The 72,089-nt window shown below is 31.3% G+C and overlaps 1 protein-coding gene across 1 annotated transcript; it reads right to left on the reverse strand.

The window, feature by feature from the left end:
* Positions 1 to 30,584: 30,584 nt before the first annotated feature.
* On the reverse strand, positions 30,585 to 35,403 carry LOC123198306 (amino acid transporter AVT1A-like). Its single transcript, XM_044612993.1, has 12 exons — positions 34,964 to 35,403; positions 34,213 to 34,493; positions 33,705 to 33,919; positions 33,425 to 33,448; positions 33,104 to 33,284; positions 32,776 to 32,995; positions 32,558 to 32,693; positions 32,430 to 32,449; positions 32,181 to 32,326; positions 31,745 to 31,788; positions 31,334 to 31,396; positions 30,585 to 30,887 (listed from the first exon to the last, which is right to left on the reverse strand). The coding sequence occupies exons 1-12, from the start codon at positions 35,158 to 35,160 to the stop codon at positions 30,795 to 30,797; spliced, it is 1,620 nt and encodes a 539-aa protein (XP_044468928.1). The 5' UTR covers positions 35,161 to 35,403; the 3' UTR covers positions 30,585 to 30,794.
* Positions 35,404 to 72,089: the final 36,686 nt, after the last annotated feature.

A 72,089-nucleotide genomic window follows, 5' to 3' on the forward strand; every position in this document is an offset into this window, starting at 1 on the left:
TAAACTGGACACTAAACTCATGTTTAGCACCTTTCATCACCTACAAACAGATGACCAAACTGAAGCAACCAATAGAACCTTGGGAGCCATTTTGAGAACCATGGTCAACAAACATTTGAGAGATTGAGACTTAAAGCTTGCCCAAGCTGAATTTGCATACAATAGGAGTCCAAGCATTACAACCGGACACTCTCCATTTGAGGTAGTGTATGGTCTCAATCCTTTAACTCCTTTGAATCTAACTTCTATGCCTCTTGATGTACAAATTCATAAGGAAGCCAAGGAAAAAGCTACTGTCATGAAGAAACTCCATGAATCCATCAAATTTCAGATAATGAAGACTAATAAAGCTCACAAGAAGAAGGTCAACAAGCATATAAAACCAACTTGGTTTGGGTACATTTGAGAAAAAAAAGATTTCCAAGAAAAAAGAAATCTCTAACCTGGGGGGATGATGTATCTCCAACCACTTTAACATTTTTAGCCCTCAAGTTCTTAGCTATGCACCACTCAGCCCAAGCTAATGAAGAGAATAAAGGAAAAACTCCATGCAAGTCCAAAAAACCTTTGCTATCTCCAATTTGGCCCAACTTTACTTTTGGATACACTCTTATTACTCGTATCCAAGGCCTTAATGAAATGGAAGCTTAAATAAGTCCAAGAAGCCAACTACAACCCCACTTTGAAGCCCAAGTAGATGAGACAACCATTTATCACTTAAATTGGAGCCTAAGATGCCATGAAGCCCATTTAGTTGAATTGCAACTAAAAAGGAAGTATGTAACTTTAGTTGGTAGATATAGTTCCACTTTTTAGGGAAAAGTTGTTCCCTTTTGTTATTTTCTTCATTAATATGGTATGGCTTTAGTTTATTTGATTGGCTAAGCTTAAATGAAGGGCATAACTTACTTGTCTAATTAATGCTCATTTTGCCACCACTTCTTCTTGTATATAAGAGTGGCTTTTTCACTTGTAAACTTTAGACTCTCTTGATAGTGAAGTTTTCAAGCAAAGCTTTGTAGCTTTTCTTTCTTTGTTTGTTCCTTTATCCAATTCACCTTGGAGGAAGAATTACTAGTGCAAGATCCCAAGGTTGGTGGAACTTTCCTTTATGCCTTGGTTAATTTTATTGTTACCCTTGAAATCCAAAATGTGAAGGTGTGAATGTGTGTTGTATGCTTTGGATACTGTTCACAGCGTATGATTTTGGAATTTCCATTTTTTGCCAGCAAACTTTGAGACACGTTTTGAATGCCTTGTTGATTGAGTTATGATTGTTATTATATACCATTAGAAAGCTCTTTGAATGCCTTTTCCATTGATATATAATATGTATGATTTGAAGGTCATTTGATTGGTTAAAATTGAAAGACAAATTGCTACTGTGCTATATGAACAATAATTTCCAGAATTGAGTTTGTGTGTTGTTGCATTGTCTTGATGGAAATGCACCAGTTATACTTCATGTTTTTTTGTTGTTTTGGTTTTATGAACATTTTTTGATGCTTTTTGACATTTGTTATTCTTTTAAAAGGTATTTTGGTCCTTTGTCAACTGTATTAATATAAAAGTTTTATTCATATATTAATTGTATGTTGTATTTTTTTTTAAAGTAATGCTTAAGTAGTCAATTTAAGTAACACTTTCCTTTGGAGGGCAGTACTTCTAAAGAGGTTCTTACAAGTTAGTATTAGAACATGGTTTTAGGAACCTAAAAGATGTATTTTGAAAATAGTCTAGTAAGTAGGAATGTAAACCCTTCAGACCATGCTTACTATACCCACAACCAATCATTGTGAGTAAAATTAAGTATAACTGCTAAGTTTATGATAGGGACTAATAAAGTGAATTTTTACAAAAATAAAGAGAATCAAAACAAACACCAGGAATACATAGGTTGAGAACCGCAGGAAGAGCTAGAGTGAAGGGGCTATATCTTTGGCTCCCTATCCCATTTTGAGTGCTTAAGATGTCAGAAACATCTTTAATGAGATGTTTAAGGAACAAAAAGATGCTCCAACTCAAGTTAGTGAGTTAGTATTAGTTCCTCTACCACTAGCATAAGAATAGGAAAGGTGACTTTAGAACTCATAGTACTAGCAGTGGTAACCTCATTCGAGACCCAACTACATCACATCTTTAACCTACCTAGCATGTATTAGCCTAAAAAATTTAATAGTGCCAAGGATTTAATTGCAACTGAAGAGTGACTTGACTAAATAGAGAGTTTTATGGGTCTATTTGATATGACTGATCAGAAGAAAGTTAGATATGCCATATACTTCATAAAGTCTAATACTAGAAGTTGGTGGAACCTCTTCAGAGAGATGACCCAAACCTAAAAAATATCCTAGTATAAGTTTAGGAGGAGATTTGAGGCAAAATACATAGGAGCATATTTGACCTATATTAGAGCTCAAGAGTTCCTTAAATTGACCCAAAACGTAAACACAGTAAAGGAGTACTCGACCAAATTTAATCATTTGATGAGATATGCCCCAGAAATAGCCAGTATTTAAAAGGGATGGATAGAGAAATTCCTCTATAAGCTTATCCAACTATAGCTTAAGATGTTACAATAAGAGCACAAACACCCCAAACATATTGTGAAGCTTTGAGTTTAACATTAAAGGCATAGGTCTTTATTAGGAGGATGTGTGATCAGAGTTCTACCCAAACAATTACTCTATCGTCTTTGATTTTAACGTCAATTCCATTACAGAAGGTAAATAGTAATAACACCTCTATCTAGAGTGGTCTTTCTTTAGAGGAAAAAAAAAAACCCTTTTAGGCTAAAGGTAACAAGAAAGGTTAGAGGAGTAATAAGAAATAAAAAGTCCTAGAGATTTTAGCTTGCCAGAAGTACGACAAACATCATAAGAAGGAATGCTTGATAAGACAGGTAGTCTATTATCACTATCGTCAGCCAGGATATATGGCCAAATTATATCCAATGGCCAACTTGATAGCAGCCATCGATTAGATTTCTTCCTTTAATACTCTTATTTAAATTTAAACTAATTATGGTGCTACACATTTTTTCGTAACTAGGAGTTTGGTAGATAAACTAGGACTACGACTAGTTTAGGTGACTGAGAGAGTAAAAATAGAGTTACCAAATAAGGGGAAAGTAATCAATGAGGAAATAATGTTAGAGCAAACCATTGACATCCAGGGTAGACAACTTCTCATGGACTTGATACTGTTTGAGATGTCAAACTTCGACATAATCTTTATGATAGACTTTTTAAAGAGGAATGAAGCTGAAATAGATTATCTGTGTAAAAAGGTTTGGTTTAACCTAGGAAATGGAGATTAGTTTGAGTTTAGTAAAGGGCGTGTCAAGAGCTTGTTGGTTAATGCCATGAAAGCAAGAAAGGTGCTAAGTAAGGGGCTCATAGGCTTCCTAACCAATGTAATCAATAAAGCAAAATCAATCCCAAGTATAGAGCAAATGACAATGGTTCAAAAGTTCTTAAATGTTATTTTGGAGGACTTACCAGGTTTAGCTCCTAAATGAGAGGATGAATTTAACATTGAACTAGCATCAGACAACACCTATTTCTAGGGTACCTTATAGAATGACCTAAGCTGAGCTACAAGAGTTAAAGAAACAGTTTCATGAGTTGTTAGAGAATGGGTTCATTCGACTAAGTCACTCTCCTTGGCAAGTTATTATTTTATTCCTTAACAAGAAGGATAGGTCTATGCGAATGTGCATCGACTTGTTTAATTAGGTAAGGGGTTTAATGGTGTTCTCAATAGACTTGAGATCCAACTACCACTAGGTAAAAGTAGTCAAGCAAGACATTCCTAAAACAAATTTTCAGATAAGGTATAAACATTTTGAGTTTGATGTAATATCATTTAGACTAATGAATGTCTTTATGGTGTTCATGGATTTGATAAACAAAGTATTCTGTGATTGCCTAGATAAATTCATAGTGGTTTTCATAAATGACATTTTAGTGTATTCTAAGAGACATGAGGAACACGACCTATACCTGAGGATTACATTGTAGAGGTTAAAAGAGAAACACTTGTATGCTAAATTTACTAAATGTGAAGTTTGGCTCGATCAAGTAACTTTCTTAGGGCATGTAGTATTAGCATAGGGGATATTAATGGACTTGAGTTGAACCATGATAAGGGGATCAATGTTTCACACCTAATCGTGAGAACCCTATATGCATAATGGATGGTTGCTCTTAAAACATTTATAACTCTGATATTACCATAACCAAGGGCATAGGTAATAGTGATAGAGTTATCATAGTGTTAAATGATTTCATTGAGAGATAATGATAGTTCTCACATGTTAAAGTTATTTTTTGACAACTTGGTGCAAAACATAAGTGTACGTTGTAGATGTGCTTACCAGAGTAACTTGCTAAAAAGATTTCTTATGAATAATTGTTATAGTGTTTAAGAAATATATCCTTTTAATGAAGAGAGGTACATATGATCCTTGAACTTTAGGTCATTAGACTATTTTGTGTAAGGATTGGTATGGTTTGACATCAGCCAATGTAATCTGATCAAAGGATTGCTAAAAAGGTAGTAATTAATTATATCAGGATTTGTATGAAGTCTATAGTAGATCGATAAAAGATTTTTCACTCTAGAGCAAAGGAGCTGATATCTTAATTAAGACTCTCTAATAGATAACAATGACCAATTAAAAATATAGTTATAATAGGATAGAGTTGATGTTTAATCTGATATTTATTCAATCGTTGATAAAAGTCAATCTATTTAACTCAAAGATCCTTGAACGTGTAAGTCAAGGATCTTTGAGGGAGTCATTTCATCTATATCTTAGCCTCGAATAGGTATCATATAATTAAAGGATCAAATTGTACATGTAGTCGTATCACTGACAAGTTAAGAAGTTATATACTAACACTTAACTAATCAAGTGGTCATGATATCTTGCTAGAGACTATTCTTGGTTTGTGTTTAGATAAATGTTAGATTGAGAGTCTGACATGAATTTGATCTCTATTGACTTAGTGAAGAGCTTATGGGTCACACACAAAAAGAATTAATCAAACTCTAAAGGTTTAGGATTTTTCAAGTTGAATCCAAATTGGGTCCAAACTAGATTCTAGATTGAAGATCTCAAATCTTGGAAAAGCCTTCAGATTCAAAAATATCTTTTAATACTTAGGGACTAAAGTGAAATAATCTTGAGTGGTTATGATTATATGTGCGAAAGTATAGGGTTAGATTGGATTTATCCAATTGGATAAATCTAAACCCAATTCATAATTTTGTATGGGCCATAAAATAATAAAGTAAAATTAAATAAATAAATTATATATATGCAAAACCCACATAGGTATGGCTACATGTGAACATGTAAATATTCACTTTATGTACAAATTTCCCTCACAGGGAAATTGGTGGCACACACCACACATATACTATTTCTCTTGGAAGATACAAAGTTATGGCACACATATGTGCCTTGAAATACCTAACCACCTATAGGATGAAAAACCATCGTTGTGGCTTTCATCAATTATTAAACAATCATGCTCATGATTCTAACTGGTCTTTAAACATGGTTTCAGCCTCTAATTTGGTTTGTACTCTATATGGATATCAAGGTTCAAATCTACATTTGGTTTTGAGAGCAATTTTGTGATCTATCTTAATCAATGGAAGTCAAAGGAACCATTTCCATATAAGTATATTATATAAACACCTTATGAGTATAAATAATATGTTTGTAAATTAATTATCCTACAAGGTTGTTCTAGAAGGGGTTTTTGCAATATATTTATTTATTAATTAATATTTTAATCATTATTCTGTTACGCAAATGCCACAAATTCATTAACAAAGTGACCGAAATACCCTTGCAAAGTAAGACGATTGAGATAAGTTTTAAAAAAAGGAAAGTGAAATAAATATTTGAAAGGGGCACATGCCCATGTGTTTAAGGCACACCTTTGTGTGCATAAAGAAAATGCCATACGAGAAAGGCAACGAGGAGGTTAGTCATGTGCCTGTGCATATATATATATATATATATGTATGTAGGTATGTATAAGAACACACCCTAATATGTCAAGGAGCACACACCCGTGGAAAAAGGAAATTAGGCTAAGAATAGATGAGTCATCCCAAGAGCTAGTATAAAGATCCCGGGTATGTAATAGTACCTTATGTGCCTAAGAAATAAGTTTGAATAAGGCACAAGATGTATGCTTAAGTAGAATTGAGACCGAGCTAAGTTGAGTTAATACTCAAGATGCTTACTTGATAGAATCATATAATCTTTATGAGGAGGCACTGTAAGTACACATTTGCTACACTATCTACAGTAGTGTATTTGCTTACAGTAAAGCCTAGATAAAATACAGTACTGTATAATGGAACAAAGAGACAACTCACACAGTCAAGGTGTCAAATCCTTATATTCAATTCAAACCAATCAACCTAGCATACAGATCATTTTAACTTTTTTGTACTAATGTTTCCACAGAGTAAAGTATGGTTATGCCATATAAGAATTCGGAGAGTGGTTCCTCATTGGCTGAGCAGGATATAATTCAATCTGAGAGTTAACACGTGTAACCTAAACATTTTCTAGACTTCAGTATGAGAGCAAGTTGACAAATAGGAACTATCACCATTTTTATAGAGTTTAATGCCAACTCTAGATGACAAAGTCAGTATAAGTTGAGATCAAAGGCATTTTGGGGATTTAATACATGATTAACAATAGAATCTCCTACTTACTAAATGTTTTATCACTAGCTCCCCTACTTTTATGTGTGTAGATATATGTGATCATGACGGTTATAGGACGAGAGGTGGTTAACGGGCATTTACTTGGAAAGGTATTTCCATCATTTCAATTTTTATCAACTTCTATTTTTTGATGATTTTATTTATGAATTTGACTATACATTATGATTCTTTCATTTTATGATTTGAATTTAAGACATCTTTTATACGTTTCTAGTTGTTTTTATGACAAAAGTTTTTTTCATAATTTTGTTAATTAATAAATTATTTTTATTCAAGAGTTTTATAATATTTTATTTGTGAGTTTTTGAATGTTTTTAAAAGTTAAATATGCTCAAAATAGTCAATTTAGTGACATTTTCCTGTGAAGGGTTGTACTTCTGAATGGGGTATCAAAAGTTAGTATTAGAGCATGATTTTGGTACCCAAAATATATCCTAAGTATATGTGTAATCAAATATAGTAGGAATATAAGTCTCTCATGCCACATTGATCGCACCCACAACTAATCACGACAAGTAAAATTTCTAGAGTTAGCATTAGAAATAATCAAACTGAGAGCCCATTGAGGACTCAAAGTGTGAAGGCAATACCCTAAGTTCCCCAAGCAAGTTTAAGTGCTAATGACATCAGAAACATATTCAGATAGATATTCAAGAAGGAAAGTTTTCTAGCTTAAGTTAATGAGTTAGCTCAGGTTTTCCCAATACAAGCTTAGGGCTTAATTGAGGTGACTTCTGTACCAACCACAACATCGATAGTATTACTAGTCGAGACTTAGTTGCTTTTCATCTTTAACCTCCCCAACATGCATGAACCATAGAAATTTGATAGTGCTAAAGATCTAATTATAACTAAGAGTGGTTAGAATAGATAGAGAGTGTGATGACCCTATTTGACATGATGGATTATGAGAAAGTCAGATATGCCACCTATTTTTTTAAGTCTAGTGCTAAGACATAATAGAACCTTGTCTGAGAGATGGTAAAGATCTCTGAAATGCCTTGGTCAGAGTTGAGGAAGAGGTTGTGAGAGAAATTGGTAAAATTGGGATGGTAAGACAACATACATGTGACATATAAGTATGAATCAATGTGGCCAAAAAACATAGAGAAGGATTAGTGATTTTGCCAACTCCTTACTTTCTTTCTTTGATGAAGATGATGGAGAATAGCTTTTCAAGTGAAAAGCCTCTAAAGAAATGCACCAACCAAACAAAAATACCAATTGAGAGGTGAATGCCTCTCAAAAGGTGACTTGAAAGGTGTATCTTTAGAGAAATGAAAGTTTTTCCTTTTTATTTTGTGAGAGAATTTTTGCTCACAATGAACTAAAAAATATCTTAAAATGAATTAAAAGCTTATTTTATAGTGATGGCTAATTAACAATTTCATATTTATTATTTGATCTCTTTAAATTCTCAATTTAAACTATAACCATACAAGTATATCAAACATATACATTAGCCACCCTAATTCAATCTTATTACCATCTTAACTTTTAAAATGTTATTTTTGCACCCATATAATTAACACTTTATATGATTTTAATTTCATTATCTTTTAGAAGGTGCTAACCAACCCCAGATAATTAATCCTTACTCTCAAAATGCTTGACTTATTGGTGTAACCCTTTAGGTTTAACATGGCAACACTATAAGCCCTTTTTCATATGATCTGAAACATATCTAAAAAACTTAACGATCATGGTAAACATCTAACAATGTTCCATAGCTTCGAAACCACAATAAAGAAACACTTCATCGAAGCTAATTTCCTAATTGTATGTTTCGTATAGATAAGATCCTTCTATTGTCCAATTCTGATCTATTTCGGGTTCATAATTAATCAAAACCCTGATTTTGATTCCCTATGAATTGTTGATCAATATATTCGAAACACGCCATCAAAAACACCTTTTATATGACTAAAAGTATACTCTAGCTTGAGATTTTGGTTTCCAATATTACTCAACATTCATTTCAAAACTTAGATTCTAGTCAAATTAATAGATATTTTGAACCCAATAATTTTGAGTTAACGGATCTTATCTTTATCATAATGGGTCTCTGTATACAAACAATGTATGACCAAATGGTCTTTCATATGAAATATGGTTAGCCTCACATTTATATGCCATATGATTCATCCGCATACATATCAAATTTGATCATAACATTTCAAGTCAAAGGATAACTTTGTACACTGGTATAAACATAGATAAGTCATTAACTATAATTTAATGACCATGTGACTTATTATTATTAGTCACGTTCGAAAAATAGTTCACTAACATTTAATCCATACTAATGCCTTCATGACATGACTATTATCGTCATCCGGATTAATATCATCTCATGATATTTAACAGAGACATTCAATATACCTACTATGTGCCCAACTTATATCACATTCATAAGGAACAATTTGATAATTCAGTTTATATATATATATATATTAAGTGAATTATCTAGACAATTCATATATATACTTTATATTAATACAAATAAAAAAAGCAGTTTACGTATGTGGACAAAATAAATCTTTCTTTCATTAATAAATTATCACACACACATACACACACTCACACACATATATACACAAGATAAAATGCCTTGAAAATCGACAACACAAATGTTTCCTATGACGTACACTAACAAAGGTTTGAGGCTGACTATAAGGGAGCAGATGTGACATGCATTAGGGCTCAAGAGTCTGGTTAGTGAAAATGTGAATTATTCACGTTTAATTAGCGTTTCCTTTTAATTTGGGTTTTAAACACGTTGTTCTGAATTTTTGAAAGCAAAATATATTAAACGCGTATTTTATACGAGTCCTATATTAATTGCATAATTTTGCCATTTTTTATGTTTTCTGTTTCTTATGAATTTTTTAAAGTATGAAAATATCCCTTACATTTTTAATTAATTACCATAATGTCATAACTATATAAAACAAAAAATCTAAATTTTTGTCATCCAAATCCTTTACCTTTCCTGGTAATTTTTTTTAATGATTGAATCTTGGTTATATATTATATTATATTAGGTTTAATAATCAATTTAATATTGTACATTTGAATTGTTAACTAGATGATCTATCAAAAGTGTTAAATTTTTTATTAATATTGTCATTTTTTTAGAAACATATTATTGATGATGTGTCATATTAAACCTGTATATACACGTAGGGCTAAATTTGAATCGAGCCGAGCTCGGCTCGTAGCCATTTTGGGCTCAATTCGATTTATTTATGGGCGACTCGAGTTCAGTTTGAGCTCAACTCGAGCTTAACTCAGCTCGGCTCGAGTTTAGCTCGGCTCATTTTTGGCTCGGCTCGTTTTTCATATCAAAACAACATCGTTTTGTATATATATAAATCAAAACGATGTTGTTTTGTATAAAAAAATTTAAAAAAAATCTACCGAGCCAACCCAAGCTAGCTCGAACTTGGCTCGTTTCGAGCTCGAGCTTGAGCTGGCTCGGTTCGAGTCTAGCCCTATATACACATTTCATGTCTTTTTCATATTTAAATTTTATGATCATTTTTTATAAACATATTTTCACCATTTATCCGAATATACTTGTATAATTCCGATACCTTTTTTTTTTCCATTTTTGTATTTACTAACTAGGTTCAAGAGTTCCTCACATCAACTCAGGGTACAAATTCAATGAATGAATACTCCAACAAATTCAATCACTTGGCAAGTTATACTCGTGAGATAGCAAATATTGAGATAGGGTGAACAAAAAAGCTTGTGTATAGGTTCGATCTAACCATAACCCAAGATGTGATGATAGGTACACAATTGCCCCATACGTATAGTGAGGTCTTAAGTAGGGCCTTGAGGGCTGAGGTATTTGCAAAAAGGATGTATGGCCATACCTCAACTCAATCAGCCCCAATACTAATACCAGTATTGAAACTAGTACTAGTACCACAACAGGGTAATAGTAGTGCCCTAATACAAAAAGATCCTTCTTTAGAAAGAAAAGAAAAGAAGTCATTCCAACCTAAGGGGAACAAGAAGTTTTGGAAAAGTAGCAAGAAACAATTCCAGTTTGTCAAAGTGCGGCAGGCATTATAAAAGAAAGCATCTGAGTAGGCAATAGTCTACTATAAGTATCATCAGCCAGGACGCATGGCCATATCCTATTCGAAGGCTTAGTTTGATTTGAGTAGCAAGTGAAATGAGCTATTTTTAGAGTTTTCACCATTACCTAAGGACCTATCGAGGCTAACCTATTATCATTCGCTAGCAAAATTTCTTACCTTGGTACTTTTTTATACATTATAATTAACTATGATACTGCTCATTGTTTTGTAACGAAGAGTTTAATTGAGAGATTAGGAGTACAACAAGTAAGGATGGCTTAAAGCATCAGGACAAAGTTATCAAATGGTAGGTCAATAATAAGTGATGAGATTTTTGCTAGACAAATGATAGAAATTCAAGGCAAACAACGTCTTGTGGACCTAATAGTGTTTAAGATGCTAAACTTTGATATGATTCTAGGGATGAATTTCATAGAAAGGAATGGAGCTGGAATTGATTATCGATGTAAAAAAGTCATGTTCAATCTTGAGAATAAAGATCAGCTTAAGTTTGATAAGGGTGTATCAAAAGCATGATGATTAGCATCATAGGCAATGAGAATGTTAAATAAGAGGTGCATAAGTTTCTTAGCTCATCTGGTGAATAATATGGAGACATACCTAAGTTTATAGGAATACTAGTCGTATAAGAGTTTCCAAATGTTTTTTTGAAAGAGATATCGAGATTAGCTCCTAAGCGAGAGATAAAGTTAAGAATAGAACTACCATGAAACATAACAAATATTTCAAAGACACCTTACAAAATGGCCCTAATCAAGTTACAAGAATTAAATAAACAACTTTAAGAGTTACTTGAAAATAGTTTCATCAGACCAAGTCATTCTTCTTAAAGAATGTCTATCCTATTTGTTAAAAAGAAAGAAAGGTTCATAAGGATGTGCATAGACTACAAAGAACTAAACAAGTACCCATTGCCTAGAATAGACGATCTGTTTGATTAGTTAAGAGGATCAATGGTATTCTTTAAGATAAACTTGAGGTTAAGCTACCATAAATCTGTTCAAAGTGATGAATGCGCCTATAGTTTTCATAGACTTGATGAATAGGGTGTTCCATGACTATTAGGATAAATCTATTGTGGTGTTTTTCGATAACATTCTAGTGCATTCCAAGAGTCATGAAGAACATGATGAACACCTAAGATTTACTTTGTAAAGGTTGAGGAAAAAAAACCATATGCAAAGTTCTAAAAGCGTGAATTTTGGCTTGATAGATTAGCTTTCTTGGGGCATGTAGTCTCAACAAAGGGTATATTAAGTAACCTAAGCAAGAATGAGACCAAAGACTATAAAGGGGTTCATAGTTTTTTTGATTTATCAAGGTGCTATAAAAAGATTTATTAACAAGTTTTCTAAGTTAGTAAGGCCTCTAACAACTCCAGCGAAGAAGGAAACTCAAGTTTAATGGTCAAAGAGAAGATTGACTTTAACTCTAGTATTAGCCTTAACAGAAGAAGAAGTTGAGTATGATTTGCATATCGATGTATCTTATAGTGGTTTGGGAGTAGTATTGATATAGCGAGGCAAAGTAATAACATATGGCTCAAGACAGTTAAAGGATTTCAAGACCAGATACCCCACTTATGATTTGGAGTTAGTAGTGGTAGTATTTGTACTTAAAATTTAAAGGCACTATCTGTATGGGGAGAAATGCAATATTCACATTGATGACAAAAACCTTAATTATTTCTCCATTTAGAAGGAGCTAAATATTAGATAGAGGAGATAGCTCAAACTTATGAATGACTACGACTGTGATATTAAGTATCATGTAAGCAAAGCAAATATAGTCTATCACGCCTTTAGTAGAAAGGTATTTCTATCATAATTGATGGTTCAAAAAGAGATCTAGATATATCTAGGTTGAAAGCATATTAAGTTGGTGAATGAAGCTCTAGCTATATTAAAGATCAAATCCATATTGATGGAAGAGATTAACATAGTTCAATCAGGGGATGATTAGTATAGGCCAAGATTCTAGAAAATTCAAAATGGTCTCGAGATAGATTTTCATATGGTAGATGGTGTTCTTGAGTTTAAAGGCATAGTTTGTATCCTACCTATAAATGAGTTAAGGCAAAGGATTCTTAGAGAGACTCACAATTCCTTTTGCACTACATATTTTAAGGGTGTAGAAATGTATATGAATTTAAGGACTTTTTGGTAGTCTGGCATGAAAAAAGATGTGGGTGTTGTTAAGTGTCTCACCTATTAATAGATAAAGGCCAAAAACCAAAGACCTATAGGTTTGCTTTAACCTTTAAGCATACTCGAGTAAAAATGGGAGCATATCTTTATTGATTTCATTGTTAGGCTCCCAAAGGTTTAGAGTGGTTTCAATGTGCTATAGGTAATAATAGACAAATTGAACAAGTCGATGTATTTCCTACCTATTAAGAACACCACCTTTACAAATCAATTGGAAAAATTATATGTTTGAGAGATTATCAGTTGCATAGGATACCAAGACTATTGTATCAAATAGAGACACACGGTTTGTGTTACCTTTTTAGAGGAGTCTACATATATCATTAGGTATAAATTTGACATTTAGTATAATATATCACTTCAAACAAATGTTAAAAGACTAGTGAGGTATTAAAAAATATGTTGAGAGCTTGCTGTTTGGTCCATAAGGTGAGTTGTATAGAAATTGTGTAAAAATGTTACCTTTGGTGAAGTTTGTTTATAATAACAATTACTAGGTTACGATTTAGATGAAGCCCTATAAGGTACTTTATGTAGGCAGTGTCACTTTTTTCTACACTAGGATGAGTTGAGTGAGAAAGATTCTTGATTTAGTCTCTTAGATTAGAGTTAACTTAAGAAATGATTGAGAATGTCTAGCTAATTAGGCAAAAAATGAAGTAAGCCTAAGATTGAGAAAAAAAGTGATGTCAATCAGAGACATTAAGCCCTATAATTCATTATGGGTGATAAAGTTTTCATCTGAATGACCCCTTTCAAGTGCATGATGACGTTTAGAAGAAAAGGCAAGTTGGCTTTTAAGTATATTAGCCTATATAGGATTATGAAGTGGGCCAGTAAGGTAGCCTATAGACTTGAATTTTTGGCAAGCATAAATCATATTCATAATGTGTTTCATGTTTTATCATTGCACAAGTATACTGGTGATCCATCTCATATGCTTATGACTGAGGAAATCCAACTATCCAAGAACTTGAGTTATGATGAAAGACCAGTTCAAAACCTAGATAAAATGATCAAATAGTTTAGGTACTGACAAATTTCATTGGTTAAAGTGCTTTAGAGGGGTTATAAGGTTGAGGAGGCTACCTAAGAGATAAAGCAGGGTATAAGAGAGAAGTATCCCAAGTTGTTCCCAATGAATTTCATGGGCAAATTTCTAATAAAGAGAAAGGAATTGTAGCACTCACAAATATGTCTCAAGGGAAAAATAGTCTTTATGCATGAGTTTAATTAATGTGTGGATGATTTAATATGATTCCAAAATCAAAGTATGAGTTTTGTATGACATGCAACCGTTTATAAAGAAACCATGCCCATATGTCATTGCCATGTCATCGAGATAAGATAATTTTTGTATGAATTTCAAATTTAGTGATATATAATCGTGTAGCTTGGATACATGCCTGTGTGTGCTAAACTCAAATTTAGTTTTAAAAACGTATGTTCACTACGTTTTAGAGATTTTATTTCAATCCTTAAATGCACAAACTTAGAGAAAGAAAAAGAGAGGCATTAAAGCTCGTTGACAAAGCCTTATTATGGAACTTTTAATAGTCATTTTTTGACAATGTAGAAATGATAAAGTTAGAGAGAATGAGACCTACTTATGTATTTTATTTGCTACGAAGTTTGTTTTTATCACCATTATTATTGAGGTGATTCTGATAATCTTATGAATATATGTTGATGATTAATGCTGAAATCAAAACATGATGAAATATTTTAATTCGATTTGATAATAATAATTAGTATTTGCTTGTATATACAGTAATCAATGAACGACCAAGCCCTATTATTTGATGATTGAAGCCTTACCAAGTTAAGATACACATTATGCCATCTTCGTTGATTCACATAGTCAATGTTAAGGATGAGAAATTTAATTGATTGGGTGTTATAAGAGCTACCATGCATGTCTTCATATGTTCATGGCTTTTATGTTTCATTTTGTCTATGTTTGGGAATTATATTGTGATGAATCTTGCTTTGAGTAGTTAAGATACTTGAAAGGCATGATAAATATAGTGTAAACATGGTTAGTAATGTTTTGAGTTGAAAAAGGTGCAAAAATACCATTTAGGGTGAATTTTTAAGTTGGCTCATTCGTTTTTGGACTCAACACATCATCGTGTGGTATAAGAAATGACCATGTGCATGATGTCTATCGTCGTGTGGTATGAGAAATGACCATGTGCATGATGTCTAAATTTCAAAAAGAGTTTGCCAATTTTCTGGCAACTAGTGGATATTGTTGACTAGTAGTGGTTAACTAGGACACTTGGACTTTTTTTATATGGTTTTAGCATGACTGTGTGAGAGGGTGAAATGACTTAAATACCTTTGTAAAGTGGCACGATTGAGATAAGTTTTAGAAAATGAAAGTGAAATAAATATATGAAGAGGGCATACGCCTGTGTGTCTAAGGCACACCCTTGTATGTATAAGCAAAATGTCATACGAAAAGAGGCCACGAGGAGGTTAGTCGTGTGCAAGTGAGATAAGGACACATCCTAGTGTGTCAAGAAGCATATACCTACGTGTTTAAGACATAATAAAGAAAAGAGAAAAGGGATTAGGCTAAGGATACATAAGTCATCCTGAAAGCCAATACAGCGATCTTGGGTATGCAGTAATACATTACATACCTAAGAAATAAGTTTGAATATTAAGATGCATGTACGCTAGACATCATAAAATCTTTACGAGGGGGTACCATCAGTACATGCTCCTTACATTGCCCACATTAAGGTATGTATGCAGTAAGACACCGTACTTGTAATAGGGTACTTCCTTGTAGTGAAGCTTAAATAAGATACATCACTGATATAGTAGGATAGAGAGACAACTTACATGAGGAAGGTGTCAAATCCATATATTCAATATGAAACAATTGGCCTAGTATACAGATCAATTTAATTTTTAGATATAAATGTTTTCACTAAGTATGATCATGTCAGATAAAAATCTAAGGAATGGTTCCTCAGTGATCGAGCAAGACATAATTCAACCCAATAGTTAAGACATGTAGCCTAAACATTCCTCGGAGTTCAATATGAACACAAAGATGACAAATATGACCTATCATCATCCTTATGAATTTTAATGCCAACTCTGGATGGCATAGTTAGTATAGGTCAAAATCAATGACATTTTGGGGATTAGTAAGTGATTAGTAGTAGAGTCTCCTACTTACTGAGTGTTTCATCACTCACTCCCTTACTTTCATATGTGTATGCATATGTGATCGTGATGGTTGTGAGATGAGCAGTAGTCAATAGGCATAAAACTACAAAGGCATTTCTATCATTTCAGTTTTTATCAGCTTTTATTCTATAATTATTTTATTCATGTATTTGATTACAAATTATGACTCTTTTAGTTTATGATTTGAATTTGAAACACCTTTCGTACACTTCTAGTTTCTTTTATGACAAAAGGTATTTTCATAATTTTGCTAATTAATAAATTATGTTTATTCAAGATTTTTCTAATATTTTATTTGTGAGTTTTGAATTTTTTAAAGGCTAAAGGACTATTTCCCACCGAAAGTATGCTGCATTCCTAAGTTTCTTCCTTTTAACTTTGATAATCCCAAATACCTACCCATGAGTAGTTAAAATTAATGGTAGTGAGAGTAAAATCGTTATTTTCTCTATAACATTAATAATAAACTAAAATATAATATATTTTTGTTCCCTAAACTTTAAAAACTAAAAGTTTTTCCCAACCTAAGTTTTAAAAAATGACAGTTTTCCCCTAGGGTTTCGTTTCGAGATCTTCGGTGCCATTGCTGGCGATGTCTCTCTCCCAAAGCTTACTCTCCCTCTGGTGGCCTCTCTTCCCCCATTTGGATGCTCGATCGGCATCGAAGGAGCCGTGAAAGACGAAGACGACAGTTTCGTCTTCATTTGAGAGGACAAAGAGCTTTGTCTTCTCCAACGAAGCTCTTCATCTTCCACAGCTCCTCCGATGTCGATCGAGCATCCAAATGGGTGGAGAAAGACCGTCGGAGAGAGAGAAAGCTTTGGGAGGAAGAGGCCACCGACAATAGAGTCGGATATAGCATCGGAGATCTCGTAACAAAACTCTAAAGGGAAACTGTCATTTTTTAAATCTTACGTTGGGGGAAACTTTTAGTTTTTAAAGTTCAGGGGGGTAAAAAGAGATAAAATTTTAAGGGGTTAGAGTTCTGTTAATTTTAACTGCTCATGGGTGGGTATTTAAGATTATCAAAGTTAAAAGGAAGAAACTTGGGAATGCAGTATAACTTGGGTGGGAAATAGTCCTTTGGCCTTTTTAAAAAGTTAAACATGCTCAAAATAGTTAATTTGATGACATTTTACTTTGGAGTGCAGTACTTCTAGAGGGAATGTTACAAAAGGTAATAAAAATTACATCATATAAGATGTTATATCAGTGTAAATTAATATTTTAAGAGTTAAGGTGTTTTTGTGATAAAACTAAGATGGCTAATGTATATGTATGATATACATGTATGACCATTGTTTTTTCAAGAACCATTCAATGACTATCTAATTGCTAACTAAACCACTAATATAAATATATGGCTTTAGTTCATTTCATATGAATGAATTCACTTTGAACTAAAAGATTCTCTTACTAAAAACATTTCTCTTCTATTTCTCTTTGCATTTGGCCAAGATGGGTTTTGCTTGGTTTGGTGAATTTCTTTGGAGGCTTGATAAGTGAGGTTTATCTTCATCATTTGTCATTAAATATTTAAGCATGGTATAGGTAAAAATCACTTCTCTATGTTTTTCCATTATGTCGATTCATGGTTATACATTGCATGCATGTTGTTTTTCCATCATTTTCTTTCCCATATTCTTTTACAAATTACAAAAATGCTTTTACATAAAAAAGCTTACCCTGGATTGTACCATGTCTAATAGAGTATATGATTCCTTTTTTTTTATACCTCGTTGTGTCATGGCATGTACAAAGGAATCAATTAGGATATGATTCCTTTTTTTGTTACCCCACTGTGTCATGGCATGTACAAAGGAATCAGTTAGGATATGATTCCATTTTTCTTTAAGTAATCTCGAAATTCTGCATTCAAATATTCATCTCCATGATTTGACTATAAGGACTTAATATTCTTTTTGGACTGTTTCTTTACTTCATTCTTGAATTCCCTGAACTTTTTAAAGGATTTGGATTTGTATTTCATCAAATACAACACTCATACCTTGAATAATCATTAATAAAGGTAATGAAGTATTGGAAACTACCTCTTGCTATTTTACTATATGGTTTGCCTACATTCGAATATATCTATTCTAGCAGTTTTTTTGATCTTTTCTCTTTATTTTTAAAGGGTGATTTGGTCATTTTTCCTTGAGGACATGATTCACAAATTGGATAAGGTTCAAAATCCAATGGATTCAAAATCTCGTTCGTCTCTAATCCTATTATCTTATTGTCTTTTATATAATTTAATCGATAATGCCAAAAAAACCTTGGGTTGATTTCTTCTCTAGATCTTTTATTTATGACAATATTCATAATACTCAGATCATTTAGTTCTAAAACATACAAACCATTTGTATTTACTGTTTTTCCAATTAAAAAATTTCCAAAATAAATCAAACATTTATTCCCATTAAACTATACATTGTAACCATATTTACATAAAATAGATACGTAAATTATATTTCTAGTAGCTTTGACAAAATAAAGAACTCTATACAATCTCAAAATATACCCATATAGAAATGTTAGAGAACAGTTCCCCATGGCTTCAATGACAACCTTTGCTTCATTCGCCATCTTCAAAATGACTTCATTATTAAACAATATAAAACTATTTTACAGTTTCTACAATGATACACATATGTAAGATATAGCTATTAAATCTAATATCCATGATTGATCATTTGAATCAACTGTTAACTCAAAATTTTATCACAAATAAAGGAAATATACTTGTTTTCTTCTCCTCCAAGCTCTGAAGGTAAATAGGAAAATTCCTCTTCTAATGTCAACATTTTTTATAGTAGAAACATTGCCCTTTAGCCTTGGCCTTTTCTGTATTGGCTTCAATCTTTTTGAAATTCTCTTTCTTTGGTACAAATAAGGCCAATGGACTTATTTCTACCCAAAGATTACTCTTTTCCCAATTTCCTATCTATTATCTTTTAAAAACCAAACACTTACCCATCAATTGTCAAATAAGTTAGTTTTAAGGATAAAATCATCATTTTATAATCAGTATTAAAATTAACTAAATTTTTATCTCTTTTTCCCCTTTAAACCCTAGAAACTATAAATTTCCCCAAAGGTCAAGTTTTAAAAAGTAACATTTTGCCTTCTAAAGTTTATTTTTCTAAACCAAACATTTTTTTACCAATAGAATAGCTTCTGGCCACCTTCTTCGGCCTACCAAATTATCCTTTTTGATGTACTCTTTCTCGGACTACATTAGACTAGTGTCAAACCATACCGATCTATATATAAGAGGGTTTAGTAATCTCATGTCTAAGGATCACATGTATCTTTGTTCACTAAAAATATATTTTTCATAGACACTAGAGTAACTATCCATATAAAATCTTCTTGGTAGTTTAGTCTAGTGGGTATGTTTATAATGTACACTCATGTGTTACACAACGTTGTCAACAAACAATTTTGACATATGAAAACTATTATTATCTTATGATAAGCTTGTTTAATACTATGATAACTTTATCATTATTACCCATGCCTTATGTCATGGTAATATCAGAATTATAGGTATTTTAAGAGCAACCACCTAATGTACATATAGGGTTCTCATGATCAAGTGTCGAACACTAATATCTTCATCATTATTCAACTATTCTTAAGATAGTTATTTATTATAAATAAAATACAAATAATAAAAATGTCATTTTATTAATTAAATATCAAAGATTATGTCAGCTATTAATTATGACAATTGGCTTTAAGACAGTACCGTAACAGTAGTATGCATCGATAAGGATATGATATAAGTACCATATTTTTCACTAGTCTAAAAAGCCTATTAATATTTTCCTTCGCGATCCCACATGAATACATTGTCAATCACTAGCCATTTGAGACTTAATTGCAAGATAAATATATACTCACCAATGCAAATTTTCTTGTATACCCTATATTTACCAAGCGTGCCACTAAAAGAGAGCCTTACCCTTGCATGAGCATACGCTTGATGACAGGTGATAAACACCAGATTACATCCACTAATCCAAAAAAGAAAAAGTGCAAAATTTAATGGAGCTTATCTGCGAAAAGTACAAGAATCCCAAGTATACAAGAAAGTAAGTTTGAAGAAGAAAGAAAGGGATCTTAAAAAAAAAAGAATATATATATATGTATGTATGTATACACGAATAAAGTTCGCCTTACCTACAAAACAAAGTAAAAAATACAAGTTCTATTACAAGAAGACTTCTTCAATTGATCATTCTAAGTATAATAAAAAGTTTTGATCTTGTATTCATGAATGTGCTCATGATTTTGCAAACATATTCTAATCTCCCTTCATTTTGAAGCTCATGCCTTAGCCATGTTATAACCAGATAAAATTGTTAGGATAGATGCCCTAGAGCCAATTGTTTGACCTTTGTAATTGTAATTTATCTTATTAATTAATAAAAAAATTATAACTATTCAATTCATATGTTTGTTTATTATATGATTGTACGAATAATACGCTCTTAAAATGGTAGAATTGTGACGAAGAGATCAGACAATTGATCTCATGTACTGGTGATAGGATTCTCATAGTGTTGAATGACCCTACCAAAAGGTGGTGATAGTTCTTAAGTGTCAAAGTTGTTTACTTATGGCTTTGTACAACACATGGGTGCATATTATAGACATGTTTATTGCATTGAACCTAACTAAGGATATCCATATGGATGATTACTCTCATATCTATGGAACAAATCCTTTAAACATTATGGGTGTATGTGATCATTTGACTTGAGGTTATCAAACCATCTCGTGCAAGGATCGGTATGGTTTGACATTATCCAACGTATCGTCGTAATAGTGGTATCATAATGGTAGTGAACGACCATATTATGAGATACATAGAAGTTATGGTTGATCAATAAAGAATGTCACTTCTAAGCATAAGAGAAGATTCTTATATGCGAATGCTAAAAGACATTTATGATTGCTTGAATCTATACCCATAGTAGGATGATGTTATAGCCTAATCTATGTAAGTCATTAATATGTATCAACTCATATCGAAGAATTACTAAGATAGACACACTTCTATGTCTCAACCTTGAGAGATATCGATTGACGAAATGATTAAATTGCATGTAACTGTAATGATGTTAAAGATTATAGAGATTTTCGCTAACACTTTATCGTCTGGATAATTATAACGCTTTACGAGAGGTAAATCATGGTTTATGTCTAAATTTGACCTCAATTCAGATATTACCAATTCGATAAAAAGCTTATGGGTCATATGTATTAAGGGGTTGATATAAACCAAGAGACAAAGATTGGTTGACGATACTCATGAGATCATGGAAAAAGAGAAACATATCGATGTGTTTTGATTGAAATCATTGGTGTGCACAATGTCACTTGGCATCATGCAAATGCATTATATGGTTTCAACTAAGCCTACTTAAGAGTCCAATCGAGCAAGACTAAATAATGGATGTGAGTCAACTAGCTAAGTTAACTTGTGGGTAAGGTGTTTTACTTAAACAAAGATTTTTCAAAGTCGTTGTCTAATAGAAAGTTTAGGTTGAGTTGGAATCCTAATTTAATTAGTTTCCCTACGCATTAAAACTTTCAATAAATTAAAAGTCTTAATTTAATAAGAACTTTTGGATACCTTATCATCTAAATAGTTATAATCCTAACTAACTTATGATTTATGCACACCTTATTATATAGTATGAGTCAAAAAAATTTTTAAAACAACTATCATAAACACACATCTCAATGCCTAGAATCTTCTTAATACAAGCTTTCATTGTCATGACCTAATTTTCAAGATCTAGTCGATAAAAATCTTAGCAAACTTTTTTTTGGATCGCCTCTTATTCGTGTTCCATATGGATATTAAGGCACTACCTTAAAAGGGTTGGATAGTGATCTTTACATAGCCACGTGAAGTCTTAGATGAGCCAACAATGTAGGTATAATTTCTAAACACCTCATATGTATTTAATATGTTCATGAATCTATGCATTAAAATGGGTATCCTATATGGGTTTTAAGATCTTTGATTTTTTTTAATTCTTAATTTTGTTGCGCTACCGATTAACAACGCCCTAAAACCCTACAAAAATACCTATTGATCCTTGAGGTGTTGCATCTATATATATATGGAAATTAGGAGTACAATTTTTTCTTACGGGATTAGAAATCACAATTGTCTATAAAGATCTTGGAAGAAAGAAGGGTGTATATATGCTAGACCTAAAACGCAATGGAACTTAAAGAAAGATTATGTGAGAGACTTCTTAGGACTGGATTGAGAAGGTCAAGCAATTGAATGAGTTATGATCAAATACTGAATGGTTCTCAACTTTGTAGGGAAATTCTTTTATAACAGCTATTTTCAATGGTTACATAAATACTTGAGGAATCTAGGGGCCAAGGGCTACGAAGTTTGCACATTCTTCTTATGTGGGGGAATTTGTTACATTAAATTTATACACTTACATATTACGTCTAAAAACATGAAAATTATGCATTTAGTTGTAATTTACTTTAGGATTTTAATTAATAATAATAAAAATTCCTAGATAAGTGTAACATTCCTCTTTTAATACATATCTTTACTTAGAATATGCACTCGAAGAGAAATGTTAACTTAAAACTTTTCAAAACAATGCAACAATTACCATAAATGAATGATAGTAATACATTTCTACAAATACCAAAAAGGTGAAACAATAAAACATCAATATCCCATAATAAAATCCCAATGTGCCTGAAAGTCCAATATATAAAACCAAGTGCATAAACACATGAAATATGGCCCACAAACACAAATGACCAAAATATCCTCCGATCATGTAACATCCTAAGTGAAATTGATAGCTCTTTCGTAGCCCCATTGATCCATGAACCTACTTGAAAAATAGAAAAATGAACATGGTGAGTGAGATACACTTCGTAAGTAGATGAGATCTCGACACTTTGCATTAAACATCAAACTATCTATTAATTATAACAGTGTTCTATATTTAAACTCATTGTGATATTTTCAAATGTTTTCCCAACATCTTGGATGTCCATTTGAATATTGTTGGAACCCAATGTCAAATTCTCATGACTAATGCTAAATGATGTATATCGATATTTTGGACTCTTAATGAAAGCATATTACATCTTATATGTCAAAAATAAAATATACCCAACACACTTATCAGTCGAGCTTTAGGTTATAGAGATACCTTATAATATAAGACCTCAAGCCTCTCCCAAAATCACATAGGCATCATAGATGCTAAAATGCCTCGCATTAATGTGTAATAAACATATGGGTATCAAGGTCATATAAGTGGTTGTATAGACTAGCTTTAATGCTTTCACAACCGTACTACACATAGTGTAATGGCAAGATGACATTGTGTAAAGCTTGGTGGCCAAATTCAGAAAATTCATAGTTTTCAAATTTCAATTTAAAATCGCTCTAATCTAGGTCTGTGCTTTCATCCACATAGTAGGACACCCTAAAATACTCTTTATGTTATCATTCACATAATTAGACACCTTCAAAATAATTTTCATCTCATATTGCCTTCATTAAGGCTATATTATTGGCAATCCCCATTTCTTTCCTTATAGGGGTAGATTAATCATTTTCATAGTCATATGTAAACATTACTAATCTTTTCACATTCATTCTCAATTTACCCAAATATACACAATTGTGCATGCTTCAACCACGAGGGTATACTTTGATTTGACTTACACATGCATGTATCTCGCTTACACATGCATGCTACATAAGACAACACAAATGATCATATATCCCATACCATATGAGTATGTGTGTGACCTTAAATCTACATGCTTGTGAATTCTCCCAACATGAGAACTATTTGAGCCTAATTATACACAATCGTGTTCCTAATTCTATATAAGCATATATTGAGTTTTGTAGAATTTCGAACTGAGCTCTCTTACCTTTCTAGTCATCCAAAACCAAACATACACTTCTAAAATCCATGCCAATCAATCACTTAACCATCCTAAACATGTTTCTAAACACTCAAGTCATGTTTTTAATATCCAAGTTCATGAAATTCACAATAAACTAGTAAACACTTCTTCCATTTACACAAATTTGGCCATTTAACATATTATATGTCAACACATAAATTAGTACTCAATCTTTCAACTTGATCCTTATAATAGTACATCCAAGTTAGACCAAATACCATAATTTTTATGCCAATATAAGGACATATGCATCTGTATATGTATATTCTATAATCAAAATAATATGTGTTCACTTTATGAATGATCAACATATAGTATTATATATACATATTCAATGAACAAATATTCATTCAGTTAATTTAAGTTTCCAGCATAATCATGCCAATTCCAGTATCCATTCAAAATCATCTCACATAACATCAAAATCAACAGAAATAATATAAGAATTGAAAGTCCACACTACTTACCTTTCCTCCAATGGCAAGCTTAGTCTTCACATGGCAAAAGTGAACTCTTCAGCTATCTCCAATCCTTTTAGACTTCTTTGGGCTCAAAATCTCTCTCAACTTTTTTTAGTTTGATGGGAAAAATATGAAAAATAGTGTGAACCAATGAATTTGTGTTCGTTTTTATTTTCTAGAAAAAAACATCTTGCATGGTTGTGTACTCCATGCACACTGACGTGCATGTTATTATCCAAATTTTAAACTATTTTAACCATAAAAAAGCATGTGTTTTTTCTAAGCTTAGCCATTTTTTACACATTTTATTGAAAAGACCATTTTGCCCTTGCCAACATACATAGGCATGTGATCTCCTCACATGACTATGCACCCCCAAAATCACACACACACAATAATCTATGTAAATAAGGGAAAATTGACAAAAATGACCTTGGACATACCTATAGCTATTACATCTCACATGTTAAAGTTGTTTGTTGACAATTTGATGTAATATATAGGTGCATATTGTAGACATATTCATCAAACCGATCCATCAAAAGGATTTGATATAGATGGTTACTTTAATGTTTATGGAATATATCCAAAATATTTCATAGACATTTGCATGTCTATAAAGATTGATGTTGAACTTTCAGTCTCATGTGTCCACACTAAAAAATGATTAGTTGAGTCTCTTATTAAACAACTTCAGATAATTGCATGTACTTTATTACTAAGAACTCAATTATCAACTTCTATATGGGTATATCTACATAACATGTTACAACGTTAATTCATTTCTCACCATCTACTTATCATCAATATTCTCTTTTATAATTGATTTTTTATCACTAACTTAATATATCCTATTTGAGAATATTTGATTACACTATATATATCTTTATTACATCTCCTTAACAAATAAAAATAAGAGCCCAACATTGCTTGAAAATTTATATTGCATATAATTCACCATCAATTATCAAATATCTTGAACCACTGACAAGTGACCTATTTATTACATGTGTTATAGATTATTACTTTAATGAGATAACATTCTCACCTTTAGAAAAAAAATAATACCTCTTGAAGTTTAACATCAACTCATTTGGTACTTACCTGTCATATCTCATTTACACTCTTGCGAATCTCAAAGCGAAACTGAAGTACAAAGAATGGTGCATTTATAAACTACTGTCAACTAAATATTTGATGTATTTATAGATACAACAAAAGTGAAAAAAAAGACACATACCAATTGCCAACACACCAACTCAAATTAAAGTGGCTAATAAACAATCTATTCAAGCTATAATTGATTAATCTACTATAAGCGTGAAACAAGATAGACCTGTTGGATTAAAGCCCACTCATTTGAAAACGAAAGATATAGAATCAAACAAATATAGATCATAATGATCCTAAAACAATTAAAAAGTTCATACTCGCTAATATTTCTCTAGAAGAGATTACGGTGCTTAAAGCGATCGGAACCTCTAAAATGGAACAAACTTTTGAAATACAGGAAAATAAAATATAGAAACCTCTATAAATTATGCTTATATAAAATAGATGTGAAATTGTGATATAGTTAACATTAATGATATATTTTTATTCACAGTAACTACTAAAATTATGAATGAGGATGATTTTTAATCAAATACAATGGATGAATGTAGTCAAAGACATGATTGACCTAAATGAAAAGAAGTAATTCAAGAAAAATTAGTCTCTCTAGCAAAACGTCAAATACTTGGACTTATAGCCTAAACACCTAAAAATATTCAAAAAAATTGCTAGATATAAAGTAAAACTTGTAACCCAAAGCTTTTTCCGAAAGTTAAGTATAGACTTTGATAAAATATATGTACATGTGATAGGTTTAGTTACATTCAGGTATTTAATTAATTTAACAATCTCTAAAAGACTAAATATACATTTAATGGATGTAGTTATAACTTATTTTTATAAAAACTTGAATATTAAAATTTATATGAAACTCCTCGAAAGATTTAAATTACTTGAAGCAAAAAAAGTTAATCCAAAAAACATATACTTAATCAAGTTACAAGATTATTGTATTTGTTAAAATAATCTGAAAGAATATAATATAATCCCCTTAATGAATACTTGAAAAAGAAAAGTTATGTAAATGACTCTATATGTCTATATGCTTTTATAAAAAGGTTCGAATCGAGATTTATCATTATAGTAGTACATATTGATTATATAAATTTAATTAAAACTCTTGAAAAATTCTAAAAAACTTTTAAATACCTGAAAAAAATTAAAATGAAAAATTTAACAATTGTCTCAGTCTATAAATAAAATATAATTCAAATGAAATACTTATTCATCAATCTGCTTATATTAAAAAATTACTAAAACACTTTAATATGGATAAGTGTTATTCTTTAAATACCTCAATGGTCATTTGATATTTTGACCTAAAAAAAGATTCATTTTATTCTGAAAAAGAAAATAAATAGACACTCACTCTTAAAATCTCATATCTTAATGTTATTGATGTCTTATTATATTTGACCCAATGCACTAGACTTAATATATCATTTGTAGTAAATTTAATGACTTGATTTAGTTCTACGCCAACCTATTACCACTAGAATAGAATTAAACATATATTTCATTCTCTATATGGAACTAGAAATTTAAAACTATTTTATTTTGTCAAATCCCTTAAAAATTTTAGTTTGATTAGATATATAAATATCTTTTATCTTTTGAATCTTTATAAGGTTTGCCCACAGAGAAGATATATTTTTATTTATAATGATACAACAATATCATGACGCTTCACTAAATAGACTTTGGTTGCAATATTATCGAATCATTCAGAGATTTTAGCTATTTATAAAGCAAGCTGAGAATGTATACAATTACAGTCTATTATCTAACACATTGGAAATACATACAATCTTCTATTATCCCACACATTGGGAATACATACAATCTTTCTTCCACAATAAACACTTTTTTCATATTATATGAAAACAATACTGTATGTATTACCCAAATTGGAGGAGAATACATTAAAAGAAATAAAACCAAACATATATCAACAAAGTTTTTTCATACACATGAGCTCCAATAGAGTCAAAAAATTGATAACAAACAAATACTATCTAATGACAACCTTACAAATTTGTTTATAAAAATATAGATCATGATAATCTTAAAACAATTAAAAAGTTCATACTTGCTAATATTTCTCTAGAAGAGATTAGAGTCTTTGAAAACACTAGGGCCCTAAAATGGAACGATCTCTTGAAATATAGGGAAAAAAAGCATAGAAACTTCAATAAATTACGTTTATATAAAATAGATGTGAAATTGTGATACAGTTAACATTGATGATATATTTTCATTCACAATAACTATTGAAATTATGAATAAGGATGATTTTGAACCACATACAATAAAAGAATACAGTCAAAGACATGATTAACGTAAATGAGAAGAAACAATTCAAACAAAATTAGTCTCTCTAATGAAACGTCAAATAGTTGGACTTGCAATCTAAACAACTAAAAATGTTCAACTCGTTATATATAAATAAATATTTGTGAAAAAAAGAAATAAGAAAAATAAAATTATTAGATATAAAACAAAACTTGTAGCCTAAAGCTTTTTTCAAAAGCCAAGTATACACTTAATGAAACATATATACATATGATAGATATCACATTCAGGTATTTAATTAGTTTAACAATCTCTAAAAGACTAAAGATTTATTTAATGGACGTGATAACCACTTATTTATATGAAACTTAGATATTAAATCTATATGAAACTCCTTAAAGCATTTAAATTGCTAGAAACAAAAACGGTTAATCTAATAGGGATATATTCAATCAAGTTACAAAATCATTGTATATGTTAAAACAATCTAAAAGAATATAATATAATTGTCTCAGTGAATACTTAAAAAAAGTTTGTTATATAAATAATCGTATATGCTCATATGTTTTTATAAAAAAGTTAGAATCAAGATTTGTCATTGTAGTAATACATGTTGATAATATGAACTTAGTTAAAACTTTTGAAGAGCTCTAAAAACCTTTTGGATACCTGAAAAAATAATTTGAGATGAAAAATTTAGAAAAAAATATTATCTTGGTTTGCAAATAAAGTATAATTCAAATGAAATATTTTTTCATCATCTTATATTGAAAAATTACTAAAATGTTTTAATATAGATAAGCGTTATTCTTTAAATTACCCAATGGTCGTTTGATCTTTTGCCCTAAGAAAAAATCTATTTTATTCTAAAGAAGAAGATGAAAAGATACTTGCTTTTAAAGTACCATATATTAATATTATTAGTGTTTTATTATATTCAGTCCAATGCATTAGACCTAATATATCATTCGCAATGAATTTATTAACCTGATTTAGCTCTGCACTAACTCATTACCACTAGAATAGAATCACACATATACTTCATTACCTATATGAAACTATAGATTTAAAACTATTTTATTCTATCAAACCCCTTAAAAATCTTAGTTTGATTAGATATGTAAATCTTATTTATCTTTCTAATCCTTATAAAGTCCGCTGACAGACGAGATGTGTTTTTATTTATGATGACATAACAATATCATGACACTCCACCAAATAAACTTTGGTTGCAACATCATCGAACCATTCAAAGATTTTAGCTATTTATGAAGCAAGTTGAGAATGCGTATAATTACAGTGTGTCATCCAGCACATCAAAAATATATACAATTTTTCTTCCACAATAGACACTTCTTTCATATTATATGAAAACAATACTACATGTATTACTCAAATTGGAGGTGAATACATTAAAGGAGACAAAACCCAACATATCTCAACGAAGTTTTTTCACCCTCATAAACTCCAACAAAGTCGAAAAATTAATGAAAAACAAATATTATCCAATAACAATTTTATAAATTTGTTTATAAAAATATTATCGATATCAATATTTAAAAAATTAATATATAACATCAATATATGACAGATTGACAAGTAACAAATTTAATCACTACAAAAGAGGGACATTTATCAGAGAGAACAAACTTTTTAAATTTATCATATATTAGACAAACTATGCATTATACTTTTTTTCTCCTTACTAGATTTTGTAACACTGAATTTTCCTAGTAAGATTTTTAATAAAGCTAAGCATATTCAATCTTACTTTACAATATATTAAAAAATTATATTTTTTCATTTTAGTTTTCTATTAAGTTTTTTCTTAACAAAATCAATATAATTATTTGTAAATGATAAAAACTTAAGACGAAGTGGCAAACAATTGGCGGCTCTTCACCATAAAAATGCATTCAATGACAATGAGAATACATTTAAAGATTCGAGGGCGTACAAAATAGAAAACATGTGAGTTTTAATGCTTGAGTAACCGACTAAGATATTAAAGACAAAACGTTTAACCAATTTGTATCTCTCTTGTGTACCATAAATACCCCAACATTCATAAAATAACTCATATACACGCTTACCAACTTGCCTCTTAACCCTTCTTCTGCTCTCATTTCCTTCGTTATATTTATAATATCAATTTTCCTCTCAAATCTTCTTCTGCACATACATCTTTTGTAATATTTACAACAGATGCCTAATTATATCATTTCCTTTCAACAAAAACTAGATGCAAACCTTTCAAGTAATTTTTTTCTTTCTAGTGCACTTAGATCTCCATTTAACTATGTTATCATTTTCTCATTTTCCTTGTTATTCTTCAACAAGCATTCGATCTCATTAGGAAAAATCAAAAAAGAAAAATGTCATTCATATTTGGGCATCCAACTGTGTTGAGATTTTAATCAACTTGAGACCTAAAATTCAGAACACACACAAGAGTTCCTATTTAATTAATGCTGGTAAATAATACACGAGTGTCATATTCAGAAATGAAGGCTGCCCTCATGGAGGAACACCGATGGTTGAGATACTAAAATTTCTGTCCTTCAGTAATTGCAACGTAAAATTTCTGGGGGCATTCTGTTCAATTGTAAGGGGCAAACTATTCAAATCATGTAGAATTTTTAATATCAGTAACTCTCAAGGATCTTTGCCACAGATGAATATGTCCCCAAAATTGCACAAATGATGCCTAAGGCAGCTGTTGCTGTGCTCAAAACAATCTGAAAATTAAGCTAGCATTAATGAATTTATTAATTAGTCAAAACAACATGTCGGATTCTGTTTTACGATATTCATGTGCTATTATTGCTTTGTGTATGTTTGAGATAACACTTAGTCCTTATTACCAGTAAATCTCAAGAATTCTTAACTGAGGTTCTTCATGGAAGATTACTGAGTTTTAGAAATTATAAAGAATCCACTGGAGATTAAATTACAGCAACAGATAATCTGATTTATATAAAGAAATATAATTGTCGACACCATTAAAGGGCATGAATAATCATTTAAAAAAAAAAATGGTTTAACTGCATGCTAGCTGTGAAATCTTTCAGTAAAATTTTGATAATTGAAAAAAAAAAAAAATTAAGACACGATAAGAAAAAGACAATATGCTGTTGTAGAGATAACGGTTTTATTCATGTAACTATTCACTTAAAATACATACCTGTGTTCTAGTAGCTTTCCTCCCCACGATTTTTATGAAACACAAAGCTGGCACTATTACAGCCTGGTACCAGTCACCGAAATCATATAATAATTATTAGTTTCCAAAAGTAAAACCTTGCAAAATATTAGAGCAAAAGGGAACAGCCGATACATGTCAGATTAGCCTGACAAAGTAATATAAGCAATGTAAGTTTTCAGTCACACTACAGCTACCTTACTATGAAATTATGAGATTTCACAATATATCATTTCAGAAAGAAATATAATCTTTGAATATAAATCATAGCTTCCCCAAAAAAAAAATTAATTAATATAATCTTCTTTACATACTTATTCAGAAAATTAAAATTAGTAATCTTTTTCATGTTCTCCAAACATAGAAAATTCTATTGTGAAATGTTATGCTTACCACAAGTATACTGAGAAGGGAACCAATTAAAGCCATCACAAGACCTGCACCATGCCATCACAATCTCTGAAGCATGAGAACCATGTGGAGCAGCTTAAAAATAACAACAAATTAACAACTCATTCTACTAATAAATTATGATAAAACTGCACAAAATAGTTCATGTAAAGTGCATTCTCATTTTTTTTTTTTTAACCGAATGCAGGCAATGGAATGTAGCAGACAATTGAACAATTATCTTAATATGCTGATATTTCAGTAAGAAAAAATTTCTTCAATGGCCTAAAAAATAATGTTTAATGGCAGAATAATCGCACCAGCTTTTGCATTTAAAAATCATTTATTTTTGCTGATAAACATTTAATTCCTGCAACTTTCCAACATATATAAATGAAAACAAAAGTAAACAAACTAATTTTTCAGCACCAAGCATTACCGAAAAAGGGAAGGAGAAAAGCAGCACAAACAGAAGAAATGACGAGTACAGTCCTTAGAAGAATGAAGCAACAATAACTATTAGAAAGTCTGTCAGGCAGTAGCTCCTCTATACTCCTGGCCAATGGGTTCATCAAGAGTGCATACTTGTTCAAAGTCAAGGAACACAACAGAAACCAATATATGAAAATGAAAATATATTGTCTAATAACTAAATTTCATGAGCCATCTTTAGATTGAGAAAGGATATTTAGTGAATGGGTTGACAACCTAGAGAACAGCAATGTAGACAAGATTAGAGACATATTAAAAACCCAAAAAAAAAAAAAAAAATCCCAATTTGATAGTTGCAGAAAAAATCCACAATCTAATACTTACTGTCGTCCATACTGCAACTTTAGAAGCAAAGCTGTGAGGTGGTACATTCAAAGTTATTTGGGACAAGGTACCTTGGCCAAACATAAGAAATCCCATCACTGCAACACCGCCATAAATTATAGTGCACAAAGCAAAACTGCACAATAACTCATGTTTAAGAAAATAGATACATGGAGGCATAGTGAATGGCCTAAGCCCAAAAATTAAACTTGTATTACCATACTATCAATGCCTTAGTAAATTTTGTTTTATCAGCCATTGATTGGTATATATTGGGAAACACAGAGTGCCCTGAGTAGCAAAACCCGTAAATACCAATTGCAATTGGAATACCACTCCAGTTCACTACTTCACCAGTTTGATGAAAACCAATGTCATCCCTCGTACCAAGGAAAAGCACACAAAGTGCTATTAAGATTGTTGCAATGACCCCTCCAGCTGCATATATATAATATAACAAACAAAAATTCATATAAATTAATTAGATCATCAACATTTCCAATCTCTAATATTCCTTAAAGGCAATTGATTACATATTTGAAACACCTGAAAGATATGAGATTACACGAAGATCCCTCAACCAAACAGTAGGCAGAACAATGACAGCAGTTAAAATTCCGAAAAGGTGCATACTGTCCAGCTGAAAACCAGGCCAAGCCAAGGATGCTCCAGGGAATAACCTAGTGAGATTATCCCCTTCCAAAATAATAAATTCTACACAATATGACTGCATATACATATATATATATATATATATATATAGAGAGAGAGAGAGAGAGAGAGAGAGAAGACATCTCAGAAACTAACTAATAAGTTGTATATTATAGTTATAGTAACATGTAAATTTTGAATGCAAGCTTTACTTACATATAATTCTGTGTACAAGATGATCTGCAAAGAGATTGATGACAATAGTTAAGTATGTTGAATACAACGACCAAAAAAAATGAAGAAGAAACTGAGCTATGAAAAAAATTAGCAAAAACTTTGTCGCATTTTACTTCCACTTCAAGCATTTTTTCAAGCAAATAAACTAAATCTGAAAATAAAAAAATTAGGCAAGTTCTTCCACTTACAAGTGAAGTGCAGTGATACAGAATAGGAAAACTCAATACAAGTATATTGTTAAACAAATTGCCTAACTTACTGATACAAAAAGACGTCCATATTTGCCAAAGGCAGCTTGACCAATGTCTGGGTAGGTAACGATGCCTTCTTTGCTCTCAAAGCAGTATCTCATGAGTGATGCTGTATAACAACAGACAACTGCAAACATCAAAAGCACTATCAAACTTATCCACCCTGCTTCTTTTACCGTATAAGGCGTTGACAGAAGCCCAACTCCAGCCATTACGTTAATTCCTGTCCCAATCAATTGTTATAAATAATGGTTAGTGGAAGATACCAAATGAATAATATAATACTTACAAAAAAGTCTATACAAAGTGATGTATTAAAATATGATTTGATCAATTAATATAAAAATATCAAGTTAATAACTGTAAATTAAATAATGGTTAATGATATAATAATGTTAGAGATCTATCATGATATTTTGAATGTAAAACTACGTATAAACCCTTTGTATGTGTAATATTACTCATAATAAATAGTGGTTCAAAATTTTAAAAACCTGAGATTACAAGTGATGTTACCATTGAATATAGTTTGAGTAAAGCTACATCCATGAGCAATAGGTAATTCTTCACGAAGTGAAGCTCTTTCTGACCATAATGACTGAGTAATTGATTTCCTTGCCAAGTCTTCCTTCTTATGAACACTTCCATATTCAGGCAATAAAGGAGATTTTGCATCCACCTCTACACTGTTTCTTCTTTGACTCAAAAAGCTTGTATACATAATATTGGATGTTGTTGAAGGTATGAGGCTTCCAAAGTTTGGTGATGCTGCAATCGAGTAAGAATCAATTGTCTCCCTGACATACATAGACCAACTCAAATGCATTAACTTTCCATTATTCAAATAGATTTTCACATGTTAACAACAATTTGAAATAAGTCACACTTGTTAGAGCAGATAAGCCTTCTGAATAAACCAAAATTTATATATCTTATTTTCCTCTCACTTAAAATGAAAACTTTCATATCAAGTCAAGACTTATAATTTTAAGCATAAAATTGTAAACGAAAACTTATTTAGTATATTATTCAATCTAAATTTATCTTGACAAATGTTTATGTTGTTTTAGTACCTTATTTATATAGTTTTCGTCATGATATGTGTTTAACACAGAATTGAAGGGTAAAATGTTCTGACTTTAATTCAATATTTGTTAAATTAGTTTTCAATGGCTTAACATTTAGGAAAAGAGTTCATCCATTCTTATTAATATGTACATAAAGAAGAAAATATAATTGTTAAATAATTAGCATGATGAAGATGTACCTGTAACTTTGAGGCCACTGGTCAGAACATAAGGAGGTAGGATCAGAGCCTTTATCTCCTTCTCCCTCTCCATCTCCATTAACGTCGTCATCATCCGTGCCACAACTACTGCTATTTTTATTGATGATCTCTTCAATGTTTTCTTCTTCTTCATATTCATCCTCCAAGAAAAACTCTTGTCTTCCCTCTTTCTCCATTTTACCCGTTTATGTTTATCTACCTACAATCTCCCAACGTCTCTTTTATTACGGTAATAATAAAAAGACAAACTTGCGAATCGGAAATGGTGACGATGCTTTTGCGTTTTACTTTACGGCCTTATCGGAGAATCGAGTGGCTGATAATGGAGGTCTAGAATCAGCTAGAACCACAAGGTACAATTTGTTTTGTATTCACGTTGATCGGCGATGCAAATAATGAATGGAAACTCGTAAAACAAATAAGACTGATATTGTGTCAGATAAGGAAAATATCTTAGCCCACACGCCTTTTATTTTGGACCATTAAGACTTCCTTGAATTTAAATTCGGGAAATTAAAGAAATTACTCGTTTTGCCCTTGTTTAAGTAAAAATGTCTTATTTTTTTTATTCTTAAACAAAGGTATGTCTTTTTTAAAGCCTCAAGTAAAAATGCTCAAAAATTTTATAAAATACCAAAATTATTTTTTATCACTTCTGTATAAACTCTCACTCTCATATATTTCTTACATCATTCAATCACTTAATCTTATTTTCATTTTTCTTAATATTTGATATTGTAAATTCATTTTTCTGAAATCAAATCGAAACAAATCAATTTGTAAAAAAAAAAGTATTTATATCAATCTTAACTAAAAACTTAACTTTATTTGTTAAATTAAATTCATATGTTATATAAATGGGGTATTTGGATATTTGATAATATATTAGGGGTTTAAAAAAGTATTAACAAAATATGGGAGCATTTTGGTATTAAATAATGTATGAAAGTTTTAAATGAAATACTAGAAAATATAGGAGCATTTTGATACAAGATTATATATGAGGGCGTTCAATAAAATGTTAAATAAATATAGGGGGTTAAAAAAATATTAAAAAAATATGGGGATATTTCGATAATAAATAATATAAGAAGGTTGTAAATAAAATTTTAAAAAAATATAGGGGTATTTTGATATTAAATAATTTATGAAAGTTTTAAATGAAATTTTAGAAAAATATAAAGATATTTTGATATAAGAAAACATATGAGGATGTTAAATAAAATGTTAGATTAATATAAGGGATTGAATGGAATATTAAAAAATATGGAAGGTATTTTGATATTAAACAGTATAAGAAGGTTTTAAATGAAATGTTATAAATATATAAAAATATTTCGCTACAAGACAACATATTACGATATTAAATAAAATGTTAGATAAATAAAGGAAGTTAAATGAAATGTTATAAATATATAAAAATATTTCGCTACAAGACAACATATGACGATATTAAATAAAATGTTAGATAAATAAAGGAAGTTAAATAAAATGTTAAAAAAATATGAGGGATATTTTGATATTAAATAACAAAAGAAGATGTAAAATGAAAAGTTATGAATATATAAAGACATTTTGATGAAATATAGGGACATATCGATACAGTACAATATTTGAGGAGGTTAACTAAAAATTTTAAATAAATATAGGGGTATTATAAAATTAGATAAAATATGAGGGTGCCAAATAAAATATACAGATAATGAGAGGACATTTACGATATTATAAGAATATCAAGTTTATATATGTTATAAAAAAAATGATGCGTTTTGATATTATATAATATATTAAAGAGTAAAAAAAATATTAAAACAATATAAGGGTCATTTGGATAGTAATTAATATATAAAATTAATATTTTGGTTTTAGATAATGTATGAGTAGATTCCAAATTGGGGTGACTTTAAGAGGAACGAGATGACTGATATTTCTCTTGATGAGATAGACTTCAGAGATATGTCACCTATTAACTGTGATATAAATAGTCTATTGCTTGAAGATCCTATTATGGGTGGCAAGAATTATTCAAGGCGATTTTTTGATAATGTCTCCATTATCCATTTAAGTGGCTTTCTGATTTTCCTCTACAAGTTTTTAACATCATCAAGTGGTGTAGGATCAATCCGAGAAAAGAATGTTATAAAACTTAGTGACATTTTTAATGACAAAAAAAATTTGAAAGATGTTGTGGACCAATTTGCCTTGGAAAAAGGATTTTAGTATAAAGTGCTTAAGTCTGACACAAGGAGATAGAAGATTAAGTGTTACGATGAGAAATGCAAATGATTTCTATTGAAAGAAGAGTCAAACCCAATAAAATGAATCTAACTCACATATGTTCAATTGATTAGATAATGTCATATTAAGTCTTCTGAATCAGTAAAATAAATCCAACTCACACATGTTTAATTGATTAGATAATGTCATATTACAGACAAGTTGGGGTCCAAGCTTTATGTTAATTCATAAAGTCAAAATTTATGTTAATTTATCGTATTTATCACCCTAAAAAGATCATTATCGACATCACTGACAGGTATAAAATTAACATTTCATATTTACAAGCTTGGTAAACAAGAAATTGGCTTTACATTCATTGAGACATTTACCAAAAGAATCATTTATTCTCTTACTCAATTATTGTTATAATTTAGAGCATGTTAATCTGGGAACTATGACAATTATAGAAACAGACAATGAACATCGCTTCAAGTATTTTTTCATGGCATTGGGATGTTTCGCCCATGCATTTAAATAATATCTTTGACCTATTATTTGTATTGATGTTGTTTTCCTTAAATGTTAATGTCTGAGACATTTGGTGGCCTTTGATGGTAATAACTAGATCTACCCAATTACTTTTAGTGTCGGTAAAAAGGAAAATTATGAAATGTGGTGTTAGTTTCTGATGAAGGTTAAAGAATGCATCAATGAAATAATCTTATATCGATATCATGTTATATATTCTACAATGGTTGAAGTCTTTCCAGATTTATCTTATGGGTGTTGTTGTCATCACCTTTTCTGTAACATACGATCAAAGTATAAATGCAACTCATAAATAACATGTTTATATATTTATAAAAATTTTATACCTATTAACATTTTATAAATTTTGATAACAAAGTGCTCATATTATTTATAAACTCCCAAGTTGCGTATTTTTATTGGAAAACTGTAAAGTTATTTACAAAGGCAAATTTTGGGGCTATAATGAGATCTATTAATGTTGTGCATCTTCAAATCGAGACCTACCTATATGAGTTGGGGTTTCATTGATGAAGCAGAACACATTTTCCAGGACACTGGTATAACATAATGATAACTAACATTGTAGAGTCATTCAATGCCCTTGTTAGACACGCATGGGGTTTGCGCATCACAATGCTCGTCGAGTTCATTTAGGACACGTTACAATGATGGTTTTACGAGAGGAGAAATCATGTAAGTACATATAAAGTTAATATTAATTATCTATTTGAGAATGACTTTTTACCTTTATGCATATTTATTAACAGGTGTGTAGATGTTTTTTCAAATTGTAGATGAATACCCTCACTATATTACACCATGGGCATAGAACAAGCTTAGCTATCATGTGTTAAAGACTAAGCACTTAGAGGTTCATCTAATTACAAATGTTTGGCATTAGGTTATAGGTAGTGGTAGATACATAGGCATGGTGGACTTTTATGAAATATCTTGTACATGCAAAAAGCTTTCACGTATTTCATGCAAGCATGTCATTGTTGTTGCAAGACATATGAAGCTCACAAATGTGTATGCATGAGTTCATCTTTTCTTCACCACCAATTACTACCATGCAACGTATGCAGAACATGTCAATCTATTCGAGAACTAATCAGAATGGTTACCTGCCCTTAAAGAAAGAGTTATCCTGCCTCCCGTTCTTGATCGTCATTGACCGGGTCGCTCTTCAAATAGAAATTGACATCTTTCATAAGGAGAGATCATTACACCCAAGCTTTGTAGTCAGTGTAATCAACTAGGCCAGAAGAGATAAAGGAAAAAGATCTTCACAACCTTTTGTTTAATTTGATTAATATATGATTTATATATTTATTAAAATAAGATGTAATTGATGTAATTTGATTAATGTTCCATTTGAGTACTTGTTTATATGCGATGAAATCTATTTAGTGTGAATAATATTTGAATTATATAGTTGTTGGAATGATAATTTTTTATGTAATTGTTAGAATGAACATTTTGTAGTTTGATTAATATATGATTTACCTATGTAGTTGTTGGAATGAATATTATATTAGTATTATTTATGTTTCAAACATGTGTTTATACTATTTCATTTTGGATTCATACTTTATCATGTAAGTTGCAGTAAAACTGTTAAAATGGAGAAAAAAAAAATCAAACGCATAACTGATAAACCATTGTAAATAAATATGTACATAACAACCCATAAATTATATGAATAAATAATGATAAATACAAATATATATTTGTGATCTACTCGATGCAGTGAAAATATAACTGTGAGGCCAAATATCGATGCATCGAGGTGGACGACTCACAGGGAAAATCTAGGTTTAGGGAAAACACTAGACACTCTATGAATCGTAACATAAAAGTATCGCAATCACTAGAACCCTCACCTACTAAGGGACAGTTTTCGCTTGACACAATACAAAGTGATCTACTCGTGGTGTATGCCCATAAATGGCTCAAAAACTCGTCGCCTTTAATAATGTCGGTATGAATGTTATGCAGGGTCTCATCCACTGTGTGAGCCTCTCATGTCTACTTATGTAGGCTATCTTGGAGTCATATACGATGAGTGACCAATCACAAAAATCAAGGGTTCTAATGATCCAATGTGCACAATTTGAAGTTTATAAGGATGAAAATCTATAAACATTAAGAAATTATAATAGATATATTGTTGTATATAAAAAGTAAATTGTAATGGAAACACACATACAATACCCTATCGATCTCCCCTCATGGTTTGTAAAAAAAACTGGGGGTGTAATCCGCCTCCACCATCTTTATGAATAGTTCGAACTGTTTGTACTCATTTGAAAGCGTGATACTTTAACTATCATATGCCATCCTGATATGCCCCATAAAGAAAGTGTGGGTCATAATCCAACTCTATGGAATGATTGCCTACTACTCATGCTGGTGTCGATGTAATAGTGCTAAGAAAGAATCTACATATTGAAATGGATATATAACATGAATTGTATAATCTAATGATGAATATATAAGACATTTAACAAATTTAATGGATATAGACCACTAACATCGTCCGTTAGCCAATCGCGCAGCTTGACAATTATGTGCTAAAAAGTGGCCTTGGACAAATGTATTTTTTTCAAATGAGGTTGGATGAATGTGCATGTGCACTGCTTATCGTTCTTCTTCATAAAAAAAGACGTCATGCATGAATATTCATCATACAGTAACGAACATGCCTACTGTAGAAAGACTAGGATACCTTTAGAACCTAGGAACGATCAAGAAGAAGAGTAATAGAAGTTTATCAAGGATGATGAATGAACATTCGTTAGATAGGAATGTTCGTTTGTCATGAACAAAGAATGAACAAATGTTCATAAGAAAGAAATGACCGTTAGTGGTACTATACAAACAATTTAAGATAAATAATGAATCATGAAAACTCCAAGGGTAAAAGTAAGATCTATAGAACAAGATACAACCTTAAAAGTCCAAGTTACATAAGTGAAAAGGTGAAAGCATAACGAGTACATAGCTAGGTAGCTTGAGTTAGCATGCATGTTTAATATAATGGTACTATAGTCAGAGGTACAAGTTTTAAGTTCATTAGGCGGAGACACCTATGAGATATTCCTTATGTCACAGTAAGGCATGGTTTGTAGTAAGACCATTGGTTCGCAGTAAAACTCAATCACCTATAGTAAGGTATGGTAAGCTATAATAGGCTTAAGTTTAATTACACTTTGATAGTGGTGCATGGAGCGGATTGCATAATTATGACACTCATATGGCCAAGGTGCCAAATCCTTGTTTCGACTTAATCCAATTGACAAGTCAGTTACTATTCAGTTTAAGGTTAAATAAGCTTTTATCTGAAAGTGTTCAATGTAAAATAAGATCTCGTGGGATCCCTAGATACAAGACACAGGGATTAGAATGGTAAAGCAAGTCCAAGAGACTCAATAAGTGTCAAGAGTTTAGATAGTTCAAAAATGGGTTCACATCATCCAAGTGGAGTAAATAGTTTACTCTCGATGTCTGGGCTAAGGTGAACTCAATCTAAAGGCAAAATAGGATTTTAATAAAGTTGTGATCCTACTTATTAAGTGTTTATCATTCTTTCTTTCCTATTTTGTCTATTTTATAGGTGATAGGAGTGATGATGACTAAAATGTGTGGTTTTTATAAAAATGGGTAGTAGAGGGAAATTATGTTATTTTTATATTTTATGTTTTGAAATTCTTTTTAATAAATTATGAATATTTTATTATTGTATTTAGGTATTCGAACTTTTTTTATAAGACATCCTTTGCATGTTTTTCCTCACTTTATTTTAAATAAACGATTTTTAGTATTTTATTATTATAGATATATTAATATTTCTATTGTCATTTAAATAACTGCATTGATAACTAATGTTAATAATATTTCTTTTAGAGAGTAATACTTCTAGAGGAGAGTGTTACAGTATAGATTGATTGTGTATTTTATATGTAATTTTAATATCGAAAATTGCTTAAAATAGTGATGGATTGATGATGGTTGGTTATGCATTATTTAAAATTATGTAAAAACATAATTCTATTTGTTAGGTTATGAACATTCACATCTCATGATTTTTATTAATTATAAATTACAAGATGTTCAAATGAGTGTGAGTTTGTTTTTAAAAATTGATTAAATGGTCATTAATTTCTGTTGGACCCCTAAGTTTTTTGATGATAATAAAAACTTAAGTTATTAAAGGCCCAAAAGGTTAGCAAAACTAGTTGAACATTAAAATTTCTAAAGTAAAAATCTGAGTTCGAGCCTTTACCATGCTTATAAAACCTTGATTTACTTAATACAGTAATTATGGGTTTGGTTACCGTGTCTTAAGTTTACTTATCCAATAAATACGATTGGGTCCCTAGTTAACCAAAAAAAAAAATTAAGTTACTGTTGCTAACATGTCCGAAGAGGCATGTTCATTTCAAGACAAAAATTGACACATTCATCCATTCGTGCATCAAGTCTTTCACTCCTCTTTCTCATTTTTGGAAATTTAGATCAAGTAGTTAGGTCATGAACGTACATTTCAAGTTAAGTATAGAACGTTCATGACTAGTTTCAAGTCATGCATAAAGAAGGATGCTCAGTACTCATATGTGTTCAATAATTTAAAAGTAGTCAATGTAGGAAAAACTCAAGCATAGAGTATTAACCGTTCATCAAGATAAGTATTGTCCATTCATCCAAAATTGTAAAAAGTAATGAGGATGGTTCATGTTCATGCACTTCGTTTGTGGTAAAAGCCCAGGTCAATGGAACTTAAAGTCAAAGAATCAATATCGATCGTGCTTAAATGTGTGATGTCTGTTGCTAGTGCAAATTTCAACCATTAAAAGGCTTGTTCATTAACTCATTATAACCTTCATTCACAGTTTTGGAATTCTGAAGACCTAGAACTATAAAGAGACGAATGACTATGCATCTTAGAAGTATTGAATATTCACCCATAGCATGGGAAATTAAATTCAATCGTTAGAAGCTTTGACCAAGGTTGACTTTAGTCGAAGATGTCAGAAATAGTTGTTTCTATTAAAAGTAACATTTGTTCACTAATGATTTTAAGAGAAAAACGTCATTTCGCAAGTCAACAAATATATTTTTGAATCTAATGACTTTACCAAGGTTTCCATCCATTTTTACCTCGGAAAAGGTTAAACATTACATCGATAAAATTTCTAAGCTCAATTCTTCAAAAGCTCAAGCATTTTTTCTTTTACTCAGCCTTAATTCAAATATTTGAGAATTCTCTTGTACCATATTCATGTAATCAACCTTCGTGAGACATTTTTATACACAAAACTTGTATTCTTATTAATTCTTATTACTTCTCGATCGCAAAAGCATAAGTCAACAAGTAATATAATAGATATTGATCCCACAAAGATTGAGATACTAACTACTAATTCGTTTCAAGGTTTATATTAGCTAAAGAAATTGAGTAATTTAGACTATATTAAGAAAGTATTAATAATCCTACTTCTAATAACTAAACTTCTTATGAATACAAGTTAACTCATTCAGTGGATTATCACAATTATATCGCTAATATTGAAGTCATATACCAAAGGCTTCTAAGACATAAAGCTTTACAGACAATCCTATGTAAACTATAGATTGTGTAAAATTGCTCTATTAATTATAATGCTTTGATAGTAGAATATCCTAAGTTACCCTAATTCCTCTTGTGAGTTTGACTAAATATGTAAGTACCATACAAGCTCCTAATTTCATGGATGTCGGGATAATACTTACCTCTTATGATTTGTGACTTTAATGACTCCATAAAGATTTGACTTATCTCTAATATCAAGGTCTAGGTTTAATGAATGCATGCACTAACTTTGTGCCTACCCTTTGTTAATATACATAAGTCTACTAACATGTGCAAAAATGGGCCTTAATCCGGTCATAAGTATTTAAACAACATTCATTAAATCAAACATCATGATATTATAAAATATAAAATAAATAATATACAGATTTACAGGGACTGTTAGATCCCTCTTAGTTCCTAGAATAAAAAAGATCAGCCACTCATACTAGTAATAAAAACATAATAGTAATTATATGAAAACATTGTAACTCTAAAGTAGAAAATAAAGAATCATATTTGTTAGGTTTTCAAGGTGCCAATAAGCGATAACACAATGGAATTTAAAAATTTTTCAAATCAAACAACCCTAAAACCCTAACTAGGACACCTATTTTAGACATATGTTATGAACATACAAAACATTCATAAGGTGTTTTAAAATTTATACTTATGTTGATGGCTTCTCCAAATCTTCACGTAACTAAAGATTGAATGTTATCTAACCCTCGAGAGATAGTGTCTTGGTATCCACGTAGAACATGAACACAAGAGAGGCAATTTAGGTAAAGAAGCTACTAAGGCTTTCTAACTAGAATTATGTGTTCATAAGAGAAGGAGAGAAAAATAAAAGACTTGTGACTAAGGTATTCTGTCCTTTTAATTGTATGGTTTTTGTTTATTTTAATGCATACTTTATATATGTACAAGTGTTTAAGTATGGCAAGAATTTCAACCAAGCTCGACACCTTCAACACATATGCACGAGTGTTATCACAAATATGCCACTCAACATATTTTTAAGTTTTGCACAACTAGAAAATCTTTTATCCAATCATGCCATGCTTTCTATATTCCATGGTGCCAGTCGGCTTCACGCATACCAAGTATACCTTAGTCAAAGTATGGTCAACTAAGTTCTTTAACCTGAAGGATAAACCTAGTTTTTGAATGATTTTTCTTTCTCTTTAAACATTGAGATTATCACCAAATAATCTTTGTTTCTGGGTTTGAATCAAACTTTATATGGTTATGACTTATAAGCTCTCTAGCGAACTGGTAATGTTTAGATTCAAACACAAATCAAGTTAGCCTCTACCAAAGTATCATGGCCACCCAAACAATAAAGTGTCAATGAACATCTTTTAAACTTTAACAATATCACAGTTACATGCAATTCAATCCTTTCGTCAAGCAATATCTTTCAAGGCTGAGACATAGAAATATGTCTATCTCATTAGTTCTTTGATATGAACTGATGTACATTGATGACTAACATGGATTAGGCTACAACCTCATCTCACTGTGGTTATAGATTCAAGCTATCATAGATGTCATTAAGTATTCTCATGTGAGATATCTCCTTTTGTGCTCAGAAGAGACAAAACCTTTACCGATCAACCATAACCTTTATGTATCTCATGATATGGCTGATAACTACCTTTATAATTATCCCAATTATGGCAACACGTTAGATAATGTCAAACTATATTGATCCTTACATGAGACGATCTAGTGACCTTAAGTTAAAAGATCACATGCAGCCATAACATTTAGAAGATTTATTCCATAGACACTAGAGCAACCATCTATATGGATATCCTTTGGTTGGGTCAGTTCGATGAACACATCTATAACGTGCTCTCATATGTTAAGAATAGCTTTAACATGTAAGAACTGTCGTCATTTTTGATGGGGTCGCTTAATACTATGATAATTTTATCATCATTAAACCTAACCTTATTCATTGCAATGTCAGGATTATAGACATTTCTAAAATGACCACTTAATACGTATATAGGGTTATCATGATCAGTCATTTAATCTCCTTATCACAATTTAACCATTCTAAGGGTAGGTTATTCATACACTCATATAAATAATCAACACATGAATTAAATAACAATCAATCCTTTTATTAATGATTAATATAAAATTACCCAAATTTGATTGGCTCTAGGACACCTACCTTAACAATCTCCCACTTGCATTATAGCCAATCAGCCATATATCTAATGTCGAGCTTGGTTACATGTTTATCATGCTTCTGCTATGACAAAGGATTTGTCAATTAGTCAGCTAACTTGTTATTTGTATCAATCTTTGTTATTTGTATATCACCTCATTGTACAATCTCTTGGATCAAGTGATATTGTTTAAATATGAGCTTACACCTCTGATGAGACTAGACTCCTTTGCTTGAGTAATCACTCTATTGTTGTCACAATAGAGCTTAAGTGGCTCAACGATACTCGAAACCATTCCAAGTTCAATTATGAACTGTTTAATCCATATAAACTTTTTTACTGATTTTGAGAGAGGAATATACTTTGACTTTATTGTAGAATCAGTCATTATACTTTGCTTGAAGCTTTTCCAGCTAACTACACCATCATTTGAACTAAACACAAATCCTGATTAGGATTTATAATCATCTCAATCAGTTTGGAAACCAACGTTACTATAGCCTTTTACAGTGAGTTCAAATTCCCCTTCATAAAACAAGAATGCATCTTTAATCCTTCTTAGGTGCTTTAGGATGTTTTTGATTATCATCTAGTGTTTTTCACCTAGATCAAATTAATATCTATTATAAATGCTCAAGACATATGAGATGTTAATCCTCATACATAGCATAGTGTACATGATTAATCCTATAACTGAAGTATATGAGATCTTACTCATTTTATCTTTTCCAGATTATTTACTAAGATGCATCTTTTGAAAGATATAAATTGTGGGACATAGGTAAAAATCCTTTCTTGGATTCTTTCATATTAAATCTAGCCAGTACCTTATTTACGTACATACTTTGATTTAGGCCTAATAGTTTACACTCTCTATCTCAGTAAATTTTAATCCTAAGAATGTAGATTGCTTCTCTTAAGTATTTCATGGAAAATCAAGCCTTTAGCGATTATAAGTTCGGTTTGTCACTCCTAATAATCAAAATGTCATTGATATACAATACCGTAAATGCAGTCATACTCTTATTGACCTTTTTATACACACATGGTTTATGTTTATTTTTTATTAATCGAACTCTTAAACAAGTTCATCAAAACGAATATTCCAACTCCTCGAAGTCTGTTTAAGCTCATAAATAGACTTTTACAGCTTGCATACTTTATCTACTTGTCCAGTGAGAATGAAACCATCAAATTATACTATATAGACATCTTTTGCAAGGTTAACATTTAGAAAGCCAGTCTTGACATCCATCTGAAAGATTCATAGTTATAGTATAGAACTATGACAAGTATAATTCTAATAGACATAAGCATAGCGATTAGCAAAAAGGTTTCATCAAAGTCAATTTCATACTCCTGAGTGAAACTATTAGTAACCAATCATGCTTTATAGGTATACACATTACATTCCATGTTAATTTTTCTTTTAAAAACCCATTTCCACCCTACGAGTTTTACTCATTTAGATGGATCTACCAGAGTCCATACTTGGTTTTGGTATATGGAGTCTATTTCAGATTTCATAATATCCAACCATTTGTCAAAATCTAGACTCAAAATAGCCTTATCATAGGTTATAGGTTTATCATAATGGATGACTAGTACATCACCTAAGATAATAAATTCTTACGGCTAATACAACAATGTGTGCTTCATTTCCAACACATAGTTCAACCTCTTCATCAATAAATAGTCTACTCTACTGTATCCTTGCATATTAGAACAAATATAAGAACCATATCTTATATCTAAAATCTAAAATGAACAAGAAGAATAGTTTATCTTAATGACAAACATACCTGAAGTGGAGGCTTCAATTGTCTTCTTTTTTTTTGTTTTTTGGAAAGGTTTTACAATGTCTCCTTTGGTGACCTACTTTGCCACAATAAAAGTAGACAACCTTTCATTTCCCCACACTACCAGTTGGCTGAGTAATAGTATTAGATTGCTTCTTCACTTTGGGCTTAGGCTTAGCCTTAGTATTGCCTTTACCTTTGGCCTTGACTTTTGGTGTTTGGGCTTCAACTACAAGCATATTAGTCGAAGCTACCTTTTGTACCTCTTGTTCAATACTCTTAAACATATATAGCAATTCCTTAAGGGTTTTCTCCTTTCCATTCAAGTTAAAATTCATGATGAAATTAACCCACAATTTAGAAAGAGATTCTAATACCAAGTCAATGGCAAGCTCATTATCTATGATGAGGCCCAAGCTTGTCAATTATGTAATATAGCCAATCATCTTGACCATATGAGGGCCAACTTGTCCTCCCTTGAAGAATTTGCAATCAAACAGTGCATTTGACACCTTGTATTGTTTATCCCTCGGATGAGTGTCATATAACTCTTGAAGATGTGCAAGTATGGATTGCGCATCCATTCCTTCATATTGTTTTTGAAGCTTCGGTGACATCAAAGTTAGCATAAGGTGCTACACTTCTATAAAGTTATTAAGACACTTATTAAGAGTATCATTTTGCCCTTAGGTGGCATCAGGACCAAATTCAAAAGGAAACGACCCTTCAGTGATATACATCTTTTTCTCCTGACGTAGAATAATTCTAAGATTTTTGTATTAATCAGTGAAATTATTTCTAGTAAGTCTATTTTTCCTTTCAAGAATTGATCGATACATTAGGTTTGACATGGTGATTTTGTGATCTACAATTTATAGATAAAAGAATTATCAATATTATTTAATTATTAATATTCATTTTAATTACAAATTTAATATTCAAAATGTCATCGTTATACAATACCGTAAATGCAGTCATACTCTTATTGACCTTTTTATACACACACGGTTCATGTTTATTTTTTATTAATCAAACTCTTAAACAAGTTCATGAAAACGAATATTCCAACTCCTCGAAGTCTGTTTAAGCTCATAAATAGACTTTTACAGCTTGCATACTTTATCTACTTGTCCAGTGAGAATGAAACCATTAGATTATACTATATAAACATCTTTTGCAAGGCTAACATTTAGAAAGCCAGTCTTGACATCTATCTGAAAGATTCATAGTTATAGTATAAAACTATGACAAGTATAATTCTAATAGACATAAGCATAGCGATTAGTATGCAAGCTGAATTAAAATGCTCCCACTATTTTTCTCAAGCCAATAGCCCTCAATATTATACCTGAAAAGTTTTCGGTCAACTTTCAAGTGGACCGAGATTATATCGTATTAATTCTCCTCTTCACTTTAGTGAACAAGTTTGAATTAATTGAATAGGTAAACTTCAAATTAATCACCAAAAGCCTATTATCTTGAGCTAGGTATCAACCCAACAAATCATGCAACCTCAAATGTGACTCTCGGTATTAATAGGATGGATACTATAATTTTCTTTACATCGACAAATGTATTCCCTACTAATTCCTCTGGCATACTTCACTTTCACTTTGACAAACAAGCAAATTGTTAGGGTTGATACCTTAAAGCCAATCGAATTTGACATTTGTGAATGTAATTTTATATTAATAATTAATAAATTATTTATTATTATTCAATTCATATGTTGTCTATTTATATGATCATATGAATAGTATGCCCTTAAAATAGTAAAACTATGACAAAAGGATTAGATGACTGATCATGGGAACCGTATGTACACTTTAAGTGGTCATTTTAGAAATGTTTGTAATCTCAACATTACAATGATGATAAGATTACAATAATGTTAAGTGACCCCACAAAAAGTCGCAACAGTTCTTATGTGTCAAAAATATTATAAACGGCTTGGTGCAACACATAAGTATACATTATAGGTGTGCTAATTGGGTTGATATGACCAGAGGATATTCATATGGATGATTGCTCCAATGTCTATGGAATAAATCTTCTAAATACTATAAGTAGTGTTGGATTCGAGCCGAGTCGAGCTTGAATTCAGCTGAGTTCAAACTCAACTAAGTTAATAAAAGATAAGCTTGAAAAATTGCTACTCGATTTGAGCTTGCATACGAGCCGAGCTGCTCGCGAGCTTGGCTCACCTAGGCTCATCTAACTTAGTAACGAGTCAAGCTCACGAGCTTGTCCCTGGAAAAGATAGTATATGACAATCCTAATTGAACACAATATTTTACTTATTTATAATAGAGGTTATTTTTCCATTAGCATTAACTCGTAAGCATACTTTAGGCCGTTTTTTAAAGTTTGTATAAAATGAAAAAATATGAGGGCAAATTTTGCAAACTGCAGATATATAATGTTTCCTTTCAGGCTTTGGACTCTCTACCGTCACAAAATCATTTTCAAATTCTACTTTTGCCATCCAACATTTAATATTATTTCATATCCTCAAAGGTAAAGAAACTAGAGGAAGCCAAAGTTTTGGCTTCGAAAAAGGATTGTTTTGGAAAGCCAATCTCACAATTTTTTGTTTTTGGCATTTTAAATTTTTTAAGATTTTATTGCCCTTAATTTTTCAAATAGATGTTACTGCAACTATAAACCTTTGCCTTGAGAAGCTGTCAAAAGAGGAACTAGATAAGACCAAGGATGTTATCATGTCATAAAAAAACATATCATAATATTAGCAATGTGCTCCTTTTAACACATATAAATATTGTAATGTTAGCAATTTCGTTTCCCTTCAGGAAAACTTTTGACATGCCACATCTGTCATTGCTTATTAATTATATATTCATCTGGCACAGAGTATGAAGAGCTAGTGTTTGTATAGTCAGCATCCGAAGTATAAATTATGCCTGTTGTTGCTTTAGTATAGTTTGGAGAGTTCCCTGGTAACCCACAATCCAAGCTGATGAATCCTGATAGAAATATATGAGCAATTAAATTCCCAATTACATAAATAGAAATAAAACTTCAATGCATCCAAAATTCAGAAAAACCATTTTCTATGCATTACAATAAGTAGAAATAAAACTTCAATACACCTAAATATTGTAATTTCATTACAAAAAAGATAGAAGAGTTCCTATGCATTACAATATGGATTTCTAGAATTTACATTAAGTAGAGACTATTCACCCAAAAGAACAACTTTCCACAATAACCTTACCAAACGCAACTGCCTTTTCCACACAACTATTTGAGAGGCTAATATTTGATAACTTAAGTACCTCGGATCTATGATGTTAGCAATCGTTATAAGAAAATTTACCTCACCCTAATATTTTTTAAATTTTTTTGGCATTGCTCGTACTATTGTTGTTATAGCATAATCTTCATCAAATTCTCGCTCTTTAAGGATTTCTTTTATCCTAAACACTTCTTGAAAATACCTATTTGCAGTTGTACATTGCAACCCATAAATTAATTTTGTTATCTCATCAAATATTTGTAAAAAGTCACAAACAACCTCCAACCTCTCCCAATCTTCCTTTGTGGGACAATACATATAGCTTGATTCAACAAACATAAAAAGAAGAAAGACCTTTCTAAACTGCAGTGTCGTAGTCAGCATTTTATATGTACTATTCCATCGTGTAGCATGATCCAAAACTAAGTTTCTCTCTTTTATTCCACATTGCATAACAATTTTCGCAAAATTTTTTTGTCTTGCCTTACTAGCTTTTATAAACTTCACACTTTCCCGAATATTATCTATGATGGGTTTAATTACAACCACCCCATCATGAACTAAAAAATTCATAATATGGGCAGTGCACCTAACATGGAAATTTTTTCCATCACACAACAAAGGTCTTTGCATTGGAAATTTTTTTTCAATCTTTTAATGCAACTATCATTTACAGTAGCATTGTCTACTATGACAGTTTCCACCTACAACAAAATTAATAAATATTAATGAAATTACATACAATAAAATTATACATGTATTTTTAAAAGTATTTTGCAAAGTTGATTTTACCTTATTTTCAATCTCCCAACCCTTTAAACGCTAAAAAATTGTTGCTGCAATGTTTATTCCTTTCCTAGGAAGAAGTAGGTGCACAAAATTTATAATTCGTTTATTTAAGGACCAAGTTTGGTCCATCCAATGTGTCGTGACTACTATATACTCAATATTTTGATTATCTGACTTCTAAATATCAGTAGTAATACTAATCCTTCTAGTCTCCTTAAAAGTCTTCTTTAACATCAAACGATCTGCTTGATAAACTCCAATGCAATCAGCTTTATCTTGTTTCCTTCCAACTTTTTCGTAAAGAGATTGAAGAACATGACAAAAATTAATGAAGTCGGGATGTTCAACTATATTAAATGACAATTCAGATATCATAACAAGGTAAGCCAATGCCTCTTAAACCTAAAACACCAACACCATAATTATTGTATTAGTTAATAGAATTAATTTTATAACAATTTCCTAGTAACAATAAATGTTATTAATTGAACTCAAACTTACCTTGGTATGCTTATAATTCATATTTGTTTTCACCATGGTTGAAGTAGGTAACCCTAAGTTTGAACTCTTAAAACCCAATATAGTTTGTCCCCCTACGACTAAATCTTTCCCCATTGCTTTCTTCTTATTAACACATTGACCCATATGTCGTGTCAAATGGATAGTAACCTTGGTCTTTTGCAATTTCAACTTTTTCTTGCAATACTTGTATATTGCATATGTAACATCTCTAATAGTAACAAACATCTCCTTTGGAAAACACTCTTAAACAACTGATGTTTTCCTCCTTTTATTAGATGGAATAATAGAAGGTGGTGCTTCTGATTGTCCTTCGGTATGTACAATTGCTTCATCTTTTTCAGGTGAAGATGAAACATCAAAATCTTCTATTGTAGCCATATCAACTTCCATATAATTTATTCCAACCATTTGAGTGGGTATACGTGGGTCAATTTGCACTGACTTTCTCTTAATAGATGTACATGTAGAATGAGCCATCATGCTAGTTATAGATGCTTGTGATGAAGCTCGACTTGCTCTAGATTGTTCTACTCTTCTTGATGTCATATTCTATATCACAATCAAAATGAGATGGTTAGTTATTAATGTAATTAAAATAAATGAAATAAATATAAAATATAGAAATTAAAATAATGAAGGATAAATAGTAAAAACATAACTTAGACAATTAAATTAGCTTTAGTAGCATTCTTTGTACTTGCATTTTGTTATAAAAATTGAATATCAAGTAAATTTTGGATTTGGCATTGAGAAATTGATTAGTTCAAACATAATACAAAATTTATATTCAATGAACATTTTGTCCAATTGACAAAGACAATTATGATATATATTAGCAAAGATAGTTATGATATATATTGGTTCTACCCTCCATTTTTTAGGTGTTGATACTAGAAAATTTGGGCGATAACTTCCATGTTTTTGAACGTGAAAAATCAGTCAGTGGTTATGATATATATTAACACTAATATATTAGGATTTGAACACCCTAAAGTGTATTCAAAAGTTTCATAACACTCAAATTTTGATCTTAGTGTGTGTAACTGAGTTATGGATATGTGTTGTGGGCTAAAACTAACTAATTAACGGATTATGTAGGTATACCTTTATGATATGTGTTTAAGGTTTGAACAACCTAAAATGAAAACTGACTGACACTTTCAAGTTTACAGGATAGTAAACTCATTAGGCCTACTCTTTGATTTTGTCAACTCAGAAAACTGCTTTTGGAAAATTATATCTTTCTCTTAAAAATCATATAGCTAGAAGAATATTTGCTCCTTTTGACCACAAATAATTCCTTTCAAGCTTGTCTAGGTTTTAAATACTCTCTATATATGCAGCAACTTGTTAATTTCATGACCTTATCTGTTTTAAATAATAAAGTTTAACTTCAAATAACAATTTGATATAACACTATTGAAGGTGTTTCAATTCAATTAAATATATATGAAATGAATGAATAGCTGAATGAATATTAAATATGAAATAAAAATAAATAGCTAAAAATTTTATTGAAAGAAAATGTCAACGTCCATGGAATTATTGAAACATAGACAAAGTTAGTCTTTTGACCATTCAGAGATTCAAGTCAAACTCAGTTCACCGATTGGCTTTAGAATCTACATGTTTAACTTGTAATCATGGTGATTACATTAAGATTGTATAGACAAAATCACAAAGATAAGCATTTTGGTGATGTCGTGGCTGTATTTTACTCAGATAAATTCTCAAAAGCTAAAAGGGTTAAGGATAACACTCAAGAATCAACCAAATGACACTCTCTAAAATTGTTTTACTTTGTATTAGGCTATGATTAGCTAGATTGTCGGCAACAATTCTAGGCCTTTTTATTTATTTATTTATTTTTTGAGCCAGTAGTTTCAAAACATGTACAAAATAACATTCTATATGGTTAAACTTTCTTTATCTCCAAAAGCAAAAAAAAAAAAAAAAACTTTCAAGGTTTCTTAACATATCAAGTCGATCAATATAAGTTACCTCATCTGAATCCATCCAAGTTCTCATATTTGAATGATTCCTTAGTATGAACTAATATACATCAATGACTAAAACGGATTAGGGTACAACTCATCTTACTGTGGCCACAAATTCAAATAGTCATAGATATATTTCAGTATTCTCTTGTAAGATATCTTTTTCTGCATTTTAGAGTGACGAATCCTTTATTGACCAACTATAACCTCCATGTATCTCATGATATGGCTGATTACTATTTTATAGTTACCTTAATTACGATGACATATTAGATAATGTCAAATTATAATGATCCTCACATGAGATGGTTTGATCACCTCAAGTCAGAGGATCACATGCACCTAAGGTATTTAGAGGATTTATTCCATAGACACTGAAGTAATCACCTATATGGATATCCTCTAGTCGGGTCAATCCAATGAACACATCTATAACATGCACCTATGTGTTGCACCAAGCTGTTTACAAAAGTTTTACATGTGAGAACTGTTGTCACTTTTGTTAGGGTCACTTAACACTATAATAATCCTATCATCATTACACGTGCCTTTATTCATTACAATGCTAGCATTATAGATGTTTCTAGAATGACCATTTAATGTTTAAATAAAGTTCTCACAATCAGTTGTTTCATCCCCTTGTCACAATTCTACCATCATAAGGCTATGTTATTCATACAATTATATAAATAGTCAACATATGAATTGAATAACAATTAATCATTTTATTATTAATTAATATAAAATTACATCACAAATGCCAAGTTCGATTAGCTTTAGGGCAACTACCTTGACAATGAAAGTCTACTTATCTATATTTAGTATCACAAATGATCTTCCTATAACGTTGATTAATCCCTCTTAGCCTTTTCTATGTTTTTAGCCTTTAAAGCACCTAAATCCTTTCCCTGTTGCTCTGAATTTTTTTTGTGAAAATAGGGTAAAAGCTTCAGCCAAATGCGAATTTGCTCCTTTTAGTTTCATTCTAGACAACGATACATAAGTATGTATTAAGGACACATGAGCTTGTATGTCATTGCGTAATTAAAGCCAAGTTCTGAGATCCCTATGAACATATCCTTGTCCCAAAATTTAAATATGTTAATGATGCATAAGTATGCACACCCCATGCGTGGACGTGTACATCTCCTAAACTTAACCAAATATAAAACAACAAATGAGAAAAGATTATTTTCACCATATTTCACAACACTCACGGGTGTGTGGCCTACCCATATGGTCGTATGTCATGAATTTCATACTTATGCAATTATTTAAGTAATATTACACACATAGCCAAAAGACAAAAATAAGTTTGGGCATACCTGCGTGTGGTGAGTTGATGATTGAATACAAAGTTTTATAGTACTTTGATGAATCAATGTCATATAAGTGATAAGTTCATTTTCTTGATTATGTCTTAGCTAATTTGTTATTTTTGATGGGTTGTAATGGTGTCCTGATAACTCTATAGAAATGAGTGGAGTATGGATTATGAATTATTAATCTACTTAATGATGTTGTTCTGTTTGGATGATTGAATGTGATGATTTCTAATCTACGTGCTAGAATAGAGAACTTTTGTCATTAAAACCTTTCTCATATATTAGATTAATTGTTAAAGAGATACCAATGGTTCTGAGGTTAGTGATGTAATGTTGTTTAGTTCAATTGTATGTAAGTATAGGTGAAATTGTGTTTGGTTTCAGAAGGGTGTGAAAGTAGGTCTTTCACTTACCTTCTAAAGACGCCACACATTCATATGGTATGAGACATACGATCAATATGCATAGGTTCTAAAATTTAGTTTGAGTTTTCTAGCATTCCAATGATTGTTGGACATTATTGATCGATGGGTGGTCAATTAAGACACATGGACTTCCCATGTATAGTTTTAACATGACCATGTGTAGAGTAAAATGACTAGAATACCCATAAGAAGTAGTGCGATCAAAATGAGAATAGAAAAAGAAAGTGCAATAATCTCATAAAGAGGCACAAACTTGTATAGACAAAGACATACCTTCATGTATTTAAGAAAATTATCGCGAGGAGATAGTCGTGTGCAAGAAATAAAGAGACACACCTTTGTATGTGTAAAGCAGAATAAAGAAAAAAGTAAGAAGATTAGGCTAAGAACTTATAGGTTGTCCCAATAGCTAGCACAAAGATCTCGGGTATGCAATAGTACCCTATGTTCTTAATAAATAAGTTTTATTAGGGCAAAAAATTTATATTTAAGTGGCAACAAGTACAAGCCAAAGTTAGTTCAGACTTAAGGTACGTGCATGCTAGAAATCATAAGGTCATTACAAGGGAGCACCGTGAGTACACATTCCTTACATTGCCTATAATAAGGCATGTAGTAAGACATTATACTTGCAATAAGGTACTTGTTTGCAGTAGAGCCAATTGAGATATAGTTTTGGTGTAGTGAAATAGAGAGATAACTTATACAACCAAGGTGCTAAATCCATGTCATTGATCTGTTTCGATTGTCATAGTATACAAACTAGTTTAGCTTTCAAATATAAATGTTTTCACTAATTCAGTTATGAAATGTTAGATAAGAACACAGGGAGTGTTTCCTTAGTGCCAAACAGGACATAATTTAACCCAAGAGTTAAGATATGTAGTCTAGACATTACTTAGAGAATAGTATGAGCATAACCCACCATCATTCTTTTAAAGTTTAATGCCAACTTCAATGATAGAGTTAGTAGGGGTCAATATCAAAGGCAATTTGGGAAATTCAATAAAACTTAACAACGAGGTCTCATACTTACTGAGTGTTTCATCACTCACTTCCCTACTTTCTTGTGTTTAAGTATAGGTAACTGTGACGATTACAAGGTAAGCAATAGTCATAAAGTCTAGAGCTACAGGGCATTTCTGTCATTTTAACCTTTATGAGTCTTTATTTTACTATGAGTTTATTTATGTACTTGAATACACTTTTTTATCTTTTATTTATGTTTTGAGTTATGGTATCTTTTATAGGATTCCAGCTTTGGTCTTTGACAAGGGCACTTTGGTAATTTTGTACAATTTAATAAATGAAGTTTTGTTCAATTCTTTTACAAGTTTAATTATATGTTTTAATAAAAACAATACTCAAATAGTCAATTTAGTAACATCTTCCTCTGAAAAGCAGTACTTTTAGATAAGGTATTACAAGTTAGTATCAAAACATGATTTTGATTTCCAAAAGATACCCTAAGGTATATGTGTAGTCAAATAGAGTAGGAATGTAAGTCTCTCACAATATGGTGATTGCACTCGTAATTAATCATTGTAAGTAAAATTTTATTCTTATTGGTAAGTTTATATAAAAACTCATAATCGTGGGTTTTTTTTAAATGAGGCAAACTAGTGCTAGCACCAAAAATCGCTAGACTGAAAACCTACAAAGCAATCAATGTGATGGGATAGTACTTAAGTTCCCTAAGCATGTTTAAGTGCTTAGGATGTCAGAAACATATATAAAGAGATGTTTATGAAGCAGGGAGGTGTTCTAGCTTACGCTAGTGAGTCAGCTCAGGTACTACTAATAAACGCTTAAAGTTTAATTAAGGTAACTTTTGCACCAACAGTAGCATCGATAGTAGCAGTAGCCATGACTTAGTTTTATCATATTTTTAACCTACCTAGTTTGCACTAGCTTTAGAAATTTGATGGTGCTAAGAACTTGATTATAATTAAGGTATGGTTAGAGTTGATAAAGAGTGTGATGGTCTTGTTTAACATGACAAATCATGAGAGAGTTAGATATGCCACCTATTTCTTCAACCCAGTGTTAGGACGTCGTGGAACCTAGTCTGAGAGATAATAAAGATTTTAGAGATATCTTTGATAGAGTTTAACAAAAGGTTTGAGGCTAAGTATAGATGAGTATATATGACATGTATTAGAGCTCAAGAATTCCTTATGTTGACTCAGGACACAAACTCTTTAAAAAAGTGATATAATAAGTTCAATCACCTAGTAAGATATACCCTTAAGATAGCCAATACAAAGATTAGGTGAATGTAAAAGATTGTGTATGGGTTTGACCTAGCTATAACCCAGATGTGATGACAGGTCCATAGTTTAGCCAAACTTACATTGAGACCTTGAGTAAAGCCTTAAGAGCAAAAGTATTTGTAAAGAGGATGTATGGCCAGACCTAAGCTTAGTCAACCTTAATATCAATCTCAGCTACAGTGCCATAGTTAGGTAACTACAATGCCCTAGAAAGGCAAAGAGGTTATTCTAACCCAAGGGAAATAGGAAAGATTGGAAAAGTAACAAAAAACAAAAAGCACCAGAGATTCTAGTTTATCAGAGATGTGATAGACATTACAAACGAGAATGTCTAACTAGGCAAGCAGTCTACTACATATGTCATCAACCAGGGCACATGACTAGACTTATCCTAGGGTTCTAGTCTAAATCGAGTACCCAATAGGAGGAACCATTGTTAGAGTGTATTCCATCACCTAAAGCCAATCGAGACCAACCCAACCTCAATTAATAGTCAGATTTCTTTTATATATTTTAATTGATAGTGGTACTATTTATCACTTTGTAGCTAAGAACCTAATTGATAAGTTAGGAGTACAACCAGTTAGGGTGATCGAGAGAGTTTGGATAAAGTTACTCGATGTTGGATTAGTAATAAGTGGTGAGATGATAATGGGGTAATTTATAAAGATTAAAGGCAAAGAACTTTTAATGGATCTGATAGTGTTTAAGATGTAAAACTTCAATATGATCATAGGAATGGATTCCGTAGGGAGTAATTAAGCCAAGATTGACTGTTGGTATAAGAAAGTTTGGTTTAGCCTTGAAAATGGAGACAAGTTTGAGTTCACTAAGGGGCACACTTGAAGTTTGTTGATTAATGCCATAAAGGTGAGAAAAATGTTAAGTAAAAAGTGCATAGGTTCATTAGCTTATGTGGTGAGTAAGGTAGAGTCAACCTAAGTATAGAAGAGAAACTGGCCATTTAAGAGTTTCTAGATATGTTCCTTAAAGAGTTACTAGGTTAGCTCATACGTGAAAGATAAAATTCAACATTAAATTAGCACCAGACACAATATCTATCTCAAAGGTACCCTACAAAATAACCCTAACTGAGTTGCAAGAGTTAAACAAGTAGCTCTACGAGTAACTTGAAAATGGTTTTATCAATTTAAGTCACTCTCTCTGGGAGGCTTCTATCTTGTTTGTGAAAAAGAAATATAGGTCCATGAGAATATGTATAGACTATCAAGAGTTGAATAAGGTAATAGTTAAGAACAAGTACCTATTACCCAAAAAAGACAATCTCTTTAATCAGTTGAGAGGATTAGTGGTGTTCTCTAAGATAGACCTAAGGTGAAGCTACCATTAAGTGAAGGTGGCTTAGCAAATATACCTAAAACAACTTTTCAAATGACGTACAATCATTTTAAGTTTGTAGTAATGTCGTTTGGATTGAAAAATGCCTTTATAGTATTCATGGATTTAATAAACCAAGCGTTCTATGATTGTTTAGATAAGTTAATTATGGTGTTTATTGATGAAATTTTGGTGTACTTTAAGAGCCATGAAGGGCATAAGCAACACTTAAGGTTTACTTTGCAAAGGTTGAGGGAAAAACAACTATATGCAAAGTTTTCTAAATGTAAGTTTTGACTTTCTTAGGGCATGTAGTCTTAGTATAAGGTATATCAGTTGACTTGAGCAAGATTAAGGTAGTTTTAGACTAGTAGAGGTTGAAGACTATTAAAAAGGTTCACAGTTTTCTAGGTTTTAACGGGGCACTACAGAAGGTTTGTTATGGGGTTTGCCAAGGTAGCGAGACCTCTCATAGCTTTCACTAAGAAGGAAACTCAGTTCCAATGGTTATATGTATATAAGGAGAGTTTATAAGAGTTCAAGAAGAAATTGACTTCTATTTCAATGTTGGCCATACCAAAGGATGAGGTCAAATATAATCTGTACACTAATGTATCTCACAATGGTTTGGTAGTTGTATTAATATAGCGAGACAAGGTAATAGCATATGCCTTAAGACAGTTAGAGGATTTCGAGACCAAAAACCCCACTCATAATTTAGAGTATCACTCAGGCAAAACTAATTTAGTTGTAGATGCTTTCAATATAAAGGTATTTTTGTCATAGTTAACGATTCATAGGAAAATTCAGATAGATCTAGATCAAAAGTAGATTAAGTTGGTGATTAGAGTTCTAGCTAGATTAGAGATCAAATCCACATTAGTGGAAGAGGTCAATATAGCCATGTTTGAGGATGATTACTATAAATAGATAATTCAGAAGGTTTTGGCTGGATCAAACCCATACATAAACTTTTCTATCCGTCCAATCTTTGTGTTAGCAATCTTAAAGGCATACCTTACCAAATTGTTGAATTCGTTGATGTTTTCTTTTTAATATGCTTGTCCCTTAAGTCAAAGCAATAAACTTCTAGAACCTAATACAAGTTATATATGTACTTTATACTTAACCTCAAACCTTTTTTTAAACTCTGACTAAGTTATCTTTGAAATCTTGGTTGTCTCTCGAACTAGGTTTTACTATACTTTGGCACTAGACTTGAAGAAATAAATGTCGTATATGATTCTTTCCTAGTCTGTCACCTCATATAAAGGTATAACACTTTCAACTGACTCTAACCACTCATCAGTTATGATTGGATCCTTAGTTCCATTAAATTTCTAGGACTAGTACATGTTGGGCAAATTAAAGATAGGATACAACTGAGTCTTAGTTGTCTCTGGAAATTATGCAAATGTCTCTTTTACTAAGCCTTGTGTTTGTGCCTAAACTGATTCACTAACCTAGGTCGAAACATCTCTTTACTCATTCAGGACCTCTTAAATCAAATTTTTGATATCTTTGACACTCAAATTTGTATAAGAAACTTAGGGAACTTTTGCCTCACTGTAGGTCCCTTGTGGGTTTTTTGCTAATGTTTTTGGCATTAGCTCTTATCCGCCTTATTTTTTTGAAAAACCTATAACTATGAGTCTGCAATAAACTTAACAGGTATTTTATAATTTTACTTACAATGATTAACTATGAGTATGACATGAGGAGCTTACATTCTTACTCAGTTACATACATCCTTATAACATCCTTTGGGCATCAAAATCATGCTCTGATACCAACATGAAGCACCCATTCAAGAAATATTACCCTTTAGAAGGAAATGTCACTTATTAGACTATTTGACTATGCTCACAATTTTAAATCATAAATAAGTTTTCATAAATTTGTTAAACAAAACATCATTTGTTAAACTATAAAAAAATTACAAAAATACCCTTTTTGAAAAACATCATCTGTTAAACTGTATATTGTAACAAATTTTGTCATCCAAGTTAGACATTAAACTCTCATTAGGATGAAGATAGGTCTTATATCTCATCTTTGTGCTCATACTAAACTTGAAAACATCTAGACTATATGCTACAAATCTCAGATCGAACTATGACCTAATTGGTCACTATATAATGACTTATTGGATTCCTAACTGGTGTGACTATGTAAATTCTAGGGTCAATTGTGTCTCGGTTGATCATTATGGAACCACTCTTCAAATTTTTAACCAGCGTGGTCACATCATCTATTGGTGATAACATCATCATCTGAAAACTATGTCTGTAATGATATACTAGGCTGATTAGACTGAATTGTATACAAAGATTTGACACCTTGGCCATGTGAGCTTCCTCTCTATTCCACTACACAAGAACATAATCACAACTAGGTTCTATTAAGAGCAAGTACCCTATTATAGGTATAACATCCTATGATGGGTAGTGTAGGGAAAATATACTCACAGTGCTATTTCATAATGATCCTAAAACGTTTAGCATACATGCATCTAGAAACTTAATTCATCTCGAACTCGTCACTGTTTTCACGTATATCCTATCTCATGCCTATTTAATATTTCATCTCTTGACACATTAGATTTACTATGTACCTGGAATTACTATATTGTCTTTTCGGATGACCCTTTAACCCTTAACCTAATTCCCTTTTCTCTTTATTTAATTTGCTCTTCCTTCATGGGCGTATTTTCTAAGATACACAAATATGTATCCCCTTTTTGTCATACACAACCTAATTTATGCGCGACCTCTCTCTCTGTAAGTAAAATCGATTATACATAGAGGTGTTGCTTATAAACACAAGTGTTTGCCTTCTTGATACTTAACATAGTTTTCGTTTATAAACTCATGATGACTATTTTACTTTTAGGGGTTTTTAGTTTCACCCTACACACAATCATGTATAAAATCACACACGAATGACCCTTGTGGCTTTGGTGAATGATTATTGGAACGTTAAAAAATTTAACCTAAATTCTAGAATTCGAGCATACAGGATTATGTCCCATGCCACATAGTCACTGGTCGAACCGAGAATCAGATCAACGAAATCTAAATCGCATTCTGAATAGATTTCTACCTATCTTAATTGGTTCCACAACCCAGAATCAAATCAAGGAAACATAAAGTGGTTTTAACTCCACACCATGTTATTTCATATAATAATCGTACAATCTATGAGTAAAATCATGAATTCAAAATACTTTGAGTTTACCCTCCATTATAACATAAAGAACATTAAACTAATACAAGCGTTGTTCACATATCATCAAGGCACAAAGTTCATACTATAAAACTTTTGGTAATTAACTTGTTAGTAACAATCATAGTTGGATGGTCTTGGCTAATAATATACCTATAATTCAATAATACATATATAATAGCCTAATCATATGAATATAGTCCCACATCACACAAATCACCAATATTATAGTTATATTAAATATTCAATTACTCTATATATATAATCATACACACATATATTAGCAAGGAATAAAGCCTTTCAATATACCATTAATGAAAAAACAATATTGAGAGATAAGGGTAGGGTTCCTACTTACCTCCTTTTTGTAACAAACTCTAAGTTAATAAGTAAGCCTCCTTCTCTTTAGGATTTTTACTGTCTTCTTTATTAGATAATCACTCTAGAGGTGTCATAAAGAAGCCTAGAGATCTAACTCAAGTGGCTCTCTTTCCCTCTAAAGTTTTATGTGTTTTGGATAAGATAGATAATCCTTAAAACACAGCCAACATGCCCTTTAAAACTAAATTCGTGTAACACCATACAAGGACCTGTACCTCACCATACATGGTCGTGCATCACATAATTCAAAATTTACATAGAAATCATCTTATCTGGGTGACATGAGAATGACACATGGGAGTGGCCTTTCCATGCATGGTCGTGTGTTAGCCAAAAATTACACTTTAACTTTTATTTCACTTTTAATTATTACAACATCAAACATATTCATGTAAAAAGACTATTTTACCCTTGAGATGAGCCTATGGGTGTTATAGAGATCCTATCTAAGGATTTCAAACAAGAGCTTTACCATGGAACACATGCAAATTCATAGTTTTTTTGTTACAAAATGGAGCAAAACATGGTGGAGAAAACACTTGAAGATGAAAGTTGGGTGTTGGCAATATAAAAGAAGTTCAACTAAATTGAGAGGAACAAGTTATGGAAACTAGTTCCAAGGCTAACGAATTATCCCACCATCGACACAAAATGAGTACTCTAAAATAAGGTGGATGAAACTAGTATTGTTGTTAAAAACAATGCTAAACTAGTTGCGCAAAGCTACTCTCAAGAGACAGGTATTGATTACGATAAAACTTATGCTCCCATAGCTAGATCTAAAACAATTAAGATATTACTTTCTTATACATGTCATCTTGATTTCAAGCTTTTTCAAATAGATGTCAAAATTCCATTTTTAAATGGTTTTATTCAAGAGGAGATATATGTTGAACAACCTCTAGCTTTTGAAAATAATGAATTTCCAAAGCATGTTTTCAAATTAACTAAAGCATTTTGTTATTTAAAACAACCTCCTAGAGTTTGGTATAAAAGATAAGTACATTTTTATTGAAATAGTTTTACAAAAGCAAGGTGGATACCACTTTATTTATTAAAAAGCAAAAGCATGATATCTTAATTATACAAATATATATGACATCATCTTTAGTACTACTGATAAATCTTTATGTAGAAAGTTTTCTAAGAAGATCTAAGATCTCCTTAAGAGGTTCAACATGAGTAAAGCCAAAAAATAACCAACCTTAATGAGCATATTAATCAAGTTAGATGCGGATGAGGGAGTTAAAAATGTTGACACTAAAGCACATAAAAGCATGATAGGTGCATTAGTATATTTAACCATATCTGGACCGAATATAATATTTAATGTATGCATTTATGCAAGATTCCAAGTTAATCCTAAAGAATTGTATTTAAATGTCATAAAAAGGATTTTTAGATACCTTAAGCACACCTAAAACATGGCTTGTGGCATCCTAAAGGATTATTATTTGAACTAAGGGCATTTTGAAGGCCAATTTCAGGGGGTATCAAATTGATAGGAAAAGTACAAATGACATTTATCATATTTTAGTAATCAAGTTAGTCTCATTGTTTTCAAAGAAAAGAAACTTAGTGGTAACATCTACTACAAAAGTCGAATACGTTATTGGGTATTCGATTAGATAATGTCCAATTAGGAATGGTAAACCTTTCAAAATTAAAAAGGTTTAGATTTCTAAAGAGATATTGAAGGCTAACATTGTTAGACCCAAAACTATTTGGGTACCAAATAGTAAATGAATGAATTTGTTATGTAGGTATGCTTTGAAACAAAAATGGAATCCTTTAACAAGCGGTACATCGACAATGGATATTCAAGGCATATGATGAGGGAAAGGGATTTATTCTCTTCATTAAAGGCCAAAGATGGAGGAAACGTCAACTTTGGTGAAAACTCCAAAAGAAGGGTTATTGGTATCGACACTATATGTAACTCTTTTTTTCCAAATTAATAATGATTTTCTTGTTGAAGGTTTTAAACATAATTTACTTAGTATAAGTCAATTGTGTGACAAAACCTTCAAAATTAGTTTTATTACCTTTTTTATGAAATTGTTGATGCTAGCACAAATGTCATCGCATTCATTGGTCGTAGGTATTCTAATTTATACATCATAGATTTACATGACATTACATCTAAAGACCTATGTCTCATGTCAACTAAGGAAAAAAAACATGTGGCTATGGCATTAGGGACTAGGACATGCAAACATTGATGTTTTAGAAAAAATTTCAAAAAGAAATTTAGTGAAAGGTTTGCTAAAACTTATTTTCAAAAGGATCATATGTTTGATGTTTCAATGAATGGAAACAAATAAGAACTTGTTTTAAGCTAGAAATTTGTGTTTTAACTTCTAAACCCCCTTAACGTTTACATATGGATTTGTATAGACCATTTAGAACTACAAGTCTAGGTGGAAAACATTATTGCTTTATAATTATTAATGATTTTCAAGATTTACATGAGTCTTACTCTTTGCATACAAAAATGATGCATTGAGAACCTTTGTGCCATTTATTAGAAAATTACAAAACCTAATAGATTATGCAATTACTAGCATTAGGAGTGATCATGGTAAAGAATTTGAAAAGTCTGAATTTGAATCATTTTGTGATGACATATTGAGCACAATTTTTTTGCATCTAAGACTCCTCAACAAAATGAAGTTGTTAAAAGGAGAAATTGGATACTTGTAGAAATGGCTATGGCATGTTGTATGAGCATGATTTGTCAAAGTATTTTTGGGGTGAAGCCATTAATGCATTATACTACATTGTAAATAGGTTATGATTAGACTAATATTTAAGAATCCTTTTTATGAGTTATTCAAAAGGAGGAAGTCTAACATTTAATATTTTAATCCCTTTGTTTGTAAATGTTTTGTGCTCAACAATAGGAAAGATAACTTAGAAAAATTTGATGCTAAGTCAAATGAGGAAATTTTCCTTGGTTACTTTTCTACCTCCAAAACGTATAAAGTATCCAATAAGAGAACTCTTTTAGTTAAAAAATCTATACATGTACTATTTGATGAGTCTTCTAAGTGTACAAATAATATAAATGAAGATAAGGTCATTAAGGTTATAGAAGATCTACAAATCAAAGAGACCTCGCGACCAAATGAAGAAGAAGATCATCAAAATGAAGTTAAAGAACAAAAATATCAACTTATGCAACCTCAAGAACCACAAAGAAAGACAACATATCCAGAGGTAAAGGAAAGCAAAATTATTAGAGATTTTACCCAATGAGTTACAAGAAGAATTTCACTAAGGAACACATGCAAATTTATGGCATTTTTGTAACAAATGAAGCCAAAGAAGATGGATGAAGGTCTTGAAAATAAATGTTAGGTGTTGGTAATATAAGAGGAGTTGAACCAATTTAAGATAAGCAAAGTATGGGAACTAGTTCCAAGGCCAACGGATCATCCCAACATCGACACAAAATTGGTAACAAACAAAGCTAAACTAATTATCCAAGGCTACTCTCAAGAGAAAGGTATTGATTATGATGAAACTTTTTATCCTGTAGCTAGATTAAAAGCAATTATGATATTATGTTTTATGTATGTCATCTTAATCTCAAACTTTTTTTAAATGGATGTCAAAAGTGCTTTTTCAAATGGTTTTATTCAAGAAAAGGTATATGTTAAAAAACCTCCTAGTTTTGAAAATAATGAATTGTTGTGGATGTTCTAAGAACTATTCATATTGTCGGTTTTAAGGCATGTTGTCTTATGTATATTCTTTTAATAATTTATTAATAAAAAAACAGTTCTTTTATTCATATGCATGAGTTGTTTCATTTATTTTCAATAATATAAAGTATGCATGTGAACTATCTGGATGACTCACTTAATACAAACTAAAATATTGAATTATTTCTTACAGATATGATATAACTTGGGTAATTATATCACATAATAGGCATACTGAATACCTTTGCTGAATGTCATGGATGAAATTAGTGCAATGATGATGATGGTCATGTCATTAGGGTATTATTATAGATCAATAATTAGAGAACCATTTTCGAACATAACCAATAATGGATAAGTCATATGGTCATTAAATTATGGTCAATGAGTTATCATATAATCATATTAATGTATAAAGAAATCTTTTGACCTGAGATGTTATGGCCGGATCAGATACGGATATGTATAATTCATATGATGTATGAATATGGGGTTAACCACATTTAATATAAAGGACCATATTAGTCATGTGTTATTTGTGTATGAAGACGAATGATATCAAGAAAGGATCCATTGATTTGATTCGATTCGAATATGAGTTTTAAAGTGAACATTGATAAATATTTGAAATCGAAAACTCTAGCCTGAGTATAATGTAAGTCATGCAAAGGATGTTCGTAATGACAAGTTCTGAATATTTAAATTAATGATTCATAAATAATCGAAATTAAGACTTTGATTATCTATAAGTCCGAAATTGATCTTGATTGGACAAAGGAAGCATATTACCTACACGGAATACATGATTGGAGATATTAGATTTGATAGAGTATTTCTTCATTATGGTTTAGGGGTTATGACATATTGCTAAATGTTTGCTATAGTCGTTGAGTTTCTGAATACACTTTTGGATCATTTGAAACAGGACTCACAGGTATGTCATGGTGAACCTAAAAGGTAACACCAGTAAACCAAGCTTATAAGAGGGAGAATTAATTATCTGGGGTTAGCTAACACCTTCTGAAAGATAATGAAAATCGTATAAAATGTTATATGACTGCAAAAACAACATTTTAAATATTAAGATGTTAGCGAGATGAAATTTCGGTGGGTAAGGTGTATATTTGATATACTTGTACGGTAACGTTCAAATTATGATTTAGTTAGGCCAAAAAAGAATTTAAAAATTACAAAAGAGGCTACCATTATATAAGAGTGAACTTAGTCCAATTTTAGACTACTAATTCATTTCACATTTTCTCTTTTTATACTAAAAGTCTAAAACCCTCTCCCTTTTCCCTCTTGTCTTAGCCAAGAAGAACCAAGCTTGGAGGTGGATTTTCTTTAGAGGCTTCTACATTAGAAGGCTTATTCATCACTATAGGAGCCAAAAGAGAAGGTAAACTTCTAATCCTTCTCTTATATGTTTTAATCATATTTTGATTTTTGCTCTTCCTACATGCATGACATTCTTTTAATCTTCTTTTTCATATATTACTTTCAAATGGTATCAAAGCTAGAACAACTCCTTGCATGTCCTTTTTAAAGCCAAATATGTGTATAAAATGCATAAAAGTATATATTGGTAACATATATATGCATGCATGTTCTAATTTTGCATTGAAATCATGATTTCCAAGCATGTTCTCTTTATGAGTGTCTCGATTAGATTGTCTTGGCTGTGTTTTCATTTTTCTCTTCATGTTCTAGTGATTTTAAGATGAAGAAAATGTAGTATAATGCATGTACATGATGTAGTGTTCATGGGTTGCATGTGAATATATTTGTTTTTGGCATGTATATGTATTTTGGCTTGTAGGCTGAACTTTTGAGTCATAGATGACAGACGCATGTCAAGGTAATGAAGCATAAGATGCTATAAATTCTGATTTTTTATGTTATTTTATGTATAGTATAAGGAATACATGAATTAAGGGCTTGCATGTATGATATATAATGTGACCATGGCTTAAAAATCCAAAAGAAAAAAAACCTAATTTCATAATACATGTCTCAGCTCCATGTGTATGTGATATGCTTGGTGAGATTTTCTTGATGTGACACCTTAGGAACACACATATGATCCATAAATCTCAATACCTCTTTAGTGATATTAAAATCGGATACTGCACTCTCGACAATCCACTTTTTTATTTGGATACACTACTCATCTGATAACTAAGCTTCATGAATCTTATTCAACAACATTGATCGAATCCTTAGATCTGCCAACATTCCCATAACTAGTTTAATCTAGTCTTTCTCTGTCTCCCTTTGTAACATTCAACAAGTTGTGACTTATGATAAGATCACTTTTTAACTCAAGGCATCTACCACCACATTTGCTTTTCTAATATGGTACCCAATGTCAAAATCATAATCTTTAACTAGTTTTATCCATCTCTTCTATCTCATGTTTAGCTTTCTCTTGGTGAAGAAGTACTTTAAACTTTTATGATCTATGTAAATATTACTATAGACTTTATGCAAATAATTTCATCAAATTTTCAAAGCTACAACCACCGTGGCTAGCTTCAAATCATGAGTAGGATGTTGAACCTCATAATTCTTTAGCTGTTTAGAGGCATAAGCTATCACTTTCCTTTTCTACACAAGTATTACTCATAAACCCTGACATGAGGCATCTGTGTACAAATCATACTCTTATCCTTCTGTAGGTAGGGCTAAAATTAGTATTGAGGTCAATCCATTCTTTAATTCCTGGAAACTCGTTTCACAGGCATTGGACCATTTAAAAGGGGCATTGTTCTTGGTCAACTCAATCAAAGGTCAAGCTAACTTAAAGAAGCCCTCTACAAAATATCTATAATAACTTGCCAATCCTAGAAAATTCTTTACCTTTTTAAGGTCTTGGGTCTCTGTCACTTTGACACCATCTCAACCTTATCTGGATTTACTGAGATACCATCAGCTAATACTATATGCCCCAAAAAAGTAACACAATCCAACCAGAATTCATATTCTGAAAACTTAGCATACAACTATTTCTTACGTAGTCTCTATAACACAAATCTTAAATGTCTCTCATGCTTCTCATAAGACCTGAAGTTTACCAATATATCACCGATAAATACCACAATAAATTTATCGAGATAATCCTAAAACAGCCTATTTATTAAATCCATCAAGATCACTGGTGTATTTATCAAGCCAAAAGGAATCACCACAAATTCATAGTGTTCATATCTTGTTCAAATGGTTATCTTCAAAATATCTTTCTCTGCTACCCTGACTTGATTGTATCCTGACCTAAAATTAATCTTTGAAAATATTGAAACACCTTTAATTGATCAAAAAACTCATTAATCCATGGTAGTGGATACTTGTTCTTAATGGTAACCTTGTTTAACTGTCTATAGTCAATACACATACACATTGACCAATCCTTCTTTTTCACAAAAAAGATCAATGCACCTCATAGCGAATGACTTCGTCATATAAATCCACAGTCAAGTAACTTTTATAGCTATTTCTTCAACTCTTGAAGCTTCAATGGTGCCATTCTATATAGGGCCTTAAACATGGGTGTTGTCTTTAGGGCCAACTCTATATTGAACTCCACTTTTCTCATTAATGTTAAGCCAAACAATTTATCTGAAAACACATAAGAGAATTCACATACTACTATGGTAGATTGCAAACTCGAGACGGTCTTTACTAACTTACTTATCATATGAGCTAAGTACCCTGAGCACCATTTCATTAACATTTTTTTGGCTTTCAAGTTGTTGATTATCTTGTTCAGTACTTGACCTTCACCAAATGAGAATTCCTCACTGTTTTCCAATTAGAACTAAACTTTCTTCTTCTTATAATTTATCTCAGCTCTCTAATGGCTCAAGAAATCCATGTCTAATATTATATCAAAGTCTGACATGTAAAACACTATTAAGTCCACCACTATCTCTCGACCCCTTAAGAACACAGTCTTACCTAACAACATTTGGTTACTTTAAATTTTATCTCTATCTGGCATTTTTATACTAATGTCAAACACTGTGGCAAGCTCTAACCTCTACCTTCCACAATCCCTTGAGTAATAAAACTAAGTGTAGCACTAAAATCTATCAATGCATATAAAAGACAAGAGTGAAAAATTAACTAACCAGTCATAGTATATAGGCTAGCCTCAGTGTGAGTCTGGGTATTTGCACAGACACTAACTTGTCTTCCTCTCTCGGTTATCTGCTTTATCGAGGCTAATATTGCTACAGTACATTCCCAAGCAAGGTATCCTAGTTGTTTGCATTTGAAACAAAACCTTTGAGTAGGTACACACTTACTAGTGTGTCTACAACCACATCTTCGACATGTAAGGATCTCTTCTTGCCTTGATGGTTCCTCTCGCCTTGGTCACTCTTCACATCTTGACCTCTTGCTTTTCTAACCTTTCTTAAGAGCTCAGGACTTGAACTCCTCTTACCCTGACTATCTATATTGCCTCTAGTGTCATGACTATTACGACTATTTCCTACACGACTACTCTTACGGTTGTACGGGTCATGACTCTGAGTTGATGGATCTGTATCTTTCTTTTCTTTCTCTAGCCATTCTCAATCTCATAGTCTTTGATTGTTGAGCTTTGCCTATTGCCTCAATATATGATCTGGAATGGTTATCTCTTGTTAGCACATCTTTAGCAATGTCAGCTTAAAGCCCATTGATAAAGATTTTTGTCTTCCCTTTATTAGCATTAGCCACACCTAAAGTGTATCAAGCTAAAGAGTTCAGGTTGGTAGAGAACTCTTTGACTGTTGTATCCTTTTATCTCAGTCTGAGGTATTCTTATGCCTTAACATATTGTACATCAGCTCCTAGAAACTCCTTCTCAAATGTCTTTCTAAAACTAGCCTATGCATAATAATAGTTTGTTGGGCATCATTGAAGGCTTTCCACTACACTTTAACATCGTCTTTCACCAAGTAACTGACATATTAGATATTTTCCTTATCCAACATCTTAAATAGCTATATTGCCTCCTCCACGACCTCTAGTCAATCTTCTAGTAACACAACATCCCAATCCATCTCATGCAACTCTAAGGTTGGTATTTACCTGTGAGGCTGTAAATAGGGTAAATTTGGCCCCTGTGTTATACTACACTCAGGTATGTTTCAGGGACAGTTATGTCTTTTGATCCTGTTTCAAGATATTTCTAGTTTAAATATATATGTTCACATGTATATGTGTGCTTATATATATATATATATATATATATATATATATATATATCTTTGTGTGTGTGCGTGTGTATATATATATATATTAAAAAGATATAGATATATATAAAGAGAAAAAAGACAAAACAAATAAACTTCAAGGCTTTTCCATCATCTTCTCTCGTCCATTCCAACAACCAACATTCTTCATGCTATTTTCTTTTGTTTTGTGAAGATAAAGGAAGGAATTGAAGGAGTTTTAGAAGACAAAATAAGAAAAAGAAACAAATAAGCATTTTGGAAACCTTGGTAACCAAAAGATCTCATTTCTTTCCCTTTA

This window comes from Mangifera indica, chromosome 15 (genome assembly GCF_011075055.1).
Source record: "Mangifera indica cultivar Alphonso chromosome 15, CATAS_Mindica_2.1, whole genome shotgun sequence".
Classification (NCBI taxonomy): Eukaryota; Viridiplantae; Streptophyta; class Magnoliopsida; order Sapindales; family Anacardiaceae; genus Mangifera; species Mangifera indica.

What these genes read in the sequence shown, in the direction of transcription:
- LOC123198306 (XM_044612993.1), bottom strand. Translation starts at nt 35,160, where the DNA reads ATGGAGAAAGAGGGAAGACAAGAGTTTTTCTTGGAGGATGAATATGAA. An exon ending in TACTCAAACTATATTCAATG is followed by an intron (nt 33,920 to 34,212) that starts GTAACATCACTT and finishes TGATTGGGACAG; the next exon opens with GAATTAACGTAATGGCTGGA. An exon ending in CCCTTCTCAGTATACTTGTG is followed by an intron (nt 31,397 to 31,744) that starts GTAAGCATAACA and finishes GACTGGTACCAG; the next exon opens with GCTGTAATAGTGCCAGCTTT.